Source organism: Chenopodium album, chromosome 16 (assembly GCF_948465745.1).
Source record: "Chenopodium album chromosome 16, dcCheAlbu1.1, whole genome shotgun sequence".
Classification (NCBI taxonomy): Eukaryota; Viridiplantae; Streptophyta; class Magnoliopsida; order Caryophyllales; family Amaranthaceae; genus Chenopodium; species Chenopodium album.
The window spans coordinates 18,607,228-18,679,316 of record NC_137849.1 but is presented as its reverse complement, the minus strand read 5'-3'; the positions used below and the strand labels follow the sequence as shown (position 1 = coordinate 18,679,316).

General features: G+C 35.4%; 3 protein-coding genes and 1 long non-coding RNA gene across 4 annotated transcripts; 3 read left to right on the top strand and 1 right to left on the bottom strand.

Moving 5' to 3' along the window:
* Positions 1-29,749: 29,749 nt before the first annotated feature.
* On the top strand, positions 29,750-43,069 carry LOC145583956 (CST complex subunit CTC1-like). The gene is made up of 17 exons (XM_081640900.1): positions 29,750-30,781; positions 30,885-31,003; positions 31,088-31,162; positions 31,266-31,344; positions 31,467-31,529; positions 31,624-31,701; positions 31,864-32,064; positions 32,706-32,810; positions 33,235-33,513; positions 33,700-34,173; positions 34,268-34,909; positions 36,066-36,157; positions 38,049-38,223; positions 38,330-38,444; positions 39,802-40,133; positions 40,569-40,734; positions 42,412-43,069. Exons 1-16 carry the CDS (start codon positions 29,750-29,752, stop codon positions 40,728-40,730), a joined length of 4,023 nt encoding a protein of 1,340 aa, XP_081497026.1. The 3' UTR covers positions 40,731-40,734; positions 42,412-43,069.
* A 13,662-nt stretch (positions 43,070-56,731) lies between these two features.
* On the top strand, positions 56,732-59,372 carry LOC145583955 (protein FAR1-RELATED SEQUENCE 3-like). Its single transcript, XM_081640899.1, has 3 exons — positions 56,732-56,820; positions 58,320-58,622; positions 58,835-59,372. Exons 1-3 carry the CDS (start codon positions 56,732-56,734, stop codon positions 59,370-59,372), a joined length of 930 nt encoding a protein of 309 aa, XP_081497025.1.
* Positions 59,373-59,455: 83 nt separating this feature from the next.
* LOC145583954 (protein FAR1-RELATED SEQUENCE 5-like) lies at positions 59,456-60,367 on the top strand. The gene has a single exon (XM_081640898.1). It carries the CDS (start codon positions 59,456-59,458, stop codon positions 60,365-60,367), a length of 912 nt encoding a protein of 303 aa, XP_081497024.1.
* A 9,817-nt stretch (positions 60,368-70,184) lies between these two features.
* Positions 70,185-71,327, bottom strand: LOC145584984 (uncharacterized). Its single transcript, XR_014100485.1, has 3 exons — positions 71,166-71,327; positions 70,804-70,885; positions 70,185-70,596 (listed from the first exon to the last, which is right to left on the bottom strand). It is a non-coding gene; the product is annotated as an uncharacterized LOC145584984 (long non-coding RNA).
* Between the last annotated feature and the right edge of the window lie 762 nt (positions 71,328-72,089).

Below are 72,089 nucleotides of genomic sequence, written 5' to 3'. Positions count from 1 at the left end.
ATCCTCTTCACTTCTCCTAGAGGAGTCAAAATGTTGCTTGAACTGGTTCAGGTATCCTCTCCGGACTAAGTCCTCTATGTTGTCCTTCAAGTGTGTACATTCATCGATGGTATGTCCATGGTCTTTGTGGAAGTCACACCACTTACTAAGATCACTGTTTCTATTCACCATCCTGGGTGGTCTCTGCCATTTATCATCAGCTTTGTTCACACTGAAGATATGGGACCTCGAATGGATGAGCGGAGTGTATTGATCAAACCTTCCAGGTCTGCCTCCTCGTTTCTAGTCTGATCTTCTTACTCCCACTGCCCTGTCTGCATCCCTGCGACCTTACTCAGCTCTGCTGGGCTGGTCCACCCTGGCTGTATTTTTTGCCCAGTGGCTTCAGCTCACTTAACTGGGTCACTTGGTGCTTTTCTGTTCAGCATTACCCTGTTAGTTTCATCTGCTTTTATGAACTCGTGCGCTTTTCCCAACGCTTCAGCCAGCGTTTTGAGGCTCTTTCGCCCCATGTACGCTCTGAATGGTGAGCCTAGTAACAGGCTACTCTACATTGCTAGCAGCGCTACCTCCTAATTCATATTTGGGATGGTTGTTGCCTCCTTGTTGAATCTGGTGAAGAACTCTCTTAGGGGCTCATCTTTTCCTTGAACCAGTGACATCAGCTCGGTGGTCATTTTTGTACGATCCACCAGGGTGACAAAGTGCTCCATGAACATTCTCTTCATCTAATTATAGGAATAAACGGATCCTTTCGGGATGGCTCCGTACCACTCAACTGCCAACCCCTCCAAGGTCGGTGGAAATGCATTACACTAGATTGAGTCTGTCCTAGTGTACAGTACCATGTGGTTCTCAAACGCTGAAACATGGTTCTTAGGTGTTGTGGTACCATTGTACTTACAGCTAGGCATCTTTACTTTCTCCATCAACTCCTCCAAAATCTCCCTACAAAATAGGGAATCATTTGGAATCACCTGGATCTGCGCTCGCTTCTCCATGTTCAGACATAGTCCTCGCTTAGAGGCTGGTGATCTGCTACGAGCGACTTGAGTCTCCGGGGTGCCCTTATCTTGGGTTGCCTCTTCTACACCCCACTCTTGATTCAGATTTCGAGCTTCTAGTTCCAGCACCTTCTTCCTCAACTGGACCAGCACCTTCTGCTCTAGGGTGAGAGTAATAGGTGTCGCCTTCTTTACGGTTGGCTCCGTAGCTGTAGCTACTGGTAGGGAGCCTGTCCCTTTACCGAAATTGGTAAGGATTGTGTCATGGCTGCCAACTACTCTTTCCAGCACTTAGAGAGGTTCTGTAGGATGGCTGGCATATTGACGGGCTGCCGTTTCTGGGTTATTGGTGTTGAAATGATGGGTTCATTGTTCGCGCTTGTCAATGGCATTCCGAACTTAAAAAAAGAGCTAGCCCTATCGGATCTATTGGCTTCACAGCCGTTTTAGTTGCAGCAGACGTCGATCTGGTGGGGTTAGATTTCTGAGAGATATTGCGTTTGGGTTTTTCAGTTGATCCTTTTGGATCAAGAGTTACTAGCGCTGTTTTTTGTGGTGTTTGGTTGCCTTCGATAGCCTTAGAGACTGGTGTTTGTACAAATTCCTCTCCGGCCATGGCGGTCTGTGAACTAGTCCCTTCCTCAGCTGGTGAACCTCAGGTTAGATGATCCTCCCCCTCCTTCTAGCGCCAATTGTTCCAAGTGTGGATCCAAGGGTTCTACTGGCACAAGCTGGGTCCCATTGATGACCTACGCAAGGTAACACACGTGAACTACCCTCGGGGTGGCTCGAGAAACCCCCCTCCGATGCTTAAGCTATAATGTGTTTAGAGAGAGAAAGTGTACTTAGAGAGATGTAGAGAGTGTAATAAATTATGTGTCTAACCTCTTTTCCATTGTACTTTATCCCTTATTTATAAGTGTACAATCTCCTTTGAGGAGTATCTTACTTGGTCAGCCTACGGGCTGACTCTATTAGGCTGATGAGCCCTTCTGATTGTTCTTCCAATAGTGAGTGCACACGCCGTGGGCCAGTCTAGGAGCCTGGTGATAGCTCAGCAAGAGCTATCCTGTACAGCTAGCCCCTCAAGAGGTGGTATGAGGTCATTCATGTCGGCTCTTGTTTGCGCGGTGCAGTCTTTCTTAATGAGTCCAGCTAGGAGAATATCTTAGCAGGAGCTATCCTATACAAGAAGAAATAGCAATCACTGACCGGGGAACGGTCAACTGAACTTTGTCCCTAACCGACTGGTGATCACATTGATATTCCTCTGGATGACAGCCGTCCAGAGTGAAATGTTAAGGTGGGGACGGTTGCTTTTCAAAAGTTCGGTGCAGACTTGCACCTTCTACTGAAGGAATTCAAAGACATTTTTGCCTTTGAAGTGGAAGAGATGCCATGCATCAGCCTGGATCTCGCTGTCCATAAACTTGCAGTTAATCCAAAAAAGAAGTCCATCCGGAAAAAGAAAAGAAATCTTGATGAGGAGAGAAGTCAAGCGGCAGCTACCGAGGTAAAAAATTTGTTTGACGCCGGGTTCATTCGTCCATGTAACTTCCCTGATTGGGTTGCCAACGTTGTGCTTGTAAAGAAGCCGAATGGTACCTGGCGCAGGTGTGTAGATTATACTGACTTGAACAAGGCATGTCCAAAGGACAGTTACCCGCTTCCAAAGATCAACAGCCTAGTCGACTCTATAGCCGGGATGCTTTGATGAGTTTTATGGATGCCTACACAGGCTTCCATCAGATACCCTTGTGGAAGAGAGATCAAGAGAACACGACCTTCATCACTAATCAAGGGTTATTCTGTTATACTATGATAGCGTTTGGCTTGAAGAACGCGCCTATCACTTTCCAACGGATGATTAATACAGTCTTCATTAATCAAATTGGGAGGAATGTAGAAGCGTACATTGATGACAAGATAGACAAATCCAAGCTACAAACGGATCACCTTACTGATCTCTGAAAAACCTTCACCACACTCAAGCGACATAAGGTCATGTTAAATCCCAAGAAATGTGTTTTTGTTGTTGAGTTTGGGAAGTTTCTCGGATTCCTGATTGATCAAAGGGGGATAGAGGCTAACCCTGAGAAGATACAAGCGGTGATAGACATGAAGTCACCCCGCACTGTCAAGGAAGTTCAAAAACTCACCGGTTGCCTGGCGGCATTGGGGAGATTCCTCAACCGGTCAGGTGACAAATGTCTTTATTTCTTCCAAGCAATCAGGAAGAAGACTAGATTTGATTGGGAGGATGAGGCTGAGGCGGCCTTTTAGAAATTAAAAGAACACTTGCACTCTTTGTCAAGGCTTGTTAGCCCTCTGCCCAAAGAGACACTTTACATGTATTTAGCAGTCTCAAATCATGCTCTCAATGCCGTTCTCCTTGTTAAGAGAGATGACATTCAGCTCCTGGTCTATTTCTTTAGCCATGTACTCAGAAATGCTGAACTGCGGTACCCCATGGTTGAAAAATTTATCCTTTCTCTCTACATGGCTGTCAAGAAGTTGAAACCTTACTTTCTGGCACATCCGGTTGTGGTCTACACATACCAACCTCTCAAGCGGCCGATGACAACCTTGGAGTCATTCGGTAGGATGCTCAAATAGGCTATTGAAATGTAGAGTCTTGAAATCACTTTCAAACCAAGAAAGGCGGTGAAGGGTCAGGCGTTTGCCGACTTCATTGTCGAAATGACAAGGCCGGTTACACCGGATAATGCTGATCATGTTTGGAAGGTGTTTTGGGTGTCTTTCTCCCTTGGGAGAGTTACAACTCGAAGATTGGTCCATCTGAGTCTGTACCTGCAAAAGCAACGGAGACTCCGGATGGGTGGAGCTCCGCCTCCAACGATCAAGTTAGTAACTTGAAGAAGGATAAAAAGTGCGGAATTTAAGGTGGGGATCTGCTTGGATTCCAAGCTCAGATATTCTCTGATGTGAGAGAAAATGGATGTAATAAATGATTGTGAATGCCCCTAAAATAGGGGAATATCTCCCTATTTATAGGGTCATGGGGAAAAGTGCCCTCCACTAGGTCATTCTGACCTAGGGCAGGTGGGCTGCGCCGCAAAAGTGCGGATTTGGGGAATTAAGCCCTTGAAGGTCGCAATTCTGAGAATTGATCTGGGAGTGCCACGTGTCAGCTGGGGATTGGTCAGAGGTGACTTGCCAGCCTCTGACACGTGGCAGGCCCTCATTGGTCCAAGTGTTTAGGGTAAAAATACCCCAAACATAAGGTGTATGTAGATGGGAGCTCTACTATGAACGGCTGTGGTGCAGGCGTAATGTGTCAGTCTCCTAAAGGGGACAAATATGAGTACGCACTACAATTCAAGTTCTAGGCCTCAAATAATGAGGCAGAGTATGAAGCCCTGCTAGCTGGAATTCGCATGTGTAAGGCGGCAGGGGCAACCAAAATTGACGCCTGCTCTGATTCGCAGTTGGTCGTTAGCCAATACCATGGTGACTATGAAGCCATCCATCTGGTAATGATCAAATACCTTCATGCGGTCAAAATTGAAACTGGGATACTTGAAGAATTCCATCTGAGTCAAGTGCCCAGGTTTGAAAACAAACAAGCGAATGCCCTGTCAAAGTTGGCGTCCTCCGCCTCTTGTGATACGCCTCGATCAGTCTTCTGGGAAGTTATGGAAAAACGAAGCATTGTTGAAGAAGACCACATTGGAGTACTTGACCGAAGTTCTAATTGGATGGATGGCATCCGGGCATACCTGCAGGATAGCACTCTACCCGATTCACCACAGGAAGCGGCCATCATGAAAAAGCGAGCCGCTAACTTCGAAATGAGAAATGGAGAACTCTTCAAAGCGGGTTTCTTAAAGCCTTTACTGAAGTGTGTTACCCAGAAAAGGGGCAGTAAGTTCTCGAAGAATTACATACGGGATATTGTGCCTCTCACATAGGCGGCAAATCCTTGGCTGTCAGGGCTAGGCAGCAGGGTTATTTCTAGCCTACTCTTGAGTCAGACGCCATAGAGATGGTCAAAAAAATGTTACAAGTGCCAAAGATTTGGCAGGCTCATCCATCAACCGGCCACTGACCTGACAGCAATTCATAGCCCAGTCCCGTTTGCTAAATGGGGTATGGACATTTTAGGTCCGTATACGGCTGCACCAGGCGAAAAGCGGTACATTTTGGTGGCTGTGGATTACCATGTGGGTTGAGGCAGAGGCGGTCTAAAATATCAAGACGAAGGATGTCATCTCTTTCATTTGGAAGAACATCATCACCCGGTTCGGGGTACCTATGTCTATGGTTTTTGACAATGGCCCTCAGTGTGAGACACCTCAGCTCAAAAATTGGCTGGGAGATCAAGGGATCACACATTGTTTTGCATCAGTTGACCAACCCCAAGCAAACGGCCAAGTTGAAGCCTTCAACAAACTCACCTCAGACGGCATCAAAAAGGAAATAGAAAGGGCCAGTGGTTTGTGGGCTGAAGAATTAATTCATGTCCTATGGGCCATCCGGATAACTGAAAAAGGGGCAGCCGGTGAAACCTCATTTCTTATGGTTTACGGTGTTGAAGTCGTCTTGCCCATCGAGCATTATGAGCCGACTTTTCGAGTCATGCTATACGATGAAGAGGCAAACTGGGAGGCCATGCGGGTAACATTAGACTCACTCCCGGAGCGCAGGGGCAATGCTGCCTTGCGTCATGAGATTTACCGTCTGAGAATGACCTGTGCCTACAACAAGAGAGTACACAAACGGCCTTTGAAAGAGGGGGACTTTGTGTTACGGAAAATGGAGGCAATCGGTAGGGCCAATGAACAAGGCAAATTGACGCCCAATTGGGAAGGCCCCTACCGGATCTATGAGGAAGTAAGAGGCGGCACCTACCACCTGGAAACTCCAGACGGTAGGCGGTTGCCCAGAACTTGGAATGTAGACAACCTCAAAAAGTACTACTTCTGAGACTTGTAAATTTTTTGTAAATATTAAGCTATCTATGAGAAATTTGCATTTTATTTTCAAAATTGTGTTTTACTTGCTGTAGACACATACGTCCCTTAATGAGTATATCGTCTGTGAACACTATAGGTGTCCAACTTTAAAATGAAAACAAGCTAAGAATCTTAGCAGCTAAACAATAAAGAGGCCAATGGCCGGATGACTTTATATTTATAAATTCGTCTGCTCCTATATGAGTATGGCGTCCGATGACACCCCTCCGGGTGAATTCGTTGCAGAGAGCATCTCCCATTTGGATGGCACATTGCTCTATAAACGCATACAGACGGCAAAGATTGAACGACCAAATTGGCCAACTCATAGTTATCTGATGTAAGTAATCTAAAGAGAACACAATCGGACTTAGAATGAGAATGTGTCTAGGGACACATAGAATGAGAATGTGTCTAGGGACACATCCGGAACCAACATAAAGCTCTTACTTAAATAACGGCTTGAAATTATTAGCCTATACAAAGTCTTCCCAATGGGATCAACGGATGAGTATATAATTGGATTGTAAATACCCCGCCTGGGGCTAAGTAGACCACCCGTTTGTGATACATCCGGGTGGCTTCGACACAATAAGTCTCATCTCGAATAACATGACTCATTGCTCTTAATATACACAGATAGCCAAGACTGATTGGCCTAATTGGCTCACTCATAGCCGTCTGGATTAAAATTCTAAGTGGGACAAGTCCGCTCTAAGAACCTTTTGAAACAGTGCAGGCGGCGTCATTAAAACCGCCTGGAATATCTCAGCGTTGTAAGGCCGTCTGTTCTTGCGATAAAGCAAAACAGGCGGGTGAAAGCAGATTGAACATTCTGGTCCGCCTGCTCCTTTTGGGCAAAATGGCCAGAGTACAAGAGATAAGGCTCGAGCATAATAGCCATCTAGCTACCTAGAAGAGATTAAAGACCGCTTGTCTACCTTACCGAATGCTCATTGGTCGGCTGCACGCTTGGTTTGGGGCAATCACCATAGTGATTGATTGACTTAGAAAATAGTCATACTCTTTTAAGTATCAAAAATTTTCAAGTCAATCAACCCACTCTTGAACCCAAGCATACAGCCATTCAAGGGCAAAAACACCCGGTATACCTCTTGTATCAAATAAAATGCAATCATTCAAAAAACATAACTTTTAAACATAACTTTTAAAAAAAAAAAACTGACCTAATGGCCAGATGATACATCATTAAAAAAGCTAACCCCTTGGCCGGCCAAAATTAAAATTAAAATTGTTACCTGGAATACAACCGGTGGAAACAGTGATATTGTTGGATTAACCCGACTCCTCAGTCGATAAAAAACAAGGATACTCGGCACGCAGGCCGAAAATGTATTTGAAATGGCCATTCGGCCGCAGAAAAACTTAAACTTAATCAGCTTTGGGGGAGGACTCTCCTTCATTCTCATCCGCCACATTCTCTTTATTGATCGGATGGTGCTTGTTTTGCTCATCGTCCTTGTTCCACTCATTCTCATCCAGGACCTCCATTCCGTCGCCCTCAGCCTCTAGGTCCGCCTGCTAACGCTCCCCATCTAGAGCATTTGTGTCTTGCTCAAAGCGATACTCCTAGATGGAGTAATCGTCCTTGGGGAAGAGAGCCTTCTACGCCATCTTCATCCGGGTGGTGCAGTCGGCCTCATTCTCCTCTATGAGCAGCTGTTTCTCCTTTTTAGCATGGGCAGCCCACTTGGACTTGAGCTGCTCTTCCTGATTGGCAAGCTTTTTCTTTAAGTTCTCGTTCTAGCATCTGAGACTGTCTGTGTCCCTACCAACGTCTTGTAGCTTGCCAAGCTCAGTCCTGGCCGTCTTCAGCTCCGCCTTCAGCTCAGTCACCCTCCTCTAGGCCGCCTCTAAATCTTTTTTTACTTGCAAATTTATAGTCGCCTACAAATACAAGATATCCTGAGTCAGTGCCTCAGTTTTATTTACATCAAACATCGCTTGGTTAAGATTGGAAGCGGCCCTTTGGTTGGCAGCCCTTACCTCTTTTTGCTTTTCGTTGAATGGTTTTTTAAGACCATTCACTCTCAGCATGGCCTGCATCCGGCCAAAAGAAGAGACCGTTAATATGTAGTAGGCTAAATCAAGACTTGAAAAGTATTCTAATTTTAAAACAAGTTACCTCGGCTAGAAGCGCTAGTATGGCGTCAAAGTTGAGGGTGCCAACTCCCTTAATAGGGTCACGCTGCTCCGCAGAGACGGCCTTGAGCATGTCCTTGGCCATTTGTCGTACATCCGGCGTTTGAGGAGCATCTACACATGCAACATTTGGTGAGAGGTTGGCATAGATTCGGCCAATAGACTGACTGGCTTCAGAATTGGTGGGCGACTGGCTATAAGTCTTAACCTTGCAAGGGTAAGACAAAGGGTCAAAGGCGTTGGTACCTGGAATCACAACCAGGTCCTGGACGTTCTTATCTTTCTGCCTGCCGGAAAGACCGCCTGGAGAGTCGGCAGCACCGATAGGAGGCTTATCCTTCGAGGACTTGGATTCCTCCGCCTACTTTAATGCAACCATAGCAGCCGGCGACTTTCCGCCGGTTGAGGGGTGGGAATCGGATTTGCTTGTAGACGGTTTGTGAGCGATTCCGTTGCTTCTGGGAAATCTGCCCCTCTCCAGAAGAAGGCCGCTTGGAGGGCCTCTGGTCTAAGGCCGGCAGCACTGGCGGCTTAACAGATCCCTCCTGTGAAATCACAGCACTTAGCAAAAAGTATGTAATTAATTAGTTCAAGTCAATTTGACAGTATGAGAGCTTACATGCCCCAGCTGATCCTTTTTTAAGATCTGGCTCTTCTGTCCGATCATCTAAAGCTAGGCGGCTGCTGAGTTGCTGTGCTTCTTGTTTGGATCTAGCTGAGACATAGCTTCCTCTGCAAAAAGGCCGACTGTGTGGTCAGCAAAACAAACAAGTAAAATGAAAAATGTTGTACAAAACACTTATCCGGCTACCCACCTCTCCCTTTTTCTGAGCTTAGGCCACAAGAGGCAAGGAAGAAAGGGTCCCTAAGCCGTTCGAACTTAGGGATATAACTGTTAGGGACAATCTCTCTCTCAGTCCCTCCTCCCATGGTCTTAATCTCCACTTTGAAGAGGCCAAGCGTTAGAATTTGATCCCAGCCCTCATCAGACATAGGCAGGAGGATTACCTTTTGGCCAAGAAGATAAGGATTTTGGTTCCAAGAATTAAATTTTTTATTCTGGATGGGGTCCGAAGAAGAGATAATGTAGAATTTATTCCTCCAATCTTTCCATTTAGACTCTTTCCCAAGAGTCATTATAAACCCCTTGTTACTTGTTAAAGTATAGCAGCTGGGGCCGGCTAATTTGGGGGCTTCGCTTAAATAATGCATGGAGGCAAATGCCTCAAAGCAAGGTTCAACCCCTAACATCCTACTGCTGGCCACATACCCAAGTATGTTCACCCAAGAGTTGGGGGCTAGTTGCCACACCCCCAAGCGATACCCGTTCAAAATCCTTTCAACTGCAGGATCTAAAGGGAACCTCAAGCCCGCCTGTATGGCTGCCTCATAGCATCCAAAGCCTGTATCCCCATAACTCTGGTCAGGCAGCTAGACGACTATGTCGTCTAAGGTAGGGACATGCACCTCAGAGCCGGCCCCCATGACATAGGTGGACCGAAAGTCTTCCAGATTTTTCCACATGTTCCTTTGTGTGGCTATAGAGATATGGGTGAAATAGGGTGTGAACTTCTCTTTCGATAGAGGCGGCCTCTCCCTCAGAGTCGGCTGGGGAATGTTGACCCCCAGATTCCTCATTCATTTCAGGCGGCCTTTCTTCATAATTACCGCTGCCTGAGGAAGCGTCCGTCCTAGATGACCCTTGCTCAGAGTCGGATGTACTATCATAAGAGTTCTCCTCTGATTCGTCTAGGATGGAGTCACCCGGCACGTTTGTGGTGCCGGGTGAATGGTCAAAAACTTCGTTACGGGGCACCCTAATCGGACCATCATCCTCCTCATCACTAAACGCCTGGGCTGTTCTTTTGGTTCTGGCCATAGTGTCCTGCACAAACACAAAGACAGTCGGATTTAGGGACAAGTGCAGAATGGGGCAGGCGGCGCCCCTAGTCCTAGATTTAGCCGTCCCAAGTGACCGGCTGATAGCTATCCTAGGCCGTTCCGTGTGTGTTTGTGAAACCATTTATAAAAAGGAAAAGCAAACACATGCGGAAAGCAAAATGTAAAGAGAGAGAAAGAGCAAACGGTTACCTTGTGAAGGTACTGTTGAAGACTTCTTGAGCCGGTTATGTCAGGCGGATTGAAAGCAAACGACAGACGGTAAATTCTATTACGAAAAGTCAAAGATTCTCTCATATTCTCTCAATGTTTTTCGTGAATATGCGAAAAATGAGGGACAAAAGTTATATTTATAGAGGGTAAATTCCGAGGCAACCCCGTGATTTCTCCAGATGGGTGAACAGTAAAACTGATACCCCCATGCATGAGTGACAAATGTCACAGATGCCCCATGGCATGCCACATCACATCTATGAGGGGCAAATGTTTTAGGTAAAATTACCCAAGACGTGTGGCCCTATCAGAAGCTAACACGTGTCAACCCATGAGAGGTCCAAATGGATCTCTCACCAAATGACACGTGTCCCTCCAAACAAATGGGAGAAAAAGCTGCCTTTCTGGCCCAAATCCCAAGAAAGTTGTAATACGATGCAGCCCGCCAAACTTAGGTCAGAATGACCTAAGAAAGGGCACTTTTTCCAATGACCCTATAAATAGGAAGATGTCCCCCCATTTTTGAGACAGATACATTTTATTACAACAACCCTAAATTCTCTCTCATCAGAGAAAAGCACCTGATCTCTGAATCCGAGAAGATCTCACTTTTACCTTTTCCGCGCCTTTTCATCTTCTACGACCAATACTAACTTGATCGTCGGAGGCGGAGCTCCTACCAACTTGAGTCTCCGTGTTTTGCAGGTACAAATCGCGCTGGACCAATCTTGGTGACGTAACTCTCCCGAGGGACTAAAAAACACCCAAAACAATACTTTTTTAAGTTACCTACGTTTCAAGTTATGGCTAGCCGCCTTCCGTTTGGGATTTCCAGGCGGTAGATGCCGCCTCTTACTTATTCATAGATCCGGTAGGGGCCTTCCCAATTAGGAGACAGGTTGCCTTGCTCATTGGCCCTACCGGTTGCCTCCATTTTCCATAGTAGAAAGTCCCCCACTTTCAAGGGTCATTTGTGTACTATCTTATTATAGGCTCTAGTCATTCTCAAACAGTAAACCTCATGACGCAAGGCGGCATTGCCCCTGCGCTCCGGGAGTGAGTCCAATGCTAGCCACATGGCCTCCCAGTTTGCCTCTTCATCTTATAGCATGACTCATAGAGTCGGCTCATAATGCTCGATGGGAAGACGGCTTCTACACCATATACCATGAGGAATGGGGTTTCACCAGTTGCCCCTTTCTTGGTTGTTCTGATGGCCTACATGACATGAATTAATTCTTCTTCCCATAAACCACCAGCACTTTCTATTTTATTTTTTATGCCATCTAAGATGAGTTTGTTGAAGGCTTCAACTTGGATGTTTGCTTGGGGTCAGCCGACTGATGCAAAACAATGTGAGGTCCCTTGATCTCCCACCAATTCTTGAGCTGAGGCTTCTCAAACTGAGGGCCATTATCAAAAACCATAGACATAGGTACCCTAAACCGGGTGATGATATTCTTCTAAATGAAGGAGATGACATCCTTTGTTTTGATGTTTTTTACCGCCTCTATCTCCAACCACTTGGTGAAGTAGTCCACAACCACAAGGATGTATCGCTTCCTGCCTGGTGCGGGCGTGTATGGTCCCAGAATGTCCATGCCCCACTTTGCAAAAGGAACTGGGCTATGGATTACTGTCAGGTCAGTGGTCGGACGATAGATTACCTTGCCAAACCTTTGACACTTGTCACATTTTTTCACCATCTCCAAAGCGTCTAACTCAAGGGTTGGCCAAAAATATCCTTGCCGTCTGGCCCTGACTGTAAGTGATCTGCCGCCTATATGGGTGGCGCAGTATCCCCGCGTGCAATTCTTTGAGAAATTCTTGCCACTTTTCTGGGGTGACGCACTTCAATAGAGGCTTTAAGAAACCCGTCTTGAAGAGTTCTCCATTACGCATCATGAAGTTTGCAGCACGCTTCTTCATTACGGCCGCTTCTTGGGAAGAGTCAGGCAGCATGCCGTTTAGCAAATATGCTCGGATTCTATCCATCCAGGTAGAGCTTTGGTCAAGTACTCCAATGGGCTCTTCTTCAACAATACTTTGTTTTTCCATCACTTCCCAGAATAGCGAGCGAGGCGTATCACAAGAGGCGGATGATGCCAATTTGGACAAGGCATCCGCCTGATTGTTCTCAGACTTGGGCACTTGAATCAGATGAAATTCTTCAAGTGTCCCAGCTTTAGTTTTGACCGCCTGAAGGTATTTGATCATAGCCGGATGGGTGGCCTCATAGTCACCATGGTAATGGCTAACGAACAAATGTGAATCAGAGTAGGCGGCAACTTTTGTTGCCCTTGCTGCCTTACAAATACGGACGTCGGCTAGCAGTGCTTCATACTCTACCTCGTTATTTGAGGCCTGGAACTTGAACCGTAGTGCATAGTCATACTTGTCCCCTTCCGAAGACTGACATCTGCACCATAGCCGTTCATGGTAGAGCTCCCGTCTACATACACTTTCCAAACCTGATCAGGATTCTCCAGTGGAACCGGCCTTATCATTTCGACAATGAAGTCGGCGAATTCTTGGCCCTTCACTGCCTTTCTTGGTTTGAAAGTGATTTCAAGACTTTGCATTTCAATAGCCCATTTGAGCATTCTACCGAATGACTCCAAGGTTGTCATTGGCCGCTTGAGAGGTTGTTCTGTATAGACTACATCCGGGTGTGCCAAGAAGTAAGGTTTCAACTTCTTGACATCCATGTAAAGAGCAAGGCCAAATTTTTCAACCATGGGGTATCGTAGTTCAGCATTTCTAAGTACATGGCAATGAAATAGACTGGGAGCTGGATGTCGTCTCTCTTAGCAAGGAGGACAACACTTAGGGCATGATCTGAAATGGCTAAATACATGTAGAGCGTCTCTTTGGGCAGAGAGCTAACAAGCTTAGGCAAAGAGTGTAGATGTTCTTTCAAATTCTTAAAGGCCGCCTCAGCATCATCCCCCTTGTCTTCTTTCTGATTGCTTGGAAGAAATAGAGGCATTTGTCACCTGATCGGCTGAGGAATCTCCCTAATGCCGCCAGAAAACCGGTTAGTTTCTGAACTTCCTTGACAGTGTGGGGTGACTTCATGTCAATTACCGCCTGTATCTTCTCTAGATTGGCCTTTATCCCCCTTTGATCAATTAAAAATCCGAGAAACTTCCCAAACTCAACACCAAATACACACTTTTTGGGATTGAGCATGACCTTGTGCCGCCTGAGTGTGGAGAAGATTTCTCGGAGGTTAGCAAGATGATCCGACTATTGCTTGGATTTGACTATCATGTCATCGATGTATGCCTCTACATTCCTCCTAATTTTATTAATGAAGACATTATTAATCATTCGTTGGAAAGTAGCAGGCGCATTCTTTAAGCCAAACGGCATCACAGTATAACAGAATAACCCCTGATCGGTGACGAATGTCGTCTTCTCTTGATCTTTTTTCCATAGGGGAATCTGATGAAAGCTTGAATAGGCGTCCATGAAGCTCAGCAAGGCATGCCCAGATGTAGGGTCGACCAAACTATCGATCTTTGGAAGCGGGTAACTGTCCTTTGGACATGCCTTATTTAAGTCAGTGTAATCAACACACATGCGCCAGGTACCATTCGGCTTCTTTACGAGCACAACATTTACAACAATCCAGGAAGTTACATGGCCGAATAAACCCAGCGTCTAACAGCTTTTTAACCTCGGCAGCTGCCCCCTGACTTCTCTTCTCGCTGTGATTTCTTTTCTTTTGCCGTATAGGCTTTTTCTTCGGATCAACGGCGAGTTTGTGGACAGCGAGATCCGGGCTGATGCCTAGCATCTCTTCCACTTCAAAGGCAAAAATATCTTTATATTCTTTTAGTAGAAAGTGTAAGTCTGCACCCAACTTTGCAAAAGCAATCGTTCCCACCTTAACAGTTCGCTCTGTACGGCTGTCATCCAGAGTGATATCAATGTGCTCACCAGCCACCTTGGGACGGAGTTCGTCTGACCATTCCCCGATTAGTGATTGCTAATGCTTTTCCTTCTTCACCACCACCAACTGATTAGTTTTTCTTTTCTTGGCAGCTGGTGGGGCTGGGTCGGGATCCTTGACATCGTCAAGGTCTATTGGCTCCTTCCCCTGACTGGCTGCTGCAGCCGTGGGTTTGACGTCTAAGAGGTAACACTCCCTAGCCATCTTCTGATCCCTGTTCAGGGAGCCAACAAATCCATCATCCCCTACATACTTCAGCATGATGAGAGCTAGGATGATGACGGCCTTGAACTCGTTCAGAGTGGGACGGCCCAGAATAAGGTTATAGGCGGTCATCTCTTTAACTACCAAGAACCGGACGACCATATGGCGCCCTTTTCCCTTTTCTCCCAGCCGGATGGGCATGCGTCCGAGTAGGTGCACGACTCCACCTCCAAAACCAATAATAGGGTGGGAGACATCGCGCATGTTGTCCACCTTGTACTTCATCTTGGACAGGCACTTGTAGTTGATGATGTCAAACGAGCTACCAGTATCAATTAAGATGAGGCTAACCAGCTGGTTGGCCACTTTGCATATGATAACCACGGGGTCATCATACGGCCGGCTTGCCCCAGTCCCTTTTAGTGATGACGACCTCCGAGAATGTGCTGGTAGACGCCTAACCTTCCTCAGCACAGTTAACATCCATTTTCCTCAATTGGTCCCTAGTGCCCCGGATGGTAGGGTCCCCTCTAGCAAAGCCACCTGCTATGGTGTAGATTGGCTCTTTGTCAGTGTATGAACTAATAGTAGGCTGGGCAGTCTTTTTGGATGACTGCCCTGGATTTGTCTTTAGGGTGACCTTGGACTTGAGGATGTAGGATTTCAAGATCACCTAATCAGCCAGACGGTCCAACAGCAGCTTGAGGCTATAGCAGTCGTTAGTGTCATGGCTAATATCCTCATGGAAATGGCAGTATTTGATGTAAGTGTATTTCTCCCTATTTAGAGCATTGGGGACAATGCTTCATTTTAGCTTGGGGGGAAGCATTCTTACGCTTTTTGTATTTATGTTTGTGATTTTGGCTTTGAATAAGCTTAGGGGTGTTGGTGTTTTTGTTTGGTGATTGCTTGATTATGGTGTTAAGGATTGATCACCCTTTGCTTCACAATTTAGGTATACCGCCAAATTTCAAATTTTAGCCTACCTTCACCCTTTTCGCCCTTACATTACAACCCTTTTCAGGACTTTTCGACCTTTTTGGTTGAGTCACAAGTCGATGGAGGGAGATGTGAGTGTCAAGCCTATAGAGTGGTTTTCATAGTCAAGATGTCGAGTAGCCTTGAAAATCTCTTCTTTTCCGGTTCCTTCAAGGAATCATTGGGATGCTCACTAGAGGTGGATTTGAAACTAGTAAAGAGAATGCAGTAAGATTATTTGAGATGAAGGTGAATTGTGTTTCATTAGTTCTCTATGCTTAGCATATTTTATGTTTCAATCAACCTTGGATATCTTGGAACGTGCATACCCTTATTGTATAGAAAGTTGTTTATTCACTTGTATTTGATCATTTGCAAAAGTCCATTTCAAAAGCTTTTGGTTTTACTTTTTCCTTTTTGATTTCATTTTCCCTTTATGATTTGCCTCAATTTTACCTTTAAGAGTTATGGGTCAAACTCTTTGGATACCCTTACGAGACCTCACTCGTCCTCAATGGTGACTTTGGGGTTAGGGCTTGTTGTAGCTAAAAACAACCGTGATTCCTACAAAAGTGAGTTTTAGTTACATTCTTATCCTTTTCTTTCCTTTTTCTTGTTTGAATAAGTTTTTCATCCTATTCCTACTTGGTTTTATTTTGCTCGAGGATGAGCAAAAGTCTAGCTCGGGGGAATTTGATGAGTGTCATTTATGGCACTCATTTAGCTTCTTTTCGGATGATTTTTAGTTGCTTTTATAGCTCTTTTATCTCTTTTTCTTTAATTTTATCTTTTATTTCTCTAGTTTGTGCATTTCTTAGTTGTTTTCCTATTTTCTTGCATTTCTTAGTTTATTTCGCCTTTTCTCTTTTATTTGTTTGCTTTTCTTTATTTACAGGAGAACGGTGATGTCAATCGCTCTTCCTCGGGTTTTATGAAGCTCAAGATGCAAGCCGATCTCTCCCTTTAAACCTCAAGAGTCAAGGTGTGCAACCTCCAAGTCTTCAAGGTTGCGCTGGCATCAAAAGTGATGTTGACCCCACCGTGGGAGCGTTTAGAGACTTCCACCCCCAATGTTCATCAAGTGGAGCACACGGAAGCATCAATGGTCGCACGAGGAAGGTTGCCCTGTTCCCAAGCGCGGGCGCGCATGATAGGGGCGTGAGCGAGCACCACCTGTGCGCGGGCACGCAGCCCCTGCCCCCCCCCCCCCCGGTTCCGTACCCACTTCTTCGCGGCCGCACAATATGGGGAGAGGGCGCGCCTATACGGGTTCTTTTTGGACGTGTAACTAACTTCTCTTTTGTTAGTTTTACTATATACAGATTTTCTTCCTTTTTGGAGAGAGATTTGGTTTAGAGTTGTATTAGAATTGTTTCATAATTAGATTTTTAGAGAGAGAAGTTCAATAGAGGGGAAACTTTTGCTCTTAGATTCTAGACATAGAAACTTGATGATTGATGATTGCTACATTTGATCTTCATTCTCTTTTATATTGATCAAAGTTTTGTAAGAATTTCCTTACTCTTTAATTCAATTTTAGTGTTTGATTTTTGATATCTTGTTGAATTTCTAGTTGATTGTTTGATTTGATTGTTGATAATTTGATTACAATGTTGATGATGAATTTGATGATTTGTTTAGTTTTGTACTTCAATTTTACAATGTGCAGTGAGTAGATCCTTTGCTAGGGATGTGGTGAAGTATGTATGAATGATAAAGTATTGCTAATTTGGGGATTTTGATTGATTTGATATTGTGATTAAATTGGTTAATAGACATTGTGCATGTGTTTGATTTGTTGAGGAGTAGCTAACCTTGATTATCAAGCTAGATTGCATTGTAGTTTTCATTGATACGACACATTGATTTGGAAGCTACTTTTATTGATTGAACTTGACTCATGATGTTCCTATGATAGTCATTCGTAGAGACCACTAGTTTGACGCCTTAGAAATAGCAAGTTCTTTTGATTGCAATTACTAATTTATCCTCGCATTATTCGATAGATCAATTTTCTATTTAATTAGCATGTTTATCGTGAATGCATGTGGATCCTAATTCCCTAGTGCCTTGATATTGATTTTCATATTAGAATTTGTTGAGTTGATTTATTCTTGTTTGACCAAACCAATCACTTAGTCTTCGGAATATCTTGACCTAATGCTATAACACTTGCCTCCATTCCTTTGGGTTCGACCCTTGACTTACCTCTATACTAGCATTTGGTTTGTTAAGTGTTTACAAATTTAGTTTGGCTATAGGAGGATTAGTTATCCAACGACGTAGTCCATCCCGTCGTCAGTTAAACACCTCTGTGTCTGCTAGTACTAATTGTTATGGAATCTATATTGAGAAACAAAATGATCAATTCCACATCAGCTTCAGCAAAAAGGTCTGTCCATGCACCGTGGTTGCAACATTGACAGAATATAGGGAAAAAACCTCTCTCCCGAATATGTCGAGTTTGGTAAGGAATTCGAGTAGGTGGCCTAGACAACTTGAGTTTCTCACATAACCAGAGTTGAAGCACAATTAGACACCCTTTGACTAAACCCCCTAGGTTTTGTTTCAGATGGTCAAGCCCATCATAATCTCCCCTAGGATAAGAGGCCCTAAATGGTTCCCTGACTCAATTTGTGACAACAAAGAAAGGCAGCGAACATGGCAGGAAAATAATGATTCCTTGTGTAAGACAAGGCCAAGTAATAAAAGGACACAAGCTCTCTCTTGGCACCTTTGGAAATTTTCATTGTTGGTAAATCCCCAATGAGATAAAGAGAAAGTTTCAAGGAAGTTCTCTAACATTAAAATATCAAGCAAGCGATAATTACTTTCCATATTCAATTGTATACCTAGTAAATCCCTCATGACTGCATCAGTTTCCCTTGGGTCAGCAGGAATAATCACACGGCCTCGTTTATGAAGACCAAATAAACCCTCCACTTCTTCTAGAAGAGAAGTCATTTTCGTCTCTCCGAAACGGAAAACATGGCGTTCTTCATCCTAAAATTCAACAGCAGTATGAATCATATCATACCGAGGTTGAATAGATAGAAGAGGGGTGATGGTTCTGGTAAAGACACTAGTATAAGGGGAAAGGTGAGGTGGAGAAATATTTTCTACCACCCCTTTAGTTGGAGCTTTCTAGCTCCACTGTTTTCATTGATTTCCTAATACATTACATTCATTTTTTTTTAGGGAAAGATAAGAAAAGGAGTAGGAATTGAAAGGATTTAAAGAAGACGGAAGGAAATGGTTTGGTGTGGAAATGAATGAACAACACCTCTCTTTATATAGGGGTGGTGGTGATAATGGTGCCAAGAAGAAAAAGCTGAATGAATTTGCTTTTCCGCAAACTCAGTATAAACCACCTGATGTTTTTGCATCCGAAATCCATAGATTATTTTTTCTTTCAAGAATAATTGTCTTTGTTCTTCAAATTCATGCAACATGGAATTTTGATCTTTTCCCTAGAGGATACCAATAAACATCCGTCTAAATTTGATTGGTGCAAGGTTGAGCCAGTTTTTCAACTACACCCAAGCAACATTAGTGTTGCAAGTGAATAAGAATTTCACTCTTTTTTAAATTTTTCAACTGCACCCAAGCCAACATTTGTGTTGCAATTGAGAAAGAATTTCATTCTCTTTTAAGCCAGTTTTTTAACTACCCCCAAGCCAACATTAATGTTGCAAGTGAATGAGAATTTCACTCTTCTTTTTAAGCCAGTTTTTCAACTGCACCCAAGTCAACATTTGTGTTGCAATTGAGAAAGAATTTCATTCTTTTTTAAGCTAGTTTTTCAACTGCACATAAGCCAACATTTGTGTTGCAAATGAGTGAGAAATTCACTCTCTTTTTAAGTCAGTTTTTCAACTGCACCTAAACTAATGTTTAAGTGACCTTTTAATTGAAAATCAATTAGAATTTTCTTTCTTTTTTTTAAAAAAAAAAAGTATATGCATCTCATTAATCAAAATTTTGTGTCTTTTCTCAAACATTGATTATTGTTTTATTTAAACTAAATCCATGTGGGGCAATCTGTAGACACCAAATTTTGATTATTATTATTATTATTACCATTACTTTTTATTATTTTTATCATTATAATTGTTATTTTTGCAAAAATTATCATTATTTTTCCTTTTACTTTTTTAATTATGTGGTAAGTATATGCTAAAGTATTTTTATAACTTACTAACATTTTTTTTTTGAAAAAAAACTATTTAAAACGGAAAAAAATAAAAAATAGTAATAATAATAATTTCATTTCATAATTTCCATAATACATGTTACAATTTGTACTTCTAAACTACTAAATTACAAAACTTTGAAATACAGCTAATACCATATATATTTTTACCCTGCTCCATCGAAGTAATTTCGGGCTTCACTTTTAGATTAGCAAGTAAATTAATGCAGCCATTAGGAGGACCACTAGCCCCATAATGTACATGAAGTACACCCGTATCATCCTCATGTCTTACTCGAAGGTGAAGACAGACTAATCTTCCTGGTTATCTTGAATATGCTGGCAGAAATTAATGGTGGTTTTGCTTGGCTTTTCGGGTAAGGAAGGAGATAGAAGAAGATAAGAAATAAGTGGTGAATGGAGATTTGGATAAGGGTAATCTTCTTTTTATAGTAAAAAGTGGGTATTTTATATCGTATTTTTTTATACGTATAACAATCGTATAGTATAAAAGTGCAATATTTTTGTCTCGCTGGGGAATAAGTCATTTTCTTTATAAACAAGTATTGTTTCCCTTAAAGTATAGTAAGTATATTAGTATGTTCATTTAGAGTGTTAGAGTACTTTTTATTTTAATCTAGTGATTTTTACGACTTGTGCAATACTCAATTATTTTGTCAGCTTACTTATAAAGTCCACTACTCCAAAGACTCATGCCCAACCAAGGTAGGGAAATGACAAATATTCCCTTTCCTATAATAAATCTTGCCACACCTAAAAAAGTACTACACGTCGTAGTACTAAAGGGAGCTCCTTTGATATACACTTTTTTTTTACCGCAGACTAAAATGATATTGTTTTTTGTCCCGCGGTTAATACTTGATCCAATAAGTATAAGTTCGGACCAAACACATCGATATTTATCTAAGGATAATTGAGTATTGCATGGACGAGAGTAAAAGAAAAATACTTGTGGGATGTATGAATACAACGCGTACATGAAGTGATAAGTAATGGGAATAGTAACATCGGCGCGAAATTCGGATCTTGCGCCTGATTACATAATCTGTTACGTTTTGATTCTCATTTATTCACTTTGCCTTGTTTTTTCTTTTTGTTCTTTTGTTTCTTGGTAGACACCATAACTTCTCGTTATGGGTCTTTTGCCATTCTTACTCTTTTCTTTTTTTTCTTTTTATTTTTTTTTTTTTTGTTTCGTTTGAACTTTTCCTTTTTCTTTTCCAATTTTTTTATCTTATTTATTTTTTATGTCTTGTTTATTTAGGTCTAATTTTTGTATTCTTTCCTCAATTTTGATAAACAATCGTCAATAGTGAAATAATGCTACCTTTTTTTTTATCTCCCACGGTTAATATTGTATCCAATAAATTTCAATTCGGACCAACTGTATCAAAAATTATCTGACGGTAACTGAAATAGCTGGATTTCGTACACATCACATATTACATATTATTATTTAAACACTATTTGACACTATTCAAACACTATTTGCCACTATTTAAAACACTATTCACCATTATGCATGATTAGTTATGTCGCCGACGTGAATTTAGATCTCTATTTTATTCGCTTTTCTGTTGTTTTGATCTAGTTTTGTATCTTTTTATCATTTTTTTTAATCGCCAATAGTGAAATAATACGACCGTGATAAGTGTAAATTTGTGTTTTAATAGGGTAAGATAGTTTAAAAGTTTATACTTTTATACTTTTTAAGGTTGCCCGATTAAGGGAATAATTTTTACTCTTAACCATGTTGTATGGGTTCACATAGTATATTTTTTACTTTGACCACGTCACTTTATATAATTTACCTTACTTTATACTTTTTTTCAGTAAGGGTCATTGTTTGTAATGCTCGTGCATATAAGATTTTGTCGTATGGTTAGATGTTCTTTTGTAAATTTATATGTTCTGTCTAATAAGGGCAAAAGTTATTATCATATTTTTTTAAAGCTTTAAAAGTATTTTGTCTGACCCTACAAGTATTGTAACCTTATGTCTTTGAGTAACTTTCAAAGCTGACATCTTAGGGAGGTATTTATTTCATAAGTGTTGTTTAGTATCTTTGTGAGTATAATGAATTGAGAGATTCATGAATAATCACTTAATAGGTGTAGGTACTCTATCATATGTATACCACATGAGTATTTTAGAGTTTTGTCAAGACTTAGTTATGTATTTTTCTTTTTGTAATGCTATGGTATTTTAGAACCTTTTTTATATCATTATTAGTAGTCTGATTTAGTTACGATTTTCTTTATTTTATCAGTTTAAGTGTTGTAAAATTGATTAATTACTTTGTTACATAAAAACAAAAGAATTTAATATCAAGTTTTTATTATTACCAAAATCTTGATATTTACAATTTAAATCCTTGAATTATATTTTATTTACTTTTTATATTTACAAATTAACCCCTTTATTTTCCTATAAATACCCCCTAATTTTTAATTTGAGGACACCAAAAATATCCTACTAATTCTCTCACTAAAATTTCTCTCTAAAAATTCTCCTCTAATCTTTTGTTTTAGTTAAAATCTCTCTAATTTAGCTTTATTTTTAAGTTATTAGCTTATAAAAAGCATCATCTAGTTAAGTTGTTATTTTAACTTTTATTAAGTATTGTTATTATCTTTAATTCATATTTAAAAAAACCACAAAAAAAAGTATTTTAAGTTTAAGTATTATTGTTATTTATTATCTTTGCTTGAAAAATTAGTTCAATTGCTTAATTGTTCCTATCCTATATTAAAAATCAAAAGAAAAAAAAAAGTTTATTTCTCAAGATCTAGTTTTATTAATTCAAGTTTATTTTCTTTAAACAAAAATCCAAAAAAAAAGCTCATTAGCTTTATTTTCACTAGATTCTCTTAATATCTCAAAAATTCCAAAAAAATCACTTAGCCTCTCTTATTTCATTTTAATTAAGAAAGACTCATCTTTTAATCCTTTGTAAGCAAAAGGGGTCATCTAAAAATAGCTACATCTAGCTCAAAGTATTATTTCCTATTTTTCTCAATTTCCTTAATTATTATTATTATTATGCTAACTTTTGTTTTCATGTGATGTTACCAATAGGAGTAATGACGATATTAGGTGCTAAATTAGCCCTAAATCTTTCATTACTCCATATTAGAAAGCCAAGCGAACTGGTGAGGTGATAAGTTATAAAAAAAGGGGGTTAGTTGCATTTTGCATTTCATCTTTTTCTAATGCATTAAAAATGTAAAGCGTTAATGCATTCATGTGTTTGTCTAAAATATATATTAAGAATAATTTTCTTTTTAAGTGAGTCTAAAGACCTAAGGAAGTAAGAGTTTATGTAAAGGATGTTCAAGGATAAAATGTAACTTATCACGTCCTAAAGATGGTCTATGAAACAGTCATTACATCCATAGACAATTCCCTTTATTTAGCTCAAGTGATAGAATGTTTCAAGAGCTTTCCAACCATATCTCACAATAATTTTTTCAATTTTTCTATGATTTTTAATGATTTTTTTCGTTCAAGTTATCTAAAATGAGAAAAAGGCACGTTTTTTTTAATTACCTTCTTATAAAAAAAAATTGAATTAATTTGTTTTTAAGAAACTAATGGTGTTATGAAACCTATATATTATGCAATTTTAACTTATGAAACTTTAATTATTAGGATGTCTTAATTTTATCTAAAGATGACTTTCGAAATAAAAAAGTTTTAAGGAACTTTAATTTTATCTAAAGATGACTTTACAAATAAGAGTTTTAATAAACTTTAATTTTTGTTCTGAAATGATTGTTTTTGAAACTTAACCTTATATTAAGACGGCTTCAAAAATAAATGATATTTTAAGAAACTTTAACTTTATTTTAAGACGATTTTAGAAATAAAAACTTTTATAATTTTATGAACTTTTTTATTTCAAACCCTTTTTAAAACACAAGAATGAATCATAACTTTGCATACTTGTTTTTAATAATTAATGATATTTAATATAAGGTTATGGCTTCTTTTCTAAACATGAGGTTAAGATTAATTATTTAGTTGTATAAGGTTGTAACAATTATCCATCTCCATAAAAATAAGCTCATATCCCATTATAATTACCTGATGGATTAATTGACAATTAGATATGATTAAATAGTTTATTGTTCTCTTTTATTTGGAAGTAAGGCCTTGACAAGTGTCGTGTTTTATTTGGCCAATTCCATTAAGCCTCAACACATAACTCTTAAAACCTTACAAAAACTACCCTTGAGTGATTTAAAACCTAAAGTGAGATTGAATAGTGAACCCTTACAGTATCACTCCAAAAAATGCCTTGACCCGCTAAAAAGTCGTCAATTGAAACGCATTCGTTGAATTGTCTCATTCAAAAGACATTTTTGGTGATCACTAATCGGGGTGGTTCATTATACTTTTATGAGTGAATCCGTCAAAGATCACTAAAATCCCACTTACAAAAAACGGCTATTTCACCCAATGTCACTGAGCACTTTAATAATTCACTAAATGCCATCAAGGTTTTCAAAATTCACCAAATGACACTGAGTTTCTTAAAAATTCACCGAGTGCCATTAATGACTAACGGCCGTTAACTCCGTCAGTCATTATGGTTAAATTATGACACATGTCATGATATGATTGGTTCATTTTAATCATTTATTTTAATTAATAAAAATAATTTTTTTCTCTTTTTTCGTGACAAAAATTATTCGGGTTAAGTTTTGGGCGTTGTTTTGATCCTTTATGGTTTCAAATTAAGCTCGGAATTGGCAAAAAAATTAACGAAATTGCCTCGTTTTGTGTGTCGAAAAATATCTTGATTAGTGAGTCATTATTTTTTAAACCATGAAAATTAATCTAGTAAGGTTTTGGAGGTTATTTTAATCCTTTATGGCCTCAAATTAAACTCGGAATTAGCAAAAAAATAACGTACATGCCCCGTTTTGTGTGTCGAGAAATATCTCGATTAGTGTGTCATTTTTTTATCACCATTTAAATTAACCCGGTAAGATTTTGGGGATCATTTGATCCTTTAACTCTTTAAGGGTCTAATTTAAGCTCATATTTGGCAGTAAAAATAACGTAAATGTCCCGTTTTGCAATTTTTACAGTAAAAAAATTACGATCTTAACACGCAAAATAGGGCATTTACATTAATTTTCTTACGAAATCCGAGCTTATTTTGAGCCCATAAAGGGCCCAAATGACCGTCAAAGCCTTACATAGACAATTTACATAGTTAAAAAAACCGACAAGCAATTTTGATATTTCTCGACACACAAAACGGAGCATTTGCGTTATTTTTTTGCCAATTCTGAACTTTACTTGAAACCATAAAGGATCAAAATAATGCCCAAAACTTAACCCGAACAATTTTCGTCACGAAAATCGAAAACAAAATGTTATTTTTATTAATAAAATATATGATTAAAATGAACCAATCATATCATGACATGTGTCATGATTTAACCCTAATGGTTAACGACCATTAGTTATAAATGGCGTTCGGTGAATTTTTTATTAATGGCGTTCGGTGAATTTTTTAAAAACGTGGTGGCATTTGGTGAATTTTAAAAACCTTGATGACATTTGGTGAATTATTAAAGTACTCAGTGGCATTTGGTGACATAGCTGTACAAAAAATGACTTTTATGTCAATTACTCAAATAAAAAACCCAATGGAATTGGTTAATTAAAAAATGGCATTTGTCCGAACTATGAAGGTTTTGATCCGTGAGTGGATTCAAATCCCGCTATGATCGGTACGTAGTGCAACTTTGGTGCTCAAACTTACCTTATATTAATTATTATATCATTTTATGTGACTAACATGCCTTAAAACTTGACTTTAAACAACGCTTTAGTAAGAGTCCGTTCTTTAGAACGGAAGAGAAGATGCGTTCCAGACGTTCAATTCTCTTAACCTAAATCCCGAACCCAAAACTGTACCTTAAAAATTTCTTTTTATGGAGTTAGCAGTTAGTTTTTAGTGTTATTTCTCAAAATTGAATGTTTTACAATCCGTCCTTATTCGTGTAAAAATAAGGTGGCGACTCTAAGTTTTTAATTAAAAGGGTCTTATCACACACTTAAGCGGAACCTCTATAGACTAATTTGTCCACTAAAAACCAGGTACCATAGATTACAAGCTTGATGGAAAGATTGTCTTCTTCTTTCGCTTGTAAATGCACATCTACTTGTGAAGCTCTTCTCATTTATGGTATCTAATACCTAATTAATTGCTTATATTCAAGTGTTGGTTTATAAAGAAGATATCTGAGGTGAAAACTACTTTTCCCTTCGCCTCATCTTCTAGGTACTCGGTACATTCCCTCTTGTAGTGGCCTTGCCTACTACAATAAAAGCACCACATCTTTGCCCTGTCTTTGAACTTCTTCTTCTTAGGCCTTAGAGAAAACCTAAAACCCTTGAAAGAATTGGCTCTACGAAGCTCTTGAATAACCTCCATCAACGAGAGCTTGTCTCGATTGGATGTCCAATTCATTTTCAATGCAACATAGCCTGAGTGGAGTGAGCTTTGTAGCATACATGCCGCTTGTTCATCCTCCAATGGCTTCCCAATGAGCTCTACGTGCTTGAAAAGCCTTGTCATTCGAATCACACGAGGTTGAAGGGGCATTCCGGATCTAAGTCTAGCATTGTAGACCTTAGTCCACACTTCATGCCTTTCTTTAGTTAGGCAACCTTCCTCCGGGATCTTGATCTTCGTGTTCATAAATGACTTGGTTAAGTTATAAACATTCAAGTCCTTATTCTCGGAAGACATAGTTGACAATAGGAAAATGTAGGTCGTTATCTACCTCTCCCTAAAGCCAAACCTAATTTGTAAACAGTCGACCAACCTAATACAAGTATATGGTAAGTCAAGGGTCGAACCCAAAGGAATGAGTAGGAACGATGCTATAGCCTATGTCAAGCTAATTCGAAGAATATAAATGGTTGTGGTTGGTAACTAAAGTGTCAAGAAACTAGACAAATCAAAGAATTCAATACGCTAAACACTAGGGATATAGGTTCCACATGCAAGCTCAATGATTATGCTAATTTATAGATCACTCAATCGATTCAACATCACAAGGGACAAACAATAGTTGCAATCAAAGGAATCCAAAAGCTATCTCCTATAAGCCAAGCTAGGGTTCACTATGAATGGCTAACAAGGAAAATCACAATCAAATTCAATCAATTAAAGCAATTCTCAAATCAAGGGTTCATGTCATTGAAATTTGCAATGCAATCTAGATTAATCTTATAGGTTGATCACTCCTAGTTTAATTAATCACACGCACAACTATGTCAACCAATTTAATTGCAACAATCCAATCAATTTAGTGTCATCAACTAGCAAAAATCATCAATCAAGCATGCTTCCCCTTCTCCCTAACAACTAATCTACTCACTAATTATGGTGAAATTAAGGAACAAAACAAATTCAATCAAATTCATATTCATTTAAAGCTTAATCAAAAGAAAATCAATCAAACAACAAATTCTAGAGCAAGGAATGTAATCTCAAACAAAATTCAAGAAAACTAGAAAGAATTGCATTAAAAGTAAATCAAAGGAAAGAAATCTTACAAACTTTCATTGAATTGAAGAAGGAATTTCAAGATCCAATTGAAATCTAAGGTCAAATTCAAGTACAAACAAGTAAATCTTAAGCTTCTCTCTCTACTTTCTATCTCTACTATTTCTGGAAAATTATTTCTCAAGTACAAAAAAAGTCGTCATAAAAAAGAAAGTTAAAAGCTATAAATAGAAAAATCGAGCGAAAGGGGCTGCACAGGGCCGTGCGCACGCACCAACCAGCCGCGCGCGCACAGCTGGGTCTGCGCGCACGCACCCCTGTGCCGCGCGTGCGCACCTCTGCGTGGTGCACGAGGCCTTGGCTCCTTCGCTTGCTTGATCAAACTCCGCGCTCCCGAGCATCCTCATCATCAGTGCACTTGAGATGATGCCCGCGAGCAAGGCAGTCCCAAAATGAGCAAATTGACTTGATTATTCACCTACAAAACACAAATGAAACAAAGAGAGAAAGCATAACAAAATAAAACTGAAACTAAAACTATGAATTATCAATTAAAAATATGAAAGACTCGTAAAAACTAATTGAGAACCAAAGTGAATTATAAAAATGGAAAATCAAATAAAACTAAGAAAATTATATGAAAATGATGAAAGAAAATAAAGAAAATGAACCTAAATATCATTCTTTTGAGCGCCATAAACGACGCTCATCAATAGTGACAAGCTCCTTAAGACTATTAAGAAGCATGTCTGGAAGATATGAGGTGAATCTCCTCTTCCAATCCTCTGGACCTCATCAATAGTGTGACCTTGTCACAATCCAAGGACCAAGTCTCATGAGTTTCATCACTCATGATCCCCTTGGAGAAGAAGCTTGGAATGGGAGTGTCAAGAATGTACTCCATGGAACAATTTCGGAGAGTTTTCCGGAATTCTTTTTCCCATTTCTTGAAATTGGTTAAATTGAGACAAAATGTCAATTTCTCCGGGAGTTCCGGGCACATGTAGTTGTTGTCGGTATTAGTTAAAGACATGTTTCTACATTTGATAGAATTTGAAATGAAAAACCATTCATGAAACAATAAGTTTGAATTTTAAAGTATTTATGCAATTTTCAAGCTTATTAAGTGTTTTATCCACACATTAAATTTGTCCAAATTTGGCGAGAATAAAACGATTTCAAGATCCAAAGAATCAACAAGTGATTAAGCATGCTTTGGCTTGTCTTAACACTTATTATTCTAAGGTAAGTGTTGAGCCCATGAGAAAACCCACATGTGAGTGAAAGTGTTGTCCCACATCGAAAGAGTATAAAAGTGAAGAGAAAAATTGGGATGTGTATCCCACATTGAAGAAAAGAGAAAGTCGTGTCCACTTTATAAGACTAAGGGGCTACTCCCCTCATTGCCATATGGTTTTGAGGTGGAACCTCCTTGGTCGTTTTAGTGGATACTTGTGACGGGTGTGGCCCAGGCCCGTTTATCATGGTATCAGAGCCAGGTTAAGTTGTGTTGTGATGTGGGTCAATATTATGGACAACTCACATGTAAGGGGGAGTGTTGAGCCCATGAGAAAACCCACATGTGAGTGGTGTGTTGTCCCCACATTGGTTAAGTTTATAAGTGAGAATTTGTACTGGGATGTGTATCCCACATTGAACAATTAAGAAAGTTGTGTCCACTTTATAAGGCTAAGGGGCTACTCCCCTCATTGCCATATGATTTTGAGGTGGAATCTCCTTGGTCGTATAAAGTGGATGATTGTGACGGGTGTGGCCCATACCCGTTTATCAGTAAGCAACTCCTTAATTCGTAGTTTGTACATCATTTACCATTTACTATCATATAAACATTAAACAATTAGTTTGCAAACAAAAAAAAAAAAGTAAAAACTACTAGTCCAATTAAATGGTGACAAGTGGTGCTTTCTAGGTATTTGCCCACCCTTAATCAAAGGTCTTGGCCATGACCCGGGCAATGCTTTACTCTCTCTTAAAATAATATTTTTTGATTTTTTTTTTTAATATTCTTTTACAATCTCTCTCCTCATGCCTAGCCTTTGTGGGCAATGGATGACAATGCTCTTTACTACTTTACATGCCCAAGCACATACTCCAGAGTACACAAATAATGATGGTGTAGCAATAATAGCAAAACTAGCATTCTTAGAAATTTTACAAAGTCAAAAGAGGGTTTCCTAACTTTTTCATAGTAAAACTTAGTAATATGTACGATTTTGAATCAATAATACTATTTTTACTTTCCAAAACTAGACATTCATTACCATGTGAAATTTTAGCTGATTTCAAATCACAATTGAAAGGAAAGAAAGGAGGTAGACAGTGATCTTCCATCTACCTCCCCTCTCCTTCCAATTGTGATTTGAAATAAGCTCAAATTTCACTTGATAATAAATGTCTAATTTTAAAAAGTATAAACAGCATTATTGATTCAAAATCGTACTAAATTACCTATATGGGCTATGGAGTAACCGATAAACGTATTTTTCCTGATAAACCTTGTTTTACTTTCCCGCCTTTCTGCTAATACAAGTGATATACAAGGAAGAATACAGAAGGAAATGTCAGCACTTTGTTAGTACCTTCAAAATGGAAAGCGTTAAACTAATTTCAATATCCGACCTCCTCCGTCGCCGCCGCGCAATCTCCGGCGCCGTCTCTCTCTTCCACTCCCCTCCTTCGCCCACTCCTCCACCTTCCGTCGACCCCAAAACCCTAAACCCTAACTCTACTTCTCGCGCCAAAATCCTCAAATCTCTCTCTCAACCTTCAATCATAATCGGAATTCTCCGTCTTCCACTCTTTAGTCATTCTCCTCACCATTGTTTCTCCTTCTCGGACGATTCCGGTTCGCTTTGCTGCGACGTTCTCGAGTTCAATTTGAATATGATTAAGAGGGAAATTCGTGTTATTGCTTGGAATTTCATCCCTTTGAAGCAATGTGGTGGATTTTTGGAGATTATTAGATGGGAATTTGTGGAATGTTGTGTTTCTGGTAATGTTGAATATTTTCCTTTGGTTTTTGGTGATAATGATGATGTTGGGAATGATTGTGATACTAAGGGTAAGTATAGTGTTTATGGTGTATTGGGTTCTGTTAGTTCTGTTTCGTTGATTCCTCGTGTTTTGGAGAATCGCCGTGGTTTTATTTTAGAGGTTTTGTGCTGTGATTGTAGGTTATGCAAATTTAAAGCTTGTGTAAAGGTTTCTGATGATTTAGGTTTAAGAAGGGATTCACATTGTTTTAGTAGAATTGAATATGTGTACTTTTGTGGGGTTGGCTCGTCTCCGTACCTTGTGTTTTTGAAGCTAGTAGGAATTGTACTTCTATTGTCGGGATTGCGAAAGAAGTTGGTGTACATAGAGAATGAAGAGACTAGGTTAATGTTTGTGTCAACTGAAATGACTTGTTTGTGTGTTTCCAAGTTACAACAAAATGAAGGATATTCGTTTCAAAATGATAAAGCTCGAATCAATGGAAATTGGGAATTAGGTATGTATATTGGTGTTGTCAGAAGCACTTATATGCAGGGCATGGTTGTTGAGTTGGATGAAGATGTTTGGCTCTTACTTACAGACGAATCATTGCTTTTGCCTCATAGTGTCAGGGTTGGCTCAATTGTGAGTTCTCTTTTCGAGCCCAAAATTGGATTTTGATTGATTAATGCTGTGATATGCTGAAGTGCTGAACTGAGGTTAATTGTCCATTTTTTCTTTGCTGTAGCTATCTGTGAGGAATGTTCATATTATGAACCCGAAGTTTCCCTGGGGGAAAATGCTTATACTTGGGGCTTGCTGCAAGACCAACATAAGGACGATATCTTTCTCTCCATTGGAAATTGGGTATAAGTCTAATGCACATTGCTTTTAGATTTTAGGCTATAGTTGAGTTTTTGATGTGTCACACAAGACACTTTGATGGTGCAGGTGTCAGCCAGTGTACCGGTCTCAGAGTCTTCTGGGAAAATTTATGGAGACATTGGTCTTTCCAGCTCGGTTATGGTAATATAAAATCTTTGTGGAGCAATGTTTTATTATTATTTATTTATTTATTTTTAGCGCCGGCAACTCAGAGCTGACTTGCAATTCCATTTTGTGGTTTCAGGACATTACTCTTGGTCCAATGTCTAAGAAAAAAGTTTTCTGGAGCTTTTTCAGAAAAGGAGATTCTAGGATCAAAGCATGTAATTTATTCCTCCTTTATTTCCTTCGTATGAATCTTGTGATATTGCTGAATTTTGTTATCAAGTGATGTCTATTACAGCTTAATTAATTCTAATTTGGAAATATTATGTGGTGTCATCAGAAGGAAGGTTTGGTGCAAACTTATGCCAGGTCCACGCTGCCACCATCCGTTTTTCAGTCACGGGTAAATTTGGGAGCTTTAGTTGGAACATGAAGAGGGATTCTAGAGATTATTTTTTCGACCTTGTCATCTTATTAAGTGATTTATGTTTTGACAGCATGGTTCTTTTACGGAGTTCTGCAAGCATGATTCATGTGGCTCTGGTAGCAACATCAACTACATCAGCTTAAGTTTGGTTAGCTCTCTGAATTTCTTAAACACTGGGTAACATCTGATCTTTTAGGTCATTCAATTATGAGGTGGACTATATAATCATGCGAGTGTATTTCATTGATATTTCTTTGATAACCCTTGTTTTCCTAAATAATAATAGGAGATGTGCTTACTTCTTTTGCAGGCCATGCCATTCTCCTATTTAGTCAAAAACTGTGAGAGGATGTTTATAATATCACTTCTGCAAATGAATAATGGTATCAAAATCTTAGAAGAATGCAGCCAAGTAGGTCATCCTTTCAGGGAACAAAAACTTTCTGATCAACTAATCAGGAGGATATTACCTAGTAAAGACATTGGAGTTTCTTTACTAGGGAACTTGAAGGTTAGTACTCTGATCCATTTATTTTCTATCAAATTTTTTTGTTGTACAAAACTAACTTGTTTATATACACTTATTATGTAGAATAGATAGGTTTTAATGGTTAATGCTAAAGTCTAGTGACTACAAAACCTATGCAGAAGCTCATGAGTAGTTCTTATTCAGTTGCATCTATTTGGGGTTCAATAAGCCCCACTTAAGACTGCTGGTAGGAATGTTCCTGCTGCATACAGTGCTGCATGAAGGTGATAAACTTGCTTTTAGGTAGGGGTTGTGCCAAGTCGACCTGAGTATTAACTTGTTCATGTTTAACAGAGCAAGCTCAGTTATCTTAGCAAGATTAAGCTTTTGATAAAGCTCATAAATATGTTTGAGCTTGCATTATTTATAACAAGCCGAGTTATTAAACACCTTATGTTCTTCGGAAAAAAAAAATGTAATCTTGTGTTCATGTTCGAGCTTGTTTATTAACGATTACTAATTTTTTTTTTTTCAATTTGGACAATTTTTGATGATTACATTGTTGTCTTCTATTTTAAAATTTTTTTTGTCACTTAAAAAAGTGATATTTGTTTATACTATAACTCAGTTCACATTGGTTTAATCTCCATTGCCCTTCTAATGGCTGGCTGTGCTATATTTAGATTTGTCCAGCTACTGGAAGATTGCAATATACTGATGGCACGGCTAGTGTTGATGCTGTTATACCAGACATTCCATCAGCCTGGGACATTAATGCTATCTATGAGGTGATAGTTTATAATCTCATGAATTTTTTTTCATAATGTTTCATTTCTTTTTCAGAAGCTTGTCTAAGACAGAATAAGTTGAGGTGGGACCTTTTGTTGATCCTTTGCAGAGTTTGTGACTGAGTACATGAACCTTACAACTTTGTTTATGCTTTTGTTTTCACTCCCTCCGTTTCTGAATAAATGCATCACTTCTATATGTGTGACCCTAACTCATACAATATAATACTACTTTGCATACCCAACTTACCCCACTTTTACATTAATACTACTTTTCAAATCCTGCACGTCAGCTGTCCTAAAACTTCGTGTAAAAACAAGTAATGCATTTACTCAGAAATTAAGGGGTTAGACAGTCATAAAATCTGCACCTTTTGTAATATTGCATGAAATACCATATTGTGTCTTGCATTTTTGCTTTCAGGTTTTTGACTATAATCTTGTGTTAGAAGGCAAGCCCGAAATGTGGGCTCAATTTTGGATGCTTCATAGCAACTTTTTTTCATGTGGAAGTTTGTTTGAGACCATCCCAATAGAAAGACGAATGCAGTTGACAGTATATTTGCACTTTTCTTGGAGCAATGTAAGCTGCAGACATTTCACCGTTCATCCATGCCCGAGTGCAATCAATAGCTCTGCAAAACTTGATCCTGGAGCGTTTCACTTGCTCTATTTAACCCACAAATTCCCGTTGCAATCACGGGTATGTCATGGTATCATCACTATGATCTCCTCAAACAAGTTTAATCAGTTCAACTTTTGTTTAGGTTTTTTCTGTGAAGACAGCTTCATGGCTGCCTTCCTTGTAACCTTTGTGATTATTATATTAGCATTTGCTTTTTGGCAATATAGTACTATGAATTTGTTTCTGGATCTATTTTTGTTGCAGTTTCACGGTGACGTATCTGGCAAAAGCCGTTTATTTGCTGAGGTCATGGTCTTGCCATGGGATCTGAATATTGGTGTGAGTAATGGTGCAGTTTTTCAGACAAAAATGCCACAAGATGATCTTGTAATTGGCTGCCAAGATGCGTTTTCTTTTAAGAGATGTAAAACTCATCTAACATCAAGTTGCATTGACAAAGTTGGATTATGCGACAATTTTGAAGAATTTGAAAATAGATCATGTGACCAACCAAACAATCTGCTTTCCTTGCCACACAAGACAAGGATTACCAACAGATTTAGAGGTGCATCTTCCGTTCAATTTCCTTGTAAGGTAACTGGTAGAGAAATACATGGTCAAGTCATGGATGTACCTGCAGCTCTGTGTTTTGTTGATGGTAACTGTGACATCACTGACATGCTTTGTTCAAGAAAAGTTCTTCTAGAGTTCAATTCTGAAAACTTCTCCAAGTATAAGGTCAATCCTCGTTTCTTTTGAAATGTGTTCCAATTTCTAATCTATTTTTAAAATGAGAAATTATTTCTGATACTTAACTTTGCAATGATTTTAGTTCATGCAAATTGGTGGTATTTACATCATGAAGCATTGTGCTGAGAAGTGCTTGTGTGATTCTCACCACATGGGAAGTAGCATGTTCATCACCTCAGAGACGAAATTCTGGAGCCTTTCATTTCAATTTGGTAAAGCCATGGACTGTTCCTCTGTCTCATGCAATGATCTCTCATATGCTTCTCATTCTACTTGGAAGAACTTAAACAGGTTCTGCCATCAAAATGAGCTTGTGCTCAACCCTTGTAGCATTGCTGATCATGGATCTTTCACTGATGTTGATCTACATGTGGCAGTAGATGCAATTGATCTCTTAGATGTGGATATTGGGTTTCAGGGCTTGAAGAAGCTTGTCTTAAACTTGTCACTGAAACCAACAAATATCTTTAATATTCAACAAGAATTTGGCTGCGGGAACATTGTGACAGGCCTTTTCGAGAACCAAGGAATGTATTCTGGCATTGGTCTTCCCGAAGGAAAATTAATTTCTCTGCAGGGAATTGTAGCCAGACTTTACAATTCTGATGGCTATTCTATTGATAGAATCCCGTGCAATAGAGCTGCACATAACATTCATCTGCCGAAATTCAGCATAGGAAAGGAATGCTCAATCAACCTGCTTGTCTTGACAGATTGTCACATGGTAATTATTATTATGTCTTAATCCTTAACCAGCTTTTATCTGATTGAAAGCTGACTGCTCTGTGCCTTCTGTACCCAAGGATACTGCTCTATTACCAAGTGATAACAAGAGAGTTATTTTAATATGCTGACAGGAAAAGGAAATGAACTTGAAACTATATTTGGCACATTAGAGCTTAGCCATTAAATAATAAGTTTACTAGCCTGATTTTTCAGATCCTAAGGCCACTTAATCTTGAAGAATCAACAGGATTCAAACCTCAAAGTGCAACTAGGATAATACACCTAATTGTTTTTTGTGAAACTTCCCCTTCATTGTTATGAGGATACTAAAAAATCTAAAGTATTTTCAAACTAATGTACCAGCTTAACTAGGATGTATCTAAGCCGAAAGAAAAAAACTTCATTCTTGTTTCAATACAGACTTCATGCATAGCAAACGCATAGGATATTTTTATTTTGAACCATTTACTTAGCATAAGTATTAAGTAATAACCACTCATATTACTTTCCTCAACCCTAAAATCTTAAGCCACTATTGCTTCATCTCTACATTGGATCAAAATTGGAATGGCTTGGTGGTGAATTTAAGATCCATTGTGTCATTTTGCTACAGCAATAAGTTTTGTATTGTAGTTGGGCTGAAGTTGTCATAGTACAATTTGAAAGCAAACTAGAACTTGAGTTGTTTCATTGCAACAGTAAGCTTGTTTACATGTTTGGATCAAATACTTGTTCAGCTGACAATAATTTGGTAATCCCATTTTAATCTTTTATTTATTTCATCTTTTATAACGCACAGTTCTCCTCCTTTTTATTGAAATGATTTCACATATACCAAGCATTCATTTTTCTACTTACAATATAGCTGGTAACTACAAAATTTTGGGCTGCACATGCATATGCAAGAGTTAGTAAATTCTATTTTGGCTGTAATTTATTTATGAACAATAATAGTTTAATAAGCTTATGCTTTCTTCATAGGCAAGGAATCTGTCAATCTTGTGAAACTCACACTTATCTTATTTTTGTCCCAACACCCAAGCTTTTAAGAAAAATTATAACTCTACAAAATGTCATTGATTTATGATGGCTGCTATGTTTATCACCTTGCTTTAATAATGCAGTTAGCTAATTACAGTTTATGCTAATACCAGCTGCAGATTTGTGGTTGCCTTAGTAAGCTTGACTATCCTGTTGGATTGGGGCCGGGTGCAGCTGTTACATTTCACAGGGTACTTGCACTTAGGTATGAAGTTTTCCGCAGACAAGATTCCTACATTGTACTTCCTGTGTGTTTTTATTTATTAATTTGATAAATCTTGCAGGGAAGTAATAAGAATTCATTTTATTATAAAAAATGTTATTACAAGATAGGGTTAACTCACTATCCCCTCTTTCAAGAAATATAAATATTAAATTTTGCAAAAGTGCTCTATATATCCTTTTTACAACCTTAAGCTATATTTATGATGTATGAAATGGTTTTCTGGACAAAGGTGACTCTTTTGTGTAGCAGGAAAAACTTGCTATAAGATTGAGTTCAATGTATTGATTTTATGGAAACTTCTTTCGGTTGATTAATTTATAATATTATATATTGAGTGAGCCTAGCCCACCCATTGTTGGTTATTTATTATTCTCTTACTTCAGCATTCTAGATACTTCTTATTTGATTTTGTTTTTTCTTACTTTTTGCTTCTAGGATAAAGTTCCAAGTTTATTTTGAATGCTTAAAAAGGGATTTATTGCCAATTGTTCCTCTCAAAGTCTCCAAGTATAAATGCCCCATGTTATTTAACTCTATTAAAGATTTTGTATTTCGTTCTAGTTCAGTTCTGGTATTGATCTCATGTTCTTTGATTCTTGTTTATGCTATGAATATATACTAGATGAAGGGGTGGTTTAGATAGTTGTATTATGATTACATGCCTTGGATAATAAGCTAGTCAGTTAGAGGAAGAGCTTTATATATATAGAGCTAATTGGAGAAAGAGGGGATTTACATTGGAATATTGATAAGAATCTTGTTTAATATATTAGGTTGGTAATTAGGACAGAATCAACAATCAAGCATCTCAAAAGCTTGAATATCCTTTATCATTGTTATAATTCCAGCTAATTGATCAAATCATCATATTCTTCTCTTACTTCGTATTTTTTGTTATTAATGGTGTCTAAGCTATGTTAATTTATAACAAATGGTATCACAGCGAATGTTTTTGGGATATATAATTGTAGAAATTCTGCTTATAAAATATCAAAAGTGATGAAGTTCGACAGAGCTTTGTTGGAGGAGAAGATTGAGGAGACAGCCTGAAAAGGCGTTGAGAACCTTCAATAAGACCTAGTATAAAAAAATTGATGATCTTTCTCTTGATTTAAAATCTGGGCTGACTGGCTGTTCCTTATAGGGTATTGGAGTTTGGAGATAACCTATAATAAAAAGCTAATTATATTTGGGGTGGTAATTCATTGTTAGATGCCCAACTCAGCTGAGATAAAATTAAGAAAACGAATAAGTCACATTTACTTAACAGTATGGTAGTTATTTTTATCTCTCTGTCCTACATTAATAAGTCACATTTAGTTAATAGGTCATTCAGAAGGAAACAACTCGAAATACTATAATTACCCTCGATAATTTATACAATTGTTTAGAACCAACATTTTGTTGTTATACTACGCATCAAATCCTAAAAGTAGTAAGAGTAGTAAGTAAAATTTATAGTTTGACTTGCTAGATATAAAAAGTGACCCATCACAAATTAGAAATGTGGCCTAGCAAAGTGAGACGGAGGAAGTTATTACTTATCTTTCCATTTTCTTGATAATTGCTTCAAAAGTAATGATGATTACTGCTAATATTGTCTAGTTCCATTCCTTTCAGTATTCTTTTCAAATCCTTTATTCTGAACTGCAAAAAGAAAAATTGTTGATTATATAGCTAAAAATCACATCATTTCTTATTTCAAATAATCCTTTGGAAATTTGCTGTGATGCATTTGGAAGAATACTCTCTAACATCTATTTATTTTATGACTAATTAGGCTTAACACTGCATACATCTAGGGCTCCCCAAACCCCTGTTGTGAGTTTTATGTTGGGTTCTTGTTTTAATGATATGTTCTATCTTTCAGAGGGCAGAATTGTTTTACGTTGACTCCAGTATCATTCATCACTATCAACTCTGTGAGAGAAACCCCTTCATCTGTGAAATCACTTTTTCCTATTCCTGAGGAAACTATTGCATCTTGTTTAATATCTGACCTGATCCAATGTGATACGGGCCAGCCAAGAAGGTTCCATTGCAGTGTAAGTTTTGTAAACGTCTCGGCATTTTCTGTCACATGGGTGTTTTATTCCAACTGTCTTTCTGGTCAAAATTTATATATTGTGATTGTTACACATCCTTTTGCAGGTTGTTGCAGTTTACTTTGTGATGCTTGAAAGAAACACGAATTTGGATAAGCTGTTGTCTCAAATTCAATTGGGATCACTGGTGGTAAACATTCCACTCGCTGGCTTTATTTTGGGTATGTAATGTATAATTTTATTGTATGACAGCTAAATTTTTCTGGGACTGTTGAGTTTCTATCTGGCTAACAAATTATATTAACTTTCTATTTATATGGATGTGGCTGTTTGTCATTGTCTTTACTGACAGTGCTGGGATAATTCTCATCATGTGATTAACAAGGAGACTGATCATAAGGATTTAAACAAGTCAGTTAAGGTTGAAGCTGTGGTTGATACTTGATGCTCTTTTATGGACAAAATACATGCGCAATTTCCATCCTTTGATCACCTGGCTTAGTTCTCACACATGCATGCCTACTGTTACCAATCTTAATTCCAAACACAGTAATTGTTGTAGGGTGGTGGAAGGAGACATCTCATGGGCATTATGTCATGCTTTGTGGCCATCACAACATGAATTCATAAATTGTAAAAATTCCATTTTATCATTGTAATTGAAAGTTTTTTACTCTTGGGTCCTTATTCTGTCAACCTGTTTTCCGGAATGGGAAATGGGATGTCCTTAAACTATCTTCCTATAACCTATTCTGGTATTAAAAATCCCTACCCTGATGTGATTTGGTCTCCCCTTTTCTCTTACTACCATTTTTCTTTCCATTCAAATCAATCCTTTTCCTCTTACATTTCCGACAATTTCTCATGCTACTTTTTTACTCATTCTATTTACTTTCAAACTTTATGTTCATAACTACTTTTTGGCCCACCCCCTGTTAATATTTTTAATGTGCATGCCAAAGGCTAAGTGGAAGATAGTATTGGGGCAGAGGTTGTAGCTTATTGTTGAAAATATAGTCATCATATTTAAGAATCTTATCTTATGAAAGTTGTATGTAAATAAATGGCTTAACATGTATGCTGACTAAAATACGAATGTAAACTTTTCTTTATGGGAATTCTTTAGTATCTCTATGAGCAATGGCATTCCATTGATCGAATTATATGATTGAAATTTTCCTGTCACTGATTAAGGAACATGAATGTTTTATCTGTTTGTGAATGTTCTGTTAACTGTTTTGATTATCTATGCTTTACATTTTACTGAAATCCTGTAGGCTTTCAAACAGAAATTTTGCTAGATTTCTTGTGCTGATATATTGGATGTTAAAATTCTCCGTAGTCAAAGTACTACTCAATGATAAATTAAATTCGGATCAGTTTTATTTATGTCTCACAACATATTTCATTAATGCTCTGACTGGTTAGGATAGAAGTCAAAAGGTTTATCCTCATAATTTGGCTAGGGTATGACTTTCTCAAAATATCTACTATCAGTGAAAAGCTTTTCCCAAATTTGTGGATCGAATTAATTTTACTTAATTTTATCATCCTTATCAACTATTCAAATCTAAACAGATGATGGGTCATCACAATGTTGTTGTTGGACTCATGGTGAAAGAGCAGCAACATTTTTGAGGCTATATGAAGAGATTCCTCAGGCAAAATCTGGAAGTTGCTGGTGGAGATCAAAGGCTGCAAGTAGAAGCAGGGTCTTCAGTACACCCAGTTACCATATTGACAGGATTTTGAAGAAGCATGGACGACTACGGGTGAAAAATTATGGATCCATACATGACGCTTCATGCCAAGATATTCAGCTTTCTGATGGTTCAGATTGCACTTTTGGCAGTCAAGATGAGAATCTGCTTAAGTTTATAATGTTAAATGCTTGTTCTAGCACATTATGGGTTAGTACCTTACTCCTATGTCAGAACAGAAATTGAGTTATATTTGGTCAAATCCAAAGCTAGATATGATAGTGGATGTTTCAGAAAATTCATGAGTGTGTGAAACTTTTGACTAGAGGTGTACCTTAGCTGATGAAACATAATGACTACTTGTTCAGATTATATGTTCTCTTGCTTAAGTTGTTTTGCTTATTTTGTAGCATTTCCTTGGTATTGTATTTCTTATCTTATTCTACCTGTAGGTTGGCTACATTTTTTTTTTGTCTTTGTTTCTGCAATCATATATTTAAAAAAGGATGAGAAATACCTTCTAAAACTGATTATGATAGGCAACCAAGTGAATAGGAGTTTGTGGCACATAACAATTGTTTTTAGTCTGCTTTTTATCTACTTTGTATATATTTTTTTCTGATAAACCAATGACCAATGTTACAGAATATAACTGGTCACGCGATGGATTTTGATGCTGTCAGCATGTTAGAGAAGATTCTTTTGGAGGAGCATATGACTCTGCATGCTTTACAAAATGTGTGGGCAAGAGAAGTTTGTCAAGTGAACCCTCTTGCTCAAGCCAAGGACTTATTCCAGGACCTCTAATCAGGTAAATTATCAAAAGTTCTGATGCATTCATTGATTTTTTAGATTTGTATCATATTGTGTGCTAGCACAGCGCTTAAACTTCGACAGGGCTTGTTTGGGATCATTTTTTGTTTTCAGTTTTCTGTTTATTTTATAACAAAAACCCAAGAACGGGAAACTAGAAAGAGTTTATTCCACCTTTCTGTAGTCAGTTTTCAATATTATCATGATTTTTGTTCAAAAAAATAAAAATATCACATGATTTTAAAAAACAAAAAACAGAAAACTACAATGATACCAAATGAACCCTTAAGGTCTTAACTATAAGATTCATATAATGTTATGAGGCTGTGAGCTAGTAATGATAGAGATGCTTATATAGTTGGGACAACAGTGGGTCTTCAATAAGATTGACTTACAGGGGCATCTCATTAGATCAGTGATGAAGTCATCACTATTTTCACTTGTACAACCACCCGCACACTGCACTTAAAGCCTCCTCCAATTCATTTAACGATTAATCTTTTGTAAAAAATTTGTTCTCAACTTTTATTTACTTCAACATTTATTCATTGAATAATTAAGCAATAAGTGAAATATTTGTTCAATTTTAGGATTGTGAAGTCCAAAAAGGATTGGGAAGGGAATTTAGTAGTGGGTGTAGATTTGGGTGGTGGTAAAGGAGAGAGTAGACGAATTTGGGTGTTATGCGGCGTAGGTGGTGGTTGACTGGTTGTAGCGATTGTGGTAGTGGGTAGGTGAGAGATGGGTTTTACAAATAGTAGTCCAAATAAATCCCCCCCCCCCCCCCCCCAAGCCCACTTATAAGGAAGTTTGCCTCCTCTAAGGTGGTCTTATAACATAAAAGTGCCATATTCAAGAATTGTGGCTGGGACAATTGGACTAATAGCAAAAACTTGGATCTGTGATTTGGAGGTGATGCAGGCCTTGTCTTCATTATGTAAGTTGCTTGAAATTTGTTATTGCTTGGTGGTGAGAATTGAACAGAGATATGGGAAAAGGGTTTAAACACAAGATTTACTTGAAAATTTCATTTTAAATAGTGATATGGTTCCATGTGGCACCCTATCTTCACCACCAATTCCTTGCTTCTGATTATTGCCTGGTGGCTGTAGGCATTCTGATTGTGCGCTTCTAGTCCCTTCTCTCTGTCTGTCCAGTTCCCCTCCCTTCTCCCTTTTGTTTACTTTCCTGTCACTAGTCCTTCCTGTAATCCTGTGAGATGCAAGGATTGCTTGGCCTTTACTGGCATTAGTTAACGGACACGGGGTCCCTTATAGATCCGTTGGGTAAGGCATTCCCACGAAAAATCATGTCTGCTCTACTGGAGTAGCAGCCTGTCAGCCACTGGTGGGACTCTGGTTTTCTTTGGAATCATCCAGATCTGGCTCAGGTTTTCTCTCCTCAATACCAATACAACCACCATTGCAGTGATGAGCTGATTAGAAAAGTGAGACTAATGGCAAAAAGGGAGAGAATTTACCAACATAATTGTTTAAAATTATGACAAGTTCACTTGTGTGAAGACACAACTGGATCTGTGTTATTATTGATTATCTTGGTGATAATTTCCCCCCACTTACAATGAAGTGTATAGTGCTTGCAGCTTTCTCTTTTGCATATCTTTACGGCCTTTAAGTGAGGAAAAGGTTCTGATAATATACATGGCATTTTACAGGTTTCTGCAGCTGGCTTCTGTAGTTTTTCTGCTTAATTCATGAGTTGTGACGCTTGCTACATTCAGGTATAAGAGCTTCTGGAATGTGCTTCCGAGAACACTCAACTGCAATGGGCACTTCTTAGGAGCTGGACTGCTTGGACTTTTTGTGGATAATCTGAGGGTTTTTTCTATCAACAAGAGACGCAATGGGCGTGGAAGTATTTATTATTTGCTAAGTCTAAAGCCTCAGGAGTCAGGACAATCCCTTGTTATTGCTGTTGCTATGGAATTAGTGAATTCTCATGCAGTCTTATATTGGAATTTCTGATGAGGATGGCGTGGTCAGCCTGTTTTTACTTGGGACTTTAAATTCGGTAGCAAAGTACCTGTGTTCAAGTCTAGGATATATGTAGTTCTTGAACACACAATTAAGACTAGAAAAGCATCGAGAGTCCTAGTAACAGAGAGTTCCGAAAGTTCACACAGCTTGACATGCGTTACGGAGGAGTCTTGACACTAGGTAACCGTGTACAAGTTGAAGTAAAGCCATTTGGCTGTATTATATTGATGTGTAATGTTCATTTGTGGCTGTGAACCTAGGAACTGTAAGTAGGTTTCAGGCCATGATCTGAAGTTGTATATATCCATTTTAAATTTTTTACTGAAATTCACAGCTGTATAGGTACAGGTATAGATAATATTTTAGGCATTAGGTAACCTTGATCCTTTCAGAAAATATGAAGGGCACCCATGATGCCCAACAGTTTTGTTCTTTTATTTTATTTTATAATATTTGTACAAAACATTTTCGAATTACAAGTTGATAATAGTTGAGTTGTTCCACATAGCAAACTTTCTCAAATAAATGAATACCTATATGGCTATAATCATTGACCAAATATTCAAATCATACCAGGGGTTTCAAAAGAAAAATTGTTTTGTTAAATGTTGAATGCATGGTGGAACAGTTATCATGATGTCCAAAACTCTTTGTTTTGCTCCTTTTTTGTAAGCTAACTTCTACTCTTTTGTAAGCATGTTGGTCTATTTATATTATTATATATTTAATTTTCACAATCACAAAACAATACCCTAAACTGAAAAATAATCCCAAAACTTTCTATCTCTTAAACTCAAAACTTCTCTTTTCTCTCCTCAAAAGAGTTCCCACCGGAAACTTAGCTAAGACCTTGTCGGAATTTCGACGCCACGGCCGGAACTCCGGTGAGTAATTCCTTTAGTTTTTAAAAACCAATTGTTTTTTTTTCTTTTTTTTTCTAAAAAATCAAAAATTTATAAATAATATCGGAATTTTCTACAATTTTATCTAAAAATATTCGGATAACGGATTCCGAGGTATCCGATCCGAAAATTTCGACGGATATTCGAAATTTTCGGATTGGATATTGGATATCAAATATCCTAATTTTCGAATACGGATATCCGATCCATGCTCGCCTCTACCTCACATTAATATTCTTCCTATAAAATAGCTCCTTCATTTTGGGGAAGTTGAACTTACCAAATTATCCCCTATTTTAACCAAATTCATTCGTATAATCTTCATTTCTCCTCTATGAAATCAATTATTTTTATCATTACCTTTATTTTTTGAATTTTTCATCTTCCATAAATATTCTTTGCAATCAATTTTCAAAGAGATTAAAACCTACGAATTTTTCTATAAATTTTACTCCATCAACTTCACATATCAATTTCCTTAATCACTTTTTTCTATTCGAATCTATTATTTTTTTCACCATTTTTATATATTTCGGCTAGGAACTCCAAAGATGAACTATTGCAGCAGCCATTATCCTAAAGTCATTGATAAATTCTTTAATTTAAAATTTTTTCCAGAAATTAAAAATTATTAATTTTAGATGAAATTATACATGTATACGAATTATAATGTTTGATTTTTGAATTATCAGTATGTAAGATTTATATTTTGTCAATTTAATTCTAATTTTGTTAGAATTATGATTTGTGATTACGAATTGAAAGTGTCAAGTGTTGCTTACTAGCCTGGCATACTGCTCTAGGGGAGAGCATGGGACAGATACCCGTACAATTAGCACTAACGGTTCGGGTACCCGATAACAAAAATCACTAAAAGTGATATCCATAAACTAAACCGATAAGTACGGGTACCCGGTCCCCGAATTTTCGGATCAGTTATTGGATACCTATTAAGATATCCAATAATGATAATTAAACTTAATAACGTAGTTATTATGATATTATTTAACACTAAATAACAATAATATCACATGATCTTGACCAAACTATTAATAATATTACTAATCATTGATATTATAAAGTGATTATGAAGTAAAGTAAGAGTTTAAATAGATTTAAGTAGGGAAAAAAAACAAAAAAAATGCTTATTATCCGATCGGATCGGGTAACCGTTAATTTTAAAATGATACCCAATAACCATACCTGATAATAAATTATCAGAAGGGGTACCCGAACCGTTATGGTTATTGGATCGGGTACCCTAATTTTTGGAACGGTTACGGATCGGGTTTTCGGTTTTTTGGGTAATTTTGCTCAGCCCTATCTACCGTCTCTACATGAATTTTAATAATATGTTTTTTTAGAAATTAAATAGTTAAGCGTATTATTCAATTATACTGAATTTTTGATTTGTGCTATCAAAATTTATGATATTGTAGGTGTTGTTGAATTTCAAATATTTAACTTTCCGGCTTTACTACTAGCATCTAGCATTTTAATAATGTTTTCTAAAAAATATTTTGTATAAGCGTTATTGTACTTACAAAATTTTATAGCATTTAAATTAAGTATTACGTAAATTGTTTTTGCATACTGTAGACACCTAAAAATGTCTCCCCAAAACCAAACCCGATGATGAACAACCATTCACCGCCATTATAGGTCGGGTCGAGTATTTAATCTCGGGAGTGCTTAAAACTCATATTTAGTTAAACACAAAACCCATATTCAGTCCACAAATTAGTCCAAACATTTATTCAAACTCAGTCCAACTCACATTTCAGCCCAAACCCTTTTAAATTTATTTCGTTTTATTTATTAATTAAGCCCGATTAATAAATATTAAAACCCTAAGCGTAAAATAAGTCTGTAACTCTAAAACAGGGCCTAATTTATCACGTGATTAATGCAAATTTAAAGATAATAATGGACCTAGACAATTTTCCAGAAAACCAAAATGCCACGACACGACAATGTCTGCTGCGACACGGTAATATTCTGCCGCGTCATGGCAATTTTTAGGGTTAATTCCTTTGCGGCGCTTCAATTCTAGGGTTCTGTGCTTCAACCCCTCATATTTTCTCTAATACGAAGCTGATTTCACAAGTTTCGAGGCACAAAATCATTCTCTCTTCTCTCTTTTATGCTTTAGCTTAAACACTAGCCTACCTTATTCTTTCACAATACATCCTTTAAGCGCTCCCCGGAGTCCATACAACACCCAAAATTCTATACTTAAAGCAAGGCGTGAAAGGTAGAACCAATTAAGGCTTGGACCAAATCAACTATACTTTTTATCTAATTTAATTTCAATTTGATTTTATATTTTTATTGAAGTTACTAACAATTTATTCATGATGTAGCAATTCAAAGCAACGCGGAACGTGAGTAATTAATTCAGTTAATTACTCCTTTTATTATTCTTGTTGCTAGTATCATGATTAGGTTTATTACTATGCTTTGATTTGACTAACGTTATTATTGTTAAATTGTTTCCAATGTTAATATTGATTTTGTTATATTTATTGATCACCATGTTGCATGTTTAAAGGGAATATGTAATTGATTATAACGATTAATAAGATAATTTGGACGATCGGTTTAGGTTCCTTTTTAATCTTATTGTTTAATCAAGTGATCACGATATTTAAAATTATATGCGTGCATTAACATTCAACCAATTTAGCCTAATATAGTTTGGAGAAACTTGAATCTTTGTATTATGTGCCTTTGAGATCGCAGGAATACTTTTCACTAGAGTAGAGGCCAATACGGGCGAATGTGACTCCATAACTCACTTCGTACCATCATCCCCCATCCTCCTTTCATGGTTCCGAACCATATGGAGTTAGTAAATCTCATGGATTATGAATGGGGTGTAACCTTCACAGGTCAATCGTTGTTGCCTATATATCGATGTCCCTTATCGCGGTTGCCTTTTAATGATTTGTGAACGGTTTACAAGTTCCTTAAATACTTGTTGACAGCTCCCTACTTTTCTTTGTCCCTAAACGTGTTTCTAATCGTATGTCAAGTCCCACTTTCTATGAGTGCCAAGTATATTCACAACATGCTTAATGTAGGCGCGCTTCGAATGACGCCTACACATACCAATTTATTTCCTCAATAAATTCAATCACTAGTCAATCAAGGCCCATATTTATTAAGAAAATTCTATACGTAGCCCTTAGGGCTACATATAATGTCAAATTGAGTATAACGGCTTGGCTTTCTCATTCACATGTGAAGAATTTATATAGTTACAAGAGATATTCCTAACCCTAACAAGACAAGGAATAAAATAGAATATTAACATAACCAGTAAATCTGAAGATATTATACAATCTTCCTAATTATTATCTTAACATCCCCCCTTCAAGATGGTGCATGCAGATCTCAAATGCCCATCTTTCCAAGAAAAAACTCAAATTGCGCCTTTTCTATGGCTTTTGTAAAAATCCGCCAATTGAATCTTGTGAAAACATACGATGGCCTAATCACACCTTCTTTAATGGTGTAGGGAATATTTCAAGCATCCCATACTTGAGCCCCACTGTGATCATACACTTAAGTATGGTGGCGTCCAAAGGGAAGGAAGCTAAAGTAAAAGAGTCGCCAACAAATTCTAGGAACTTGTAAATCGTTCACAGGGTGAAGGTTACACCCCTTAACGATCCAGGAGATCGTTAACTCCAATAGGTCTGGAACCATGACTAGTAGTTCGGAGATGAAGGTACAAATCCAACCTAAAAGAGATTGAACCTGCCCTAAATAGGCCTCTACTTTATTCTTCTCGTATTCATGTGCGCTTTTTGACTAACATGCAATCAACAGATTAATCCTAAACCTGTTTAATCTATGTTGGTTGAATATTAATGCACAAACAAAACTATTATTGGCGATCACTTGAATTATAACCATATTAGCCTAAACAAGATTATTAATTATCTTATTAAGGGTGATTACAAGTACAAATTCCCTTTAAACATGCATAAAAGGTGTGATCAAGCAATAACAATGACAATATATATCAAGCAACATAATAACAATCATCATCATAATAATAATATTCTCAATCTCAAAGCAAAATAATATTAACAAGATCCTAGGCATGATACTAACAAGATTAATAACAAATCCTACCATGTCACTAAACATTAAAGATCAATTAGCCATAACATGACACTAACATGATATTAGGAAGAATAGGAAGCAACCTATAAACATACATGATATTAGAAATTTTAGTTATTACCCTAAACATGATACTAGGAATCATAAAGACATCCTAACACAATACTAGGAATCAAAATAATCAAAGCATGATTTCTATATCAAAAAAATAACAATTAAATTACTTACGTGTATGCCTCGTATCTCTTTCTAATAACAAAATACACGCGTTAGTAACTTCAAGGAAAATATTAAATCAAACAATTAAATTAAATAATTGAAATAGAGTTTTGGGACCAAACCCTCAGAAATTATAAACCTTTCACGTCTAGGGCGAATGCAACTTCAAACTTGGCTAGGTGTGTCTAGAACTTGTGAATGTGGAATTTTGTAAGAGGGAAGGTTTAGAAAAAAAATAGAGAGAGAATAAGCTTCTAGCTGTAGAGAGAGAAAGAAAGAGATTGATGATTGTGAATGATGAAAAACAGGGAGATACGACCCCTATTTATAGAAAAAATAGCACGGAATCAAATCAAGTCCTATTCGGAATAAAAGATCTCCTGTCACCAACGACAGGAGTCAGCGCCAGACGACAGGAGCAGCTCCAGGCAACAGGTATTAGTGCCAGGCGACAGACCTGTCGTTTGGCGCTGGGACAGTTTTTTTGCGGATTTTGTTTTTATCATATCTTTTGATCCAGAAGTCCAAATAAGTCATATAATATGTCGTTGGAAAGATATTGAAGCCTACTTTCCAACCCAATTATAATCAGATTAAAATATTTTGTAGATAAAAATATATGGCCGAAATAGTGGAAGGGTGTCATATTTGGATAGAGTTTCTTATTCCTTTCATATCTTTTTCGTTATACCTCTAAATTAATATTATAATATATCATTGGAAAGATAATTTCAAGATATATCCAACCATATAATGTTTGGATAAAGATTATTGGGCACAAAAATAATATCTGACTGTCTTTAAATTCGAATAGAATTAGGACTTAAAAAAGGAAAGTTTTATTCAATTTCAAACTCTTTGATTTTATCTTTTCAAAAAGGATAATTAAGATCTTTTAGAAACTCATAGAAGCTTCTAATAAATCCTAATTATTTTAGGAATAGGATTAAACCTTTGGACCCTCCACATGATCATTGGGTCGTAGGTAAAATCTGGTTTGGGCCCAGTTTAGTATTTTGGCCATAACTTCCTCATTATTCATCAGAATTGGGCTTATAATATATCGTTGGAAAGCTCTTTTCAAGCCCAATCCAACTACACCATTATTGGACCCTTATCATGGACCAAACTAAATTGGATTGACTATTTTTATATAAATAGAGTAAGAAAAGAAATATTTTCAAAAACAGAAAGAGAGATATTTTAATAAAAACATCCTCATCACTAGACTTTCAACACTTTCACTTCGTTCGATAACCAAATGACGTGAAAAGTATTCATCACTGGGTTTGGTTTTGGGGAGACACATTTGGGTGTCTACAAATGGCATCTCGAATAAAATGACAATCTACTTCAATATGTTTTGTTCTCTCATGGAACATTGGATTGTTAGCAATATGAAGTGTTGATTGGTTATCACAATACATGTTCATAACTTGCTTATGTTCCACACCCAAATCTCAAAGTAGTTGTTTTAACCATTTCAACTCACATGTCAACCCTGTCATTGACCTATACTCGGCCTTTGTGGAGCTTTTAGAAACTGTGTGTTGCTTTTTAGTCTTCCAAGACACAGGAGACAACTAAGTAATACGAACCAACTAGTCAACGATCTACGAGTCAAGGGAAAACTTTCCCAATCTGAGTCACACCATCCTTCCAACTGGAGACTTCTATTAGACCTCAAAAGAATGCCTTGACCCAGACATTTCTTCAAATATCTTACTACTCTCAATGCTGCCTCCCAATGCTCCTCTTTCGGACATTGCATAAATTGTGACAAAATATACACTGAATAAGCCAAATATGACCTTGTGACTTCCAAGTTTATCAGATGGCAAACCAACCGCCTAAATAGTTCACCATCTGCAACTCCTTCCCCTTTGCCAAAGCAAGTTTATGATTTTGCTCCATCGAAATATCTGTCGGCTTTTCTCCTAGTAATCGTGTCTCAAAAATAATATCCATAGCATACTTACGTTGACATACATAGAAACCGTGTTTGCTACGTGCCACTTCTATCCCCAAAAAATATTTCAAGGCTCCCAAATCTTTCATTTTAAAGCATTCACTTAAGTATATGCTTTAAAACTCTCTAATGCAAATGTATTTTTTCTTGCAATTATCATATCATCCACATAAATTAAGACACTCAACTGCATTCCACCCTTAGAATGACTAAATAAAGAATAGTCGAAGTATGAATGTTTAAATCCATATTTCTTCAAAGTTATTGACAATTTTTCAAACCAACATCTCGGGCCCTGTTTCAATCCATACAAGGATTTTTTTCATCTTGCACACCTTTTTTTGAATTGTTTTTCTGAAACCCCGGGGGAACTTTCATATATTTTTCTTCTTCTAAATCACCATGCAAGAAAGCATTATGCACATCAATTTGATGTACATCCCAATTTTTAATGGCAGCAAACCGCTAGACAAGTACATACCGTGGACATTTTTGCTACAGGTGCGAATGTTTCATTGTAGATAATCCCTTCCTCTTGGTGATTGCCAAGGATCACCAGTCTTGTTTTTAATCTTAGCAGATTACCAGCTTCATCTCTCTTCTCAATGTAAACCCACTTGCTTCCAAGTGCTTTCTTTCCCGCCGGAAGATTCTCCAAGGTCTAAGTGCCTTGATCTCCAAAAGCCTTTATTTCTAAGGTCATAGCTTCTCTCCAACCTTCATGTTGCATTGCTTCCTTGAAAGATCTCGGTATTTGTGCCTCCACTACTACAACAATATAATTTCTATGTTTTTCAAAAAACCAATCATGATTCACAAAATATGTTATAGGATAGAGAGTACACCTGACGAGGATAATGCCATGGATGACGACAAAACTTTACTTTTTCGAATGGTGTGTGTGACGCAATCATGTAATCTTGTTGAGGGAAATTTTATTCTCTTCCCACGACCCAACTCTCCTTCACTGGAATCAGCCACTGTATCAACCTCGTCCCCCCTGAAATTGGTGGCACTGTGTTGTCGTTCTTGCTCACTCATGGAGTCCACAGACCACCCATCTAGCGCGCCCTAAGCAGCAGCGTCAAGTGGTTATACCAGCGGGCTGCCAACGCCTGCTGTGTTCATAGCCTAGCCAATGCCCACTGGTTTTACGTTGGCCTGAGCAGTAGCTCCCGCATTTCTATGCTGCGGGCTGCATGAGGGGGCCAGGTCTGCTTGCTGTTGGCTTGGTGCGTGTTGCTGCTCTGCTTGAGTATCACCAGCAGTTAGCTGCCCTGCGAGCTCATCCCTTGCTGCCTGCTCATCTCGAGCCACTCCACACACACACCTTGAACTTCACCATTATGCCACACAAAAAACTCATTTAAAGTCAAGTTTTTAAGGCATGTTAGTCACATAAAATGATATATTAATTAATATAAGGTAGGTTTGAGCACCAAAGTTGCACTACATACCGATCATAGCGGGATTTGAATCCACTCACAAATCAAAACCTTCGTAGTTCGGACAGATGTCGTGTTTTAAATAACCAATTTCATTGGGTTTTTAATTTGGGTAGTTGAGATAAAAGTCATTTTTGTAAGTGGGATTTTAGTGATCTTTGACGGATTCACTCATAAAAGTAAAATGAACCACCTTGGTTGAGGAAAGTCACCCCGATTAGTGATTACCGAAAATGTCTTTTGAGTGAGACAATTCAACGAATGCATCCCAACTGACGACTTTTTAATGGGTCAAGGTATTTTTTGGAGTGAAACTGTAAGGGTTCACTATGTAATCTCACTTTAAGTTTAAAATCACTCAAGGGTAGGTAGTTTTTGTAAGGTTTTAAGGGTTATGTATTTAGGCTTAATGGAATTGGACAAATAAAACACGACACCTGTCAAGGCCTTACTTCCAAATAAAAGGAAACAATAAACTATTTAATCATATTCGATTGTCAATTAATCCATCGGGTAATTATAATGGGATATGAGCTTAATTCTATGGAGATGGATAATTGTTACAACCTTATACAACAAAATAATATAATTAACCTCATGTTTGGAAATGAGGCCATAACCTTATATTAACTATCATTAATTATTAAAAACAAGTATGCAAAGTTATGATTCATTCGTGTGTTATAAAAAGGGTTTGAGATAAAAACAAAAGTTCATAAAATTATAAAAGTTTTTATTTCTAAAATCGTCTTAAAATAAAGTTAAAGTTTCTTAAAATAGCATTTATTTCTGAAGTCGTCTGAATATAAGGTTAAGTTTCAAAAACAATCATTTCAAAACAAAAAATTAAAGTTTATTAAAACTCTTATTTCTAAATTCATCTTTAGATAAAATTAAAGTTCCTTAAAACTTTTTTATTTCAAAAGTCATTTGTAGATAACATTAAGACATCCTAATAATTAAAGTTCCATAAGTTAAAATTGCATAATACATAGGTTTCATACCATTAGTTTCTTAAAAATAAATTAATTCAATTTTTTTAAAAGAAGGTAATTAAGAAAAACGTGCCTTTTTCTCATTTTAGATATCTTGAACGAAAAAATCATAGAAAAATCGAAAAAATTATTGTGAGATATGGTTGGAAAGCTCTTGAAAAATTCTATCACTTGAGATAAAGAAATGGAACTGTTTCTAGGCGTAAGGGATGTTGCATAGACCATTTTTAGAACGTGGTAAGTTACACTTTATCCTTGAACATCCTTTACATAAACTCTTACTTCCTTAGGTCTTTAGACTCACTTAAAAAGAAAATTATTCTTAATATATATCTTAGACAAACATATGAATGCATTACCACTTTATATTTTTAATGCATTAGAAAAAAAATGAAATCCAAAATGCAAGTAACCCCCTTTTTTATAACCTATCACCTCACTAGTAGGCTTGGCTTTCTTATATGGAGTAATGAAAGATTTAGGGCTAATTTAGCACCTAATTTCGTCATTACTCCTGTTGGTAACATCACATGGGAACAAACATATTAGTCAGCATAATAATAATAAGGAAATTGAGAAAAGTAGAAAATAATACCTTGATCTAGGTGTAGCTATTTTTTAGATGACCCCTTTTGCTTATCAAGGATTAAAAGATGAGTCTTCCTTAATTAAAATGAAATAAGAGAGGCTTAGTGATATTTTTTGGAATTTTTGAGATATTAAGAGAAGTTAGTGAAAATAAAGCTAATGAACCTTTTTTTTTTTGGATTTTTGATTAAAGAAAATAAACTTGAATTAATAAAGCTAGATCTTGAGAAATAAACTTTTTTTGGTTTTAATATAGACTAGGAACACTTAAGCAATTAAACATTTTTTTTTTTGTCTAAACAAAGATAAGAAATAACAATAATATTTGAACTTAAAATATTTTTTTGTGTTTTTTTTTTATAGGAATTAGAGATAATAACAATACTTAATAAAAGTAAGAATAACAACTTAACTAGATGATGCTTTTTATAAACTAGTAACTTAATAGAACTAAGTTAGAGAGATTTTAACTAAAACAAAAGATTATAGAAGGATTTTTTAGAGAGAATTTTTAGAGAGAGAATTAGTAGAATTTTTTTTAGTGTTCTAAAATGAAGAAAATTTGGGGGGTATTTATACGAAAATAAAGGGGTTAATTTGTAAAGAAAAAAAGTAAATAAAATGTAATTCAAGGATTTGAATTGTAAATATCAAGATTTTTGTAATAATGAAAATCTTGATATTAAATTCTTTTGTTTTTTTATGTAACAAACTAATTAATTAGTTTTACAACACTTAAACTAATAAAATAAAGAAAACTGTAACTAAATCAGACTCTAATAATGATATAAAAAAGGTTCTAAAATGCCATGGTATTACAAAAAAGAAAAATGTATATAACTAAGTCATGTCAAAACTCAAAAAATACTTATGTGGTATACATATGATAGAGTACCTAAACCTATTAAGTAATTATTCATGAATCTCTTAATTCATTATACTCACCAAGATACTAAAACAACACTTATAAAATAAATATCTCCCTAAGATGTCAGCTCTTAAAGGTACTCAAATCCATAAGGTTATAATACTTGTAGGGTCAGACAAAATACTTTCAAAGCTTTTTTAAAAAAATGACAATAACTTTTGCCCTTATTAGACAGTAGATATAAATTTACAAAAGAACATCTATCCATACGACAAAATCTTATATGCACGAGCATTACAAACAATGACCCTTACTAAAAAAAAGTATAAAGTAAGGTAAATTATATAAAGTCATAAAATTGACGTGGTCAAAGTAAAATAAAATATATATATATACTATATATATATATATATATATATATACATACATATATATATATATATACATACATATATATATATATATATACATACATATATATATATATATATATACATACATATATATATATATATATATACATACATATATATATATATATATACATACATATATATATATATATATACATACATATATATATATATATATATACATACATATATATATATATATATACATACATATATATATATATATATACATACATATATATATATATATATACATATATATATATATATATATATATATATATATATATATATATATATATATATATATACTATGTGAAACCATACAACATAAAGTTGACATGGTTAAGAGTAAAAATTATTCCCTTAATCGGGCAACCTTAAAAAGTGTAAAAGTATAAACTTTTAAACTATTTTACCCTATTAAAACACAAATTTACACTTATAACGGTCGTATTATTTCACTATTGGCGATTAAAAAAAATTGATAAAAAGATACAAAACTAAATCAAAACAACTAAAAAACGAATAAAATAGAGATCTAAATTCACGTCGGTGACATAACTAATCGTAATGGTGAATAGTGTTTTAAATAGTGTCAAATAGTGTTTGGATTGTATCAAATAGTGTTTGAAAAGTAATATGCAATATGTAATGCGTATGAAATCCAGCCATTTCAATTAGCGTCAGATAAATATTGATACAGTTGGTCCGAATTAAAATTTATTGGATACAATATTAATCATGGAAGATAAAAAAAAAATGTAGCATTATTTCACTATTGACGATTGTACATCAAAAATTGACGAAAGAATACAAAAACTAGACTGAAATAAGTAAAACAGAATAAAATAAAAAATTTGGAAAAGAAAAAAAATATATAAAAAAAACAAAAGACAAAGATGACAGAACATATCATGCTGTGAACGAAACAAAAGAAAAAAAAACAAAATAAATAAAGATAAAGATGAAGTAAAAGTATAACGGAAATTCAAGAGTAAGGCGCAAGATCCAAACTTCGCGCCGATATCACTATTCCTATATACTTATTACTATCAACGCGTTGTATTCATACATCCCACAAGTATTTCTCTTTTACTCTCGTCCATACAACACTCAATTATCCTTAGATAAATATTGATGGGTTTGGTCCAAACTTATATTTATCGGATCAAGTATTAACTGCGGGACAAAAAGTGTATATCAAAAGAGGTCCCTTTAGTACTATGTCGTGTAGTATCTTTTTTTAGGTGGGGCAAACTTTACTATAGGAAAGGGAATATTTGTCAATTCCCTACCTTGGTTGGGCATGAGTCTTTGGAGTAGTGCACTTTATAAGTAAGCTGACCAAATAATTGAGTATTGCACAAGTCGTAAAAATCACTAGACAAAATAAAAAAAAAGTACTCTAATACTCTAAATGAACATACCAATATACTTATTATACTTAAAGGGTTAAACAATACTTGTTTATTACGAAAATGACATATTCCCTTGGCGAGACAAAAAAATATGTACTTTTATACTATACAATATTGTTATACTTATACAAAAAAAATACGGTATAAAATAACCACTTTTACTATAAAAAGAAGATTACCCTTATTCAAATCTTCATTCACCACTTATTTCTTATCTTCTTATGTCTCCCTCCTTACTCGAAAAACCAAGCAAAACCACCATTAATTTCGGCCACCATGTTTTAAGATAACCAGGAAGATCATCTTGTCTTCTCCTTCGAGGAAGACATGAGGATGATACGGGTGTACTTCATGTATATAGTGGGACTAGTGGTCCTCCTAATGGCTGCATTAATTTACTTGCTAATTAACAAGTGAAGCCCAATTACTTCGGTGGAGCAGGATAAAAATACATGTGGTGTTAGTTGTACTTCAAAGTTTTGTAATTTAGTAGTTTAGAAGTACAAATTGTAACATGTATTTTAGAATTTATGAAATAAAATCATTATTATTACTTTTTTTTCCGTTTTAAATAGTTTTTAAAAATTATTATTAAGTTTATAAAAAATATTTTAGCATATACTTTTGTTATTACCACATAATGATAAAAAAAAAGGCAAAATAATAATAATCGATGCAAAAATAACAATTATAATGATAAAAATAATAATATTAATGGTAATAATAATAATAATAACAATAACAATAATAATAATAATAATAATAATAATAATAATAATAATAATAATAAGATCAAAATTTGGTGTCTACATGTTGATGACTTGAATATCATTGGAACTCCAAATGAACTTGAAAGAACTGCAAAATACTTGATGAAAGAATTTGAGCGAAAGATCTTGAATAAACTAAATTCTGTCTTAGGTTGCAAATTGTGCACTTAAATAATGGTATTTTTGTCCACCAGTCTAACTACACGGAAAGAGTGTTAAAACGTTTTTTCATGGACAAAGAATGAACACCCCGATGATCGTTCGGTCTTTGAACATGAAAAATGATCCATTTAGACCTCGAGAAAAACACGAGGAAGTTCTTGGTCTTAATGTACCATATTTAAGTGCAATTGGGGCTTTAATGTATCTAGCTAACAATACTAGACCCAACATAGCTTTTTCTGTGAATTTGTTAGCCAGGCATAGTGATATGTCCATTTTATATAGCGATTTACCCCCATCCCTTGGTCATAATTAGGAGTATTTTTGGCTCTTTAGAGCCACTTTTATTATGAATATATGTTTTCTAGTGTTTTCATAGTTGCGGTATTGTTTTATAGGAAATTGCGGATTTTGAGAATTTTCAAGGAATTAATTGGAGCCACTACGAGCATTCACTACTACAAAATTGTCCAAAGAGACCATCTCAAAATGGTCGAAGAGACCATTTTAAGTGTGGTCTCTAGCTAAGGGGTCTCTTTGGCCAAAGAGACCACTTCATCAAAAGTGGTCTCTTGTTTTAAAAGCCGAGACCACATATTTAAAATAGATGGTTTCAAATTTTCAAAAAGTGAGACCACTTATTTAAAATAGATGGTCTCAATTTTAAAAAATTAAGACCACTTATTTAAAATATATGGTCTCAGTTTTTGAAAAACTAAGACCACCTATTTCAAATAAATGGTCTCTTTCTCAATTTATATATATATATATATATATATATATATATATATATATATATATATATATATATATATATATATATATATATATATATATACATATATATACATATATATATATAGAAATGGGATCATGTGAGAACCTAAGTCTAGAATAGGAACTAGGAACTAATCTGGAGTGTTGATCACTCTCAATCCAACGGCCCTTGCTTCACCCGCCTTTTTTATTTCAGTAATGGCATTTTGGTAATTTTGCCTCTTTCAATGACCTCCCTTGTTTTTCTCTCTCTTCGCTTCAACATTTTCTCTCTCGTATTCTCTCGCTGCGATTTTGTTCGAGCTTCATTCTTTGTTTCTTCGATTTTGATCTGCAATTATTTCTCGTTCTTCGATTTTTTTCATTCATTAAGGTAATTTTGTAATTATATTTGTATTTTCGTTGTTTATTTTGATTTCATTGTTTATTTTATTACGAGTTTTCCGATTTAGGGTTTTAATTGTAATTTTTATCAATTTTACTTATTAATTGTTCTTTGAATTATTCTATACAATTTATTGTTTGATTTTGGGTTTTTTTTTTTACGATTTATTTTTTTTAATTTCTATTTCATGGTCTTACACTTACGGAATTCATTGTAGATGTTGTACACATAGTTGCTATATGGCTTGTTGTTATTAATCAAGTAGTATAACTTGTTGTTGTTTTAAATTTACTTTTTGCATTGAGTCATTAACTTTTCATTATTAGTTTTACTTAATCCTTATAACTTCATGTTTTTTAGTTTCTTTAAGTTTTTCAATTTTTTTTTTTTTTACTTTATGCTCTGAGTCATTTACTTTTTAGTATATCTCTAACAGTTTTTATTAGTATTTTTTTAAATTTTGTTTACTTTTAGTTATAATTTATTTACTTTTTGTTATAGTTTATTTACTTTTTCCTTTGATTCATTTACTTTTCAGGAACATGACTGAAAGTGTAGAGCATTGTTCTGCTACTGTTACTAATGAAGATAAGAATGTAAGAATTTTCAAAACACCCACTCAACCTGTGCTTCCTAAGATATATTATAATTCTGGAGGTGATAAAGAGTATATGCCAGGTTATTCTTTGGAAAACATACCTTTTGTTGGAATGATATTTGATACTCTTGAAGATGGTATTGCCTTTTATTACAAATATGCTAATGACTGTGGATTTAAAGTCCGTTCTAGTACTTCTAAAGTACAAAAGAATAAGGATGATCCTGCTGTAAAGGAGTTACTGTAATTAAATATTTATTATGTAGCAAAGAAAGGTATGTGACAAATAACAAAAAATCTGGTAAACAAGTTAAAGGTGCATGTTTAAAGAGAAAGACTGTGAAGAGAGTTGAATGTCCTGCTAAGATAAAATTTAGGTTTTGTACTGGTGGGAAGTATATAGTTTATTGTTTTTATGAGTCTCATTCTCACCCTTTTTGTACACCTATTACTAGGCAGGTTACTAAACATGAAGTTGGTTTAAATTTTGCTCATAAGAAGTTTATTTTTGACAACTCAAAGTTAAATATAGGGGCTGTTATGTCTTATAGGATCATGAAAGAACTTTGTGGTGGCTTTCAAAATGTGAGGGGCAGTGAAAATGATTTCAAAAATTTTTCTAGGGACTTGAAAGTTTATATCTCTAATGCTGATGGTGCAATGTTTATTCAAAACCTTGAACAAAAAGTGAAAACCAGTAAAGGGGGTTATTATTTTGATTACTGTGTTGATGAAAGTAGGCACTTGACTCGTGTTTTTTGGGCTGATGCTATTGGTAGAAGAGATTATCAATTGTTTGGGGATTCTCTATCTTTTGATTCTACCTATGATACAAATAAATATTCACTGATTTTTTGTCCTTTTACTGGATTTGATAATCATGAGAGATGTGTTATATTTTGTGCTGCTTTATTATCTAAAGAAGATATAGAATCTTTTGTGTGGCTATTTCAAACTTTTTTAAAGTGTATGGGAAGAGAACCCTCTTGTTAATCATTGATCAAGACCCTACAATGGGTATTACCATACAAAAGATTTTTACCAAGACTAAACACAGGTTATGTATGTGGCACATAATGAGGAAGGTACCTGAAAAGGTTGGAACTCAGTTTTGTAATGAAACTGACTTCTTGAAAAAGCTAAGTGTAGCAATTTGGGATAGAGAAATTGATCCCCATGTATTTGTTGATGGCTGGAACGGTGTTATGGAGGAATTTGGTCTTGTTAATCATGATTGGTTTGCATACATGTTCAAGATTAAACATCTTTGGATCCCTACATATTTTAGGGACTTATTTATGGGTGGCTTACTGCGTTCTACTTCTAAGTCTGAAGGTGAAAACGGTTTCTTTTGTAATTTTACAAACCCCCATGTGACCTATGTTGAATTCTTTGTTCGTTATGAAACTGCTCTTGATGCTCAAAGGCATGAACAGGATGAGTTCAACAGGCTTAATAAATCTGAGCCTCAATTGGTTACTCATTTACATCTGGAAAAGCACGTTGTTGTTGTTTATACTCGTGCCATATTTTATGATTTTCAAGAAGAATGCCAGGAAGCCTGTTTCTCATGTGGTGTTGAAAGTTGTAGTTCTCTGTATGGAGATGATGTGGAGTTTTCTGTTATTGTTGATCATGAGAAAAGGAAAAACTTTGATGTAAATTTTAACTTGGCTACATATGAGTCAAGTTGTACCTATAAATTGTTTGAGAGTCAAGGCATCTTATGTAGACACATTCTGTTCATTATGAAAGGCAAGAGTATACGTGAAATTCCTGATCCTTATATCTTGAATCGTTGGAGAAAAGATGTGCTTAAGAAAGCTTCTGCCATAAATGATGTTGTGGATGATGCTTCTAAGTATTATAAGAAGAAGCAATTGGTGAGTGATGTATGGTCCAAGATCTTCAGTTGTGTGAGTTTATCTGACCAATCTGAGGATGATTTATCTGAGCTTATTAGGACATTATCTTCATTTGAGGAGTAGATGATGACAAAAAATAATCCTGAAAATGCAGCTACTTCAAAAGAGGTGAAAGATGCTGATATTCAGGTTTTGGTTGGGTCAAATGAAGTAGATTTAAACATCTTGCCTCCAAATCAGTGTCTTAATAAAGGTTCTGCCAGAAGTTCAAAGCGGTTGAAGAGTGCAAAAGAAATAGCTTCTGAAGAAAAATCCAAAAAGGGCAGAATCTGTAGAGCTTGTGGGCAATCTGGTGTTCACATGACAGTTAGAAACTGTCCAAACAAGTAGTTCTTCAGGTATTTTACTTTAAAATGTGTTCCATTTACTTTAATCTTTTATTTATTTACTTTAACATTTAACTTGATTTACTTTTTATTTTTGTGCTGGTATTATTATACTTGGTACTTTTTTTTTGGTATATTACCTTTGTATTTTTCCTATTTACTTTAAGTTGTAAATTGTTTACTTTACATTGTAATTTATTTACTTTAATTTGTCATTGATTTCTAATGTTTATTTTTGTGCAGTTATTATAATACTGGGAAATTTGAATATGTTTTGGAAGATCAAGATTAAGATTTAATGAACAATTAATTTTTTTTTATTTTTATTATTGTAATGTTTTTATATTTACTCTAAGTAGTTGTACTACAGAATTAAAGTTCAGTTTATTTACTTTTAGCTATTACACATTAACTTTATGAAATAATTCATTTACTTTTATGATATTTTATATCATATGAATTGTTTGATTTATGTAATCCTAGAGTATTTGAGACCCGAACTCGAACATGAATTGACGTGTAGATGACTCGACCTAAATGTAACCCATTAATTATTGACTTGCTGACTTGAACTTAATAATGATTTGACTTGGAAATTAAATGATTCAACTTGATTATAACCTGAAAATTATTTACTTGAACCAAACCGGACTAAAACTTGAGAATGACCTGATTCTAACCCGCTAATTGTTGACTTGAACTAAAGCCGACTCAAACCCGATAACTACCCTAACCCATTTTAACCCGTGAAAACCCGAATTAAACCCAACCTACTATTCACCTGACTCGAATATAACCAACCCGACCTGTTATTAAACCGAGCTAAACCCGACCCAAACGTGACTCAAGCATGACCCAATCCGAATTTGACCCACATAGGTTAGGGTATTAACTCCAGTTGATTTGACACGAGTGGACCCGACACATTCTTACTCGACCCAAACCAGACTCGTACTTACTGAAATAGTGTTGTGCATGACCATCCAATAAACAATATTTTGAAAATTTGTACTTTTTTTACTTTGAACAAGCATTGACCTACCACCTCCACAACCACCTCACAACCACTTTCACAACCACCTCCACCTCCACAATCACCTCACAAAGACTTTATTATTTAATATTTCATTTACTTTTAATTTCATTCTTTTTACTTTAACACTAATTCCCTTTACTTAAAATCGAACATCATGTTTTTGATTTGAATTTTTTTTTTCTTTTTTTACTTGAATTGTTTTTGCCATCTGCACCTCTACTTTCATTCTTTTTTTACTTTAATGATAATTAGTTTACTTTTGGTCCATTTGCTATTACTTTAACAGTATATTTGTTTACTTTAATATCGAACACCATATTTCAGAAAAAAATAATTTTCTAAACTTTTTTCTTTTACCTTTAACATAGTGTTATTTACTTTAACACTGTTTTTATTTACTTTTATATCAGCACCATTTTTCAAACAGAATAATTCTACTACTTCAATAGTATGTATTCTTCATACAAACATACTACTTAAACATTCAAACAAATGTTCTGGATTAATACTATACTACTAAAGTACTCTAATGTCTATGATATATTCAAATCTATTAAAAGCATTTACAATTCTTCAGATTCTTTCTTCTCTTCCCAATCCTCAACATTTGTCAGTAGTTTTTGTCGCATTTGATTGTTATCATTGAGAAGTAGGTCAAGTACTGTTCTTATATGATGGTGTGTCAATCTTTGAAATTCCTGTAAAAAAAACAAAAAAAAAATATTAACGTTAGTTTAAATTAATTATACTCTAAGTAATCCGGATAAGTTATAAAATTTAAAGACATCAAAAATAAGTATGGTAACTTACCTCTTGTATTGTTCCCAATCCTATCCCATTAACACCATCATACACCTTCATATGCAGCAGTAGATAGCTTGCTGAGAAATTTTCTTCTTTTTCTTTTTGGAATGGTAGTTCAATTATTCTCAGCTTGTAAGACAGTATATCATTTGCCTGTGGATGCTTTCTTTTTTTAAACAACTTCTGCACTTGTATGACCTGCAATGCAATGAATATTAATGTAATATGAGACATAAAAAATGAATTTAAAGACACTCTTTTAAGCTATTGATGATTTACCGTTTCTAAGATAAATCTCTGTATAGGCTCATATTCTTCGTTGGTCTCGTACAAAGTGTTGTCCAGATGATCAATCGTTTCATCTTTGAAGTTTATGACAGCAAGAAAATAATGATCTTCCTTCTTCAGAGGAATAAATACCTGCACACAGGTTTTTTTGACACATATTTACTTTAAAGCTGTTTTATATTACTTTAAACATATATTGTTCTACTTTAAATATTTACTCTATGTCTTACACATTCAGCTGCATACTTTAAAGCTGTTTTTTATTACTTTAAACATATATTGTTCTACTTTAAATATTTATTTTGTTTTACACATTGAGCTGCATCCATGTCCAATGATTGTGAACTGTTCCAATCCATCCATAGTTTTTGGAGACTTGTTACTCCCTTTTTCCCATGAGCATTCAAACACATAGTTAATGCATCCTGTTACAAAAAAAAATCCCAAGATTATTTCAAATATTTATTCAATGCATAATTTTATATTATAAAAGTAAATCTAAAAAACTTACCATCAAGTCAAATCCAAAGAAGAATCTGATCAAGTCATTTTCAGCCTTGTCTCTTTGCATTTCATTGTTATAGAGGTGGTTTGCCCAAACATTGATCAGATTACTCGAAACTTTCCATTCATTGAGCAAAGCGTTACAATCTTCCCTTACTATTTCAATTGAATCTATAAACCAGCCTACTACTTCGCTGTATTGTTGAATTATATTCAAAGTTAAACTTATGCCAATCAAATTTATATATAATGCAACAAGAATATTTTTTTTTTTTTTTTTGTGAGGATAAAACATACCTCTTGTTTGGAAAGTGTTCATCATCATTGATTGCTAAGTAGTCAATCACTTGGTGACATTTCAAGCTCATGTTCTCCATTCCTTCCTTGTGTTTCTTCAAGAAATCAGAAAAACATATCATATCTTCCACCCCTTTCTCTTTCTCAAGTTTCCTAATTTTTCTGAACCTTGAAACTTTTTTCACAAGTTGTCTTCTTTTGGTGTTTATATCTTCCAAAGCAATAGCAGCATAGATTTCTGCATGATACACCTTTCTCCTATTTGCTAATTCAAGGTCAGAATCGAAAGTGTCTCCAGAAAAACAAAGCATATGGATCATTGCAAAAACACCACAATCAAGTGTATATCTTAGTGTCTTCCACTTGAAGTTAACTTCATCAAATTCATATTCTAGTATTTCATTAGCTTTTTCATGATTAATTCTCTTCAGAAAGTTTGACATTTCCTCCACCTATAATATTTGTAAAGCAATATATATATAAGTAAAACAAATTTATAGTATAGATTACTTTAATAAACATCTGATTTACTTTAATCAGAATATCTTTTACTCTATATTTTATCTTATTTTTTACAGGAATTATAATGTATACTTTTAATACATATTCATTTACTTTAATAAACATATGATTTACTTTAATCAGAACATCTTTTACTTTATATTTTATATTATTTTTTTACAAACATTATAATGTATACTTTTAATACAAATTCATTTACTTTAATAGTAGTGTTATTTACTTTAATAATTTACTTTTTATATATCAAAAAAATCTTACCACAATAGATCCAAGAATTCTGTAGAAAGACTTATCTTTCTCATCATACTCCCTGTTATCCAAGTATTGAATGGATTGTTTCAAAAAGTTAACCACTATCAAACTATAGTGGTTATTGAGACAGATTGGTACAATGATCTGTCAATGAAATTACACTTATTAGTATACAAATTCAAAATCATAATGCCCTAGAATGTAATTTAATTGACTTGAATAATAAAACATACCAACTGAGCTGTCATAATTTTCTTCTGCGCATTACAGAGGCACATCCAATCATACCATGCTTGATTCAATTCTGCTGTGTGTACTGAAGGAGACTTCTGGTTTTTTGTATTTGTTGTCTGAGAAGCATCTTGTGACATGAGAGACAGCTCTAGAGGTCTCTGTTTATTAATTAAGACATAAAATATATTACTTAGTTACATCATACACATTTAATTATGAATTTAGCTACACATTTAATTTAATTCTTACATTGTGGTCAACACCAAAGAAAAAGCATGATGGATCTTCTTTCAATCGAGAATCATTCATAAGAAATGACCAACATTGAACTACATTGGATTTTATCATTTGAGGGGGCACTGTTGGAGCTAGGGATGTTGTGTCATCTCTAGTTACATGAGAAATCCTTCAAACTTCACAATCTCTTCATTGTTTCACATTTAAATTTTTACAGTAAATAAAATATTATTTAAAGTATATTAAATATTAACTAAAGTAGATAGAATATTTTTAAAATTAGAAAAAAAAAAGTATAACTTACTTTTTGAATGGATTGTACTTCACAAAGCAGTAATCAGCTACTACTTGGTACAGCTCTGGCATTTCATTCATTCTTGATTTGTTGCCTTTCATTGTCTTTGAAACAAATTCAATTTCAACATCTTTTTCTCCACAATCTAAATTGATTTTAACTTTTGAAACTATCTCTTGGTGAATGTCCTTAAATACAATGTTTGTTTCTGGCACAAGTTGTTTATCAGCATCATCTGAAATAAAATATCATATTTAGTTTCAAACGAATCATACACTATCCACTATGGATTGATTAATATTTACTTAAGTTAACAACTTGCTTTCAATTGTTTTTTCTATTGCTTTCTCGGTAAGTGTTTGCTGGTTTTCTTCAACAGGAGTATCCTTGATACTCTCAGTGACTGAACTTATTACATTACTAAGATCAGCATCAACTGCCTGGTTATCAGGATCCTTCTCTTGTTTTTCTCTCTGCTTTTCATCTGCCTTTTTCTGTTCCTTCTCTGGTTCATTTTCTTGTTCCTCCTCCTCTTTCTTGCCATCCTCCTCCTTTTCCTCCTTTTCCTCCTCCTATTTCTTGTCTTCATCCTCCTCCTCTTCTTCCACCTCCTCTTCTTTTTTGTCATCCTCCTCCTTTTCCTCCTTTTACTCCTCCTATTTCTTGTCTTCATCCTCCTCCTCTTCTTCCACCTCCTCTTCTTTTTTGTCATCCTCCTCATTTTCCTCCTCCTCCTCCTCCTCTTCTTCCTCCTCCTCCTCCTCTTTGTTTTCTTTTTCCTCTTTGTCATCCTCCTCTTCTTCTTCTTCCTCTTCCTCCTCTTCTTCCTCCTCCTCCTCTTGGTCATCATTCAGATTGATAGTTTTAGGATCACCTGCATCCTCTTGATTAGTTTCAGGATCAGTTTCAGAATTTTTATGTTGCTCCTCTCATGTTGACAGAAACACACTAGATACATCTCTTAAATCATCATAAAGCCTGACTATTTCATCCATAGCCCTTTGTACTTTAGAATCTTCCATTAGCCTTTGTGTTTCTGAAACCAGTTGAGAATTTGATGTAGACACATCCATTTGTTGCTTTTTCATCTTGTTTGTTAAGCAAGTTATACGCTCAGCATGTAACATTGCAAAGAGTGTTGAATCTCTAGCCAACAAATGCAGTTCTTCTTCAATTTCCTTCAAAAATAACAAAAATTATTATTGCATTATTTTTTGAACATAAATAATATTTACTTTTTAAGTTAATTTGTTTACTTTTAAGTGTACATTATTTACTTTATGTTTATGATTTATTAAACATTATTACTTCTAGAAGCAGAGCAATTAAATATAATAAAAGTAAACAAACATGATATAAAAGTAAATATATTTCATTTTAAAGTAAACATAAGAAATCAATGTAACTTATAAAAAATTACTCACATTTTTTGCAGAATCATGTATTTCACTATCTGTCATGACACCTTCTGGTAGGTTGAATGACACTAATCTTCTCTCTCTGTCAGTAAAGTTTCTGTAAGCATTCTCAATTACATGTCCCAAGAATGCGTGCTGACCTACTCTTCTACAAATTGGATAGACATCCTTTTGGAGTTCTCCTTGACCAAAAGATGCCTTTGCTTCACTTGCAATTCTTTCTTTGACTCTGTCATTTGACCAATGCTTGATCAATGGCAGTGTATTTGGTTCAGGCTGCCCTCTGAATGCAACATGATGAAAGTAAACAAGTTGAAGAATCAGGACACATCCACTGATTCCTAATCTTGATTCTTTGTGTTTGTTGTTTTTGAAGCTCCCCACTGCTTTGCACAGATTATTCAGAACATAACCACACCAATCTAGGTTATGTATCTCTTTCACATTGTCTGCATAGTTATTATCTTGTAATCAATCACTCTGTTTGCAACAGGGGCCAAGAATGTGCTACACACATACATCACAAAGAATCTTTTAAAATCCTCCCCTCCTTCCTTCAGAGTCTTTATTTTGTTCTCCAAATTATTCACAAAGATGTCATCACCTTCTGGAATTCCTAGTTTATTTTTCCATTCCTTTTGAATCAAATTTTTTGCTATAGGTTGCTTCCTCAACTAAAAAGTCACCTTGTTCTCAGTTACATGTGGAAGCAAGAAAATATCTTCAACATTATAGGAACTAACAGAAAACTCCTTCACCATGTCAATCTTGAACATACAGTTGTTTTCATTGAAATGATGACAAAGCCATGGAAGCATCTTTGTTGAAATTCTTGTCAAATTCAGTTCAGCAACCCTCCAAAACCAATACTTATTACATTTGATTTTTGTTCCTCACTGAAATCTTTGATCAAATCAAAAACTACATTTGGTCTGCAGTGTGTTTTCTTGATTTCCAGGTAACCATCATCATCATCCCCTCCATCTTTGACCTCAATAACTTCATGTACTTCCTTATCAGAAAAATCAAGCTTCATTTTCTTCTTTAAATGAACTTTTCCTTTTTTCTGTCTTGTTCTGATGATTCTTCAAAATCCTCATTTGGATCTTCTTCTCGTTCATAATTGCTATCTTTGACTACAAATTTTATCCTTCTCTTTGTTCCTATAATTTGTTAAAGTATAAGAAATTAAAACATATACTCTTAAAATATAATATTCAAGAACAAACAATCTATTTCACAGCACATAAAACATGTTAAATAGCTTTCAAAACATATATATTTACTTTATAAGCATTGTTATTAACTTTATTAAACTTATCAGTTACTTTTATGATCAATCATGTATTTTTATACATCATAATATTTATATTGACATCATATACATATAAAGGTAAATAGTTTACTTTATAACAGTTTCTATTTACTTTATAGAATGAATCATGTACTTTAAGATTTATACCTTGGAGTAATAGATTCCTTTACTTTATAAATTTAATACAGAACATATGAATCTAACTTTAGATTCTAATTTAATAAACTTTTATGAACCTTTTGAAGCTTCTAGTTCATTAATCCTTCTCTTTATCAATATTTGCTTTTTTGAAATCCTTTGAAGCTTAGTACCTAATACAGTTAGTTTGCACAATCAGATTATAAGTATACACATGTTAAAGAACTTTTAAAACATATATATTTACTTTATAAGTTTTTTTGTTTACTTTATTAAACTAACCATTTACTTTTATATTCAATCATGTAATATTATGCATCATTAAATTTGTAACATAGACTTATAATGATAAATGCTTTACTTTATAAGTGTTTCTATTTACTTTATCAAATAATTATTGTATTTCAATATTTTATACCTCTAATTGAAGATTGAGTATTTGCTGCTTTCTTTGGAGTTTTCTTCTGTGCAGCAGGAACTTTCTTGGCTATAGGAGACATTTTGGCTGCAGGAGAATTCTTGCCTGCAGTAGCTTTTTTACTTGCAGCAACCTTCTGTGCAACATAAACTTTCTTGGCTACCGGAGATTTCTTTGCTGCAGTAGCCTTCTTTGCTGCAGGATTCTCTTTGCTGCAGTAGCTTTTTTCTTTGTATTTTTTGTCATTTTAATCTGTTTCGAATTCAAAACAAAAATTTATCATACTTTCAAACTATATGGTAATGTAACAAGTAAGGATCATCATCTTTTTTAATATGTTATACACAAGCCATAATACAAAAGTCACATCAATTTATTGATTTATACACAAGCCATAATAGCTTAGATCAATTTAAAGTTACTTTTAGTCTATTTCTATCTACTTGTAAAAATAATCCACTGAAAACTATAGGAACTCAAAACAAACTATTCAAAACATATGATTTTATTTTGTTTACTTTGAATTATTTTTTATCAACTTTTATTTGATTTCTTTTAACTAAGAACTCTGTAGCAACATTTATAACTGCAAACAGCTGAGCATGAAAACCATAGCAACAATAGTGACACAGCAAATGTAGCAAAGTAGGAGAAAGCCAGGGAAACCATGATTCACAATGATAACATATTGGACAACTTAAAATCAAACAATCTAAATATCAAATTATACCTAACAATCTAACTATCAAATTATAAACAAACAATCTAACTATCATATTTTACTATAGAAATTCTAAACAAACTACTCCAAATATATGATTGTATTTTCTTGACTTTAACTTATTTTTTATCAACTTTTATTTGATTTCTTTTAACTATTATTAACAATTACTCATAAATTAACCAAAATTATTCTAAATTAGTAGCAATTGAAGTAAAATTACTTAAGTTCGAATATAAACAGATCTAAAGTTTTATGAATATTGTTTCAAAAAAAACTTTGTTATAATTTTATACCAAAATTTATAAAATTAACCTGATATAAATTTATGTAATAATTCGTAAAAAAATAAATGTATAAAGAATTCTTTGAGTCAATTTCGAATTACTTTCTCATGCATGTCGATTTTAATCTAAATTAGAAAAAATTTAAACAAAAACAATAATAAAATCAAACATAATTGAACAAAAACAAAGTAAATTGTGAAAATACCTGGTTATGAAGAAATCGAACTTAAAAACACCAAAATTGAACTTCGAAATACTCCGATTCAACTTCTGCTACTTCAAATTTAACATAATCGAGCAAAAAACACAAATATAAGTAAAAAAATTTAGTAAAAATACACGAAAAAGTATGAACATTGAAGCTTTGATATAATACCTATTATTCGCCAATTTTTGCCAATTTTCGAAAATTTTTGTTCCGAAAATGAAATTTGTATAGAATACAAGTTAAAATTGTGATTATATAGCGAAATTGAACAGTTTTCTTGACGGTTATGGCGGTTTTCGAGCTGTTGAGCAGTTGAAAATGACGAAACTAGTGCGAGAGTAGAGAGAGAGAGTGGAGAGAGAGGAGGGAAAAAATGGCACCTGAAATTTCTTGCCCATTTAATTTATCTGAATAAATTTGGGCCGTTAGATCGCGCGCCTCTCCTCTTTCATCTAACTGTCCAGATGTGTTCTTAGTTCCTATTTTACAATTGGTTCTCATTATAATATAATATGGTCCTATTTTACAATTGGTTCTCATTATAACATGGTTCTATATATATATATATGAGAATTTGTCAAAAAAAAAAATTCTGAAATCTATACTTGTAGAGTAGCTTTTACAAATTTACAATTCTTACAAAACCCATAAAATAACCATACTCATAAATTTATACTAAACTTATACTAAAACCATCTTAACATTGTACAGAACTACAGACCCACATCCTTACACGATACCGTATGTGGTTTCCCAATCTTATTCCCCTATAAAACTCTTCTCACCGGAATCACACACTGCTTAGCCAATATAATTGCACCACGAATAGCAGTCACAACTTCCTTCGAACAGTTAACTCCAAGCCCGACATGACCATTACCATCACCGACAACAACAAATGAATCGAGTTCTCTGCCCGGCTCGAGTTTGCTTCTAAACTGGCATGATTGTCATCGCTTCATCTTTCAAGAAGTTCAAAATCAACAGCTCATCTTACAAAAAAAAGGCACAAATTATATAAATTGCATTATAATTAAACTTTATAAAATTTAAATTACTACCTCCGTTTCATGTTTTTTGCAACTTTGGCCATTATTTGTGAGATATAAAATATTCCAAATTTGCAAAAAACATGAAACGGAGGTTGTAATAAAAATGGAGGAATACAAAAAAAAAATAATCTCAAATTATCAACTAACCAGAGTAATTTGCACCGTCGCTACTTTCGCTTGGTAGCTCATCTAACAACATATCCTCCGCTTGATTAAATAATTTGAAGTTCTAGAAAAATTGATGATTAATTGATGAATGGAGAAAGTGAAAACTTGAAGTAGAAGCAAAATTTTAAAATATATATATACATATATATATATATATATATATATATATATATATATATATATATATATATATATATATATATATATATATATAAAACAAAAGTTTAGATCAGATAAAAAATATAACAAAAATCACCAAATTTAGATAATAGTTAAAAAAAAAAAAAAAAAACAAAACAAAAAACAAAAACAAAAACAAAACAAAAATACAACTCCTCTACCTTTATCACGAGATCTTCCCGAACCAACAATAATGAAAAAGAAAATTTCATAAATCATAAAGTTTCTAATTGTTGGGATTATCATCCATTTAATTTTTATTCGGTGTCGGTTTTCAAATTCCATGAACAATAAAGTGACTAAATTCTGAGAGAGATGGCGGAATAGAGAGGAGAGAGGGGTGGGGGGGGGGGGGGGGGGAATAACTGTTAGAATTTTAGGGCTTGAGGGAGGGAAGAGAGAGAATGAGGGAGCTAGATCTACGGTTGATCTCTTTACACGTTGGCAATCCGTGTAATAGATCAGATCATATTTTTTTGTGGGTAGAATTATAGATCAAAATTTATTTGACATAATAATACGAAGTACTCGTACTAACTACTGCAGAAGTATAAAGACTACACTAAGTGAAAAAAGAGAGACCATCTATAAAGTGATCTCTCTTTTTTTTATTAAATAATAAAAAAAAAAGACCATTTATTTAAAAGAAGCGGTCTCTCCCTTTTTTTTTATTAAATAAAATAAAACAAGAGACCATTTATTTAAGAAAAGTGGTCTCTCTTTTATTTTCATCTCTCTAAGATTATACCTAAGAGACTATTTGTTTGAAATATTGGGTCTCTTGATACAAAGAGACCATTTATTTAATTATTGGGTCTCTTATTTAAGGTCTCTTTGACCATTTTTGTAGTAGTGATTAGAGAAGCATGACCGTCTTTCATAGCCCAAGACCAGTTAGAGTCATCAAACTGGTAATTAAAGGCTCGGCATAAAAGAAACCGAGGCAATGGATCGAGTAATCAAGCCCCGAAGAGGAAATATGGACTTGGGCCAAGAAGTAGCCCAAGTCGGAAGTCCAATCTTTGCCCAAGAAGGTTCGCCCGACCGGGCGAGGCAGAAGAAGAAGAAGCACCCTTCGCCCAAAG

Coding starts and splice junctions, on each gene's coding strand:
- LOC145583956 (XM_081640900.1), top strand. CDS start 29,750: ATGGAAAGCGTTAAACTAATTTCAATATCCGACCTCCTCCGTCGCCGC. Junction 32,811..33,234: donor ACATTAATGCTATCTATGAG/GTGATAGTTTAT, acceptor TTTTGCTTTCAG/GTTTTTGACTATAATCTTGT. Junction 36,158..38,048: donor CACAGGGTACTTGCACTTAG/GTATGAAGTTTT, acceptor TCTATCTTTCAG/AGGGCAGAATTGTTTTACGT.
- LOC145583955 (XM_081640899.1), top strand. CDS start 56,732: ATGAAAAATGATCCATTTAGACCTCGAGAAAAACACGAGGAAGTTCTT. Junction 56,821..58,319: donor AGTGCAATTGGGGCTTTAAT/GTATCTAGCTAA, acceptor TTTACTTTTCAG/GAACATGACTGAAAGTGTAG. Junction 58,623..58,834: donor CCTGCTGTAAAGGAGTTACT/GTAATTAAATAT, acceptor ACCTATTACTAG/GCAGGTTACTAAACATGAAG.
- LOC145583954 (XM_081640898.1), top strand. CDS start 59,456: ATGAGGAAGGTACCTGAAAAGGTTGGAACTCAGTTTTGTAATGAAACT.